Source organism: Coregonus clupeaformis, chromosome 39 (assembly GCF_020615455.1).
Source record: "Coregonus clupeaformis isolate EN_2021a chromosome 39, ASM2061545v1, whole genome shotgun sequence".
In the NCBI taxonomy this organism is placed as follows: domain Eukaryota; kingdom Metazoa; phylum Chordata; class Actinopteri; order Salmoniformes; family Salmonidae; genus Coregonus; species Coregonus clupeaformis.
In genome coordinates, this window is record NC_059230.1 from 6,725,286 (window position 1) to 6,797,374 (window position 72,089).

At 43.5% G+C, this 72,089-nt stretch overlaps 2 protein-coding genes across 8 annotated transcripts; both read left to right on the forward strand.

The window, feature by feature from the left end:
* Window positions 1-1,113: 1,113 nt before the first annotated feature.
* On the forward strand, window positions 1,114-50,653 carry LOC121554483 (zinc finger protein OZF-like). 7 transcript variants are annotated; one of them, XM_045211876.1, is made up of 3 exons: window positions 1,114-1,556; window positions 45,031-45,047; window positions 48,320-50,653. In XM_045211876.1, the coding sequence occupies exons 1-3, from the start codon at window positions 1,391-1,393 to the stop codon at window positions 49,844-49,846; spliced, it is 1,710 nt and encodes a 569-aa protein (XP_045067811.1). In that variant the 5' UTR covers window positions 1,114-1,390; the 3' UTR covers window positions 49,847-50,653. The 7 variants fall into 7 exon arrangements, with proteins under 7 accessions (XP_045067811.1, XP_045067813.1, XP_045067812.1 ...); XM_045211877.1 differs by lacking the exon at window positions 1,114-1,556 and adding an exon at window positions 29,840-30,282; XM_045211880.1 differs by lacking the exon at window positions 1,114-1,556 and adding an exon at window positions 31,704-32,067.
* On the forward strand, window positions 15,605-18,214 carry LOC121554482 (zinc finger protein OZF-like). The gene has a single exon (XM_045211882.1). It carries the CDS (start codon window positions 16,230-16,232, stop codon window positions 17,409-17,411), a length of 1,182 nt encoding a protein of 393 aa, XP_045067817.1. The 5' UTR covers window positions 15,605-16,229; the 3' UTR covers window positions 17,412-18,214.
* Window positions 50,654-72,089: the final 21,436 nt, after the last annotated feature.

Below are 72,089 nucleotides of genomic sequence, written 5' to 3' on the forward strand. Positions count from 1 at the left end.
GTTATGTCGAGATCACAACTTATTTATCTCACAACAAAAGTGGTTTATAATGTTAGCAAGCTAAAATATCCTTTACCTTGAGCTAAGAGCTCTTGGGGCATCTAAGCCCTCGTGGGGCATTTAAGCCCTGAACGATGCCTGACAGGCAGCTCTGTCTCCCAGGCCAATCGCATGCGCGCAACAATGCAGCTAACTTGGCTAGTCTTGTGAGCGAGCTAGCAAGACAGTCATGAAGAAGGCACGACAAAGCCTATTCCCCCTCAGGAGATTGAAAAGATTTGGCATGGGTCCTCAGATCCTCAAAAAGTTATACAGCTGCACCATCGAGAGCATCCTGACTGGTTGCATCACCGCCTGGTATGGCAACTGCTCTGCCTCTGACCGCAAGGCACTACAGAGGGTAGTGCATACGGCCCAGGACATCACTGGGGCCAAGCTTCCTGCCATCCATTACCTCTATACCAGGCGGTGTCAGAGGAAGACCCTAAAAATGGCCAAAGACTCCGGCCACCCTAGTCATAGACTGTTCTCTCTGCTACTGCACGGCAAGAGGCACTGGAGCACCAAGTCCAGGTCAAAAAGGCTTCTTAACAGCTTCTACCCCCTAATCCATAAGACTCCTGAACAGCTAATCAAATGGCTACCCGGACTATTAGCATTGTTCCCCCCACCCCCCTCTTTTACGCTGCTGCTACTCGCTGTTTATTATCTATGCATAGTCACTTTAACTCTACCAACATGTACATATTACCTCAATTACCTCGACAACCTGTGCCCCCGCACATTGACTGTACCGGTACCCCCGTCTATAACCTTGCTACAGTTATTTCACTGCTGCTCTTTAATTATTTGTCATTCTTCTCTTATTTTTCTTAAAATTAAATTGTGGGTTAAGGGCTTGTAGGTAAGCATTTCACTGTTTTCGGTGCATGTGACAAATACATTTTATTTAACTCAGGGAACATCCTTTGTAGTATACCCCTCTGGTCCGTAGGCTGGCTGCCTTGTACAGTACTAAACCCCCATCCAGCTGGCGACGCTGTTGTGCATTTCCGGGATCGATTAGAACCAAAGAGTTTTCTAAAATTCCTCGACTAGAACACGGAAGTAGAGTTGAAGGTGATCAGATATCTGTATGTGATGATGAGATGCTCATGTCACTCAGTCCTGACAATGGGAGTCGTTGTCCCAAAGGCAGGCAGCAAGTTTAGGTCCGAAATAAGCCAATAGAAACGCATTGGATTTTTTTTTGACAGATTTTGGCAAGAGTGTAACCTCTCGCTTCTTCCTCTCTGAGGTGAATTTGAACTTTGTTTTTGTGGAGTAAAGAAAGACGTAGCAAGCTACTGACTGAACTAAATAGGTTACCCAACTCCCAGTCGTCTGGAATATGTCTAAACTACAATTGTTTCGTGTGTTTTTAAATGAGCGTTTAACGGCGGCTGCTGTGGAGATTTTCGGGGCAGTTGAGAAAACGGTAGTGGAGTACCAGGAGGAGAATGATCGGCTACGGAGACTACTGCGGATCTCACCGGAGATACAACTATGTAAAATAGGTTCGTATGTAGATCTACTGATAGTTAGCTATAGTTCTACTCAATTAGTAAACTGCTTAGGTAAATAGAGATCACCATTTCAACCGAATGTTTTTACTTTGATTTTCTACCTACCTAACTATATATTGGGCTACAGGCCTACAGCAATTAAGCATTTAGCTGCGAATGTGTAGTTTACAAGATTAAATAAACCATTGAAGCCATTAACAATTATTATGTAGGCCTATGATTAAATAGTTGTCTGCATATTTGATTATTTATCTAAAGCCTTCAAATCTAATTGTATTTGTCACATGCTTCGAAAAACTGGTGTAGACTAACAGTGAAATGTTTACTTACGGCCCTCCAACAATGCAGAGAAAAATAATAAAGATAATAACACGAGGAATAAATACACAATCAGGGTTCTCCCCAAAGATTGTGAGAGGCGCTGCGCCATCTTGTGGACTGACTGCGCCACTACGTACAAAAATGTGTCGTCATATGAGGCCATTTTTTGCTTTAGATTGCAGGACATGGCAGTATACACGGGGTACCAGTATCGCTGTATACACGGGGTACCAGTATAGCTGTATACACGGGGTACCAGTATCGCTGTATACACAGGGTACCAGTATCGCTGTATACACAGGGTACCAGTATCGCTGTATACACGGGGTACCAGTATCGCTGTATACATGGGGTACCAGTATCGAAAATCTGTATAAAAGGTAGTACCAGAATCGCTGTATACAAGGGATACCAGTGACTAGCCTACGAGTGACTAGAGAAGGCCAGCCAACCCTGGTATACAAAGTACAGTGGTGCGTAAGGGTTTTGCAGTTTAAAATAAATCTCAAAGTACCATGGTAAAGAGTGTCAATTGATCTCAAACACTGAGCGGAAGCATTCATATATAAAATATCCCCATAGTTTAGTAAAGGCATAAATGTAGCTGATACTAGCCTCCTTCTGGCTTCAAAAGTAATAATCAGATTATAAAAAAATATATTTGCATTGTTTTTGTCTGCATCAACAACATTTTTGAAATGTCATTGTGCACTCAGGCATGTCTAAAGGCTGTATAGTTAACGTCTGTATCAAGGCTGTATAGCTAGGTAACCTCTGGATCAAGGCTGTATAGCTAGGTAACCTCTGGATCAAGGCTGTATAGCTAGGTAACCTCTGGATCAAGGCTGTATAGCTAGGTAACCTCTGTATCAAGGCTGTATAGCTAGGTAACCTCTGGATCAAGGCTGTATAGCTAGGTAACCTCTGGATCAAGGCTGTATAGCTAGGTAACCTCTGGATCAAGGCTGTATAGCTAGGTAACCTCTGGATCAAGGCTGTATAGCTAGGTAACCTCTGATCAAGGCTGATAGCTAGGTAACCTCTGCTCCTCATCTCCTTCCCTCCAGACTCCCCTGCAGCTCTCTGTCTCTGAAGAGGAGGTTCCCCCTGAGCAGCAGCACTGTGAGCAGGAGTGGAGCCCCAGTCTGGGGCAGGAGGACCCAGAGCCCACACAGATTAAAGAGGAACAGGAGGAACTCAGGATCAGTCAGGAGGAAGAGCAGCTCCAAGTGCTCTTTGATACCAAAGACTGCATGTTCACTCCTTCCTTTGTGAAAAGTGAATGTGTTCAGAAGGACCCATGTCAAGAAGCCATACTAGCTGAATACCCAACTCTCAGTCCACTGAAAACGTCTAAACTACAGTCGTTAGGTGTGTTTTTAAATGAATGTTTAACGGCATCTGCTGCTGTGGAGATTTTTGGTGCGGTTGTGAAAACGGTAGCAGAGTACCAGGAGGAGAATGATCGGCTACGGAGACTGCTGAGGATCACACCGGAGATACAACTATGTAGAATAGGTTTGTATGTAGATCTACTAATATCTAACTACAGCTCCACTAAATGAATAAACTGTTTAGGCTTTGTGATCACCATTTCAACATTTTGGAGAAGTTGTTTTAGCCCCGACGTGGCAATGCTTTCCCTTGCTTGGACAGCAGCCAAACACATTTATGTTGCCATTCTGACTCCAGTGGTACTTTGGAGTCATTCACCGTTCCTTTTGATTAGCCAAGGATGATGATTTGGTCAAGTGTGATACGCTCTAAAAAAACAAAAATATAAATGCAACAGTTTCAAAGATTTTACTGAGTTAAAGTTCATATAATGAAATCAGTCAATTGAAATAAATTCATTAGACCCAAATCTATGGATTTCACATGACTGGGAATATAATTTAGATATGTTGGTCACAGATACCTTTAATAAATAAGTAAGGGTGTGGATCAGAAAACCAGTCGGTATCTGGTGTGACAACCATTTGCCTCATGCAGCGCGACACATCTCTTTCGCATAGAGTTGATCAGGCTGTTGACTGTGGCCTGTGGAATGTTGTCCCACTCCTCTTGAATGTCTGTGTGAAGTTGCTGGATATTGGCGGGAACTGCAACATGCTGTCGTACACGTCGATCCAGAGAATTCTAAACATGCTCAATGGGTGACATGTCTGGTGAGTATGCAGGCCATAGAAGAACTGGGACATTTTCAGCTTCCAGGAATTGTGTACAGATCCTTGTGACATGGGGCCGTGCATTATCATGCTGAAACATGAGGTGATGGCGGCGGATGAATGGCACGTCAATGGGCCACAGGATCTCCTCACGGTATCTCTGTGCATTCAAATTGCCATCGATAAAATGCAATTGTGTTCGTTGTCCGTAGCTTATGCCTGCCCATACCATAACCCCACCATGGGGCACTCTGTTCACAACGTTGACATCAGCAAACCGCTCACCCAACGACGCCATACAAGTGGGTTTTGAGAGAAACAACCTTTTTATGGACAATTTTTGGCATCTTTTAATTTCTGGGATCTTGTATTTCAGCTCATGAAAGACTAAAGGGACACTTTACATGTTGCGTTTATATTTTTGTTCAGTGTAGAAACAATTGATCATTGATTGCTCTACGGATTTGGAAACGTTTAACACTAAACTTAATTATAATCCAAAATAACTTTACAAAAGGTACACTTACTGTTAGCTGTTTTACCACAGATTTCCAGAGTTTTTTTTGTTGTGTAACACAGCTTCGAGCCAAAATGTTGTGTTCCCTCCCAAGTTTCAAATCAAATCGTATTGGCCACATGCGCCGAATACAACAGGTGCAGACATTACAGTGAAATGCTTACTAACAGCCAGGGGCGGTGTGTTCATTAGGGCGATATGGGCGACGCACTGCCAAACGGGAAAAGGAAGGGATTTTTTTTCTAATCAATTATATCACGGCAACAGTAGTTCAGTGTTCTAATCTAGACGCCTGATCTGCCAATAAATGTCCAATCATGCTAAAGTCGTGCTTCAAATGTCCCCGCCCGTTTTGGGGCGATTTCAGTCAGGTTGAAAATCGCCCAGAAGTCTCTCATAGCCTCTAATGTAAAATATTTTTTTTCTCAAATATCTGAGCTTTCAATACAATCTCTATGGGTTTCTGAGGGCTTGCACTTACGCGCTTTCGTCATACGTAACGTAACCTGAACGTAACTAAGAAACTACTCTTTCACCCTGAAGGCGGCAAGGCAGTAACGGACATGCACCATCTTTCAGAAAAGATTAAGAAACATGAGCTGTCAAAGACCCACATGGATAGCTGTTTGAGATTGTCTGCTTTTGGGAGAGTGAATATTGCCACTCAACTGGATGAGGGATACAGGCTAGCTGTCCGCCGCCACAACGATGAGGTTAGCAACAGCAGAGTCGTGAACACTGTCTACGAGAATCGAGACGACCTCATAGAATGTTTTGAAGCCATCCGGACGGGTTCATTGGGTTCATTTGACCAGCACACCTTGAGAGAGGCAGCTGGCTACGTGAGGATACTACATGATGAAGATTTAAATTTTTTTCCTGCGGCTTTTTCACAAAATCATGCCCCACGTCGACATTCTGTACCAGAAGCTACAGAAGAAGGACATCGATGCTGTGTTTATCAAACGTGCCCTCGACAGCTTCACAAGCAAGTGCAGGCCATAAGGTAAGATTAAACAATATCAAAAAATGTGGTAAAAGCTCTTGTTGATCCTGCAATCTGAACAAATACCAAGATGCTGTATTTTCAGCTGATATTTCATTTGTTTATGGAAATGCATATTGTTTATGCAGTGTTGAGGAATGTGAAAGAACACCCTTGATTATTTTTACTGTGATAACTTATTTTGCTTTTGTAAGCCAACACTTTTGAGATCAGTCAATAAATGCTTCTGGTATTGACTTATATGCTGCCCCTGTCTTCATGTTGTTGCTGGACATATCTTTTTAAAAATGTGTGTAGGTCACCTAAATCATCAGAAAAATTGCCCCCCCTGAGAATTTTTTCAGGAGCCGCCACTGCTAACAGCCCTTAACCAACAGTGCATTTATTTTTAATAAAAAAGTAAAATAAAACAACAACAAAAAAGTGTTGAGAAAAAAAGAGCAGAAGTACAATAAAATAAGAGTAGGGAGGCTATATATACAGGGGGGTACCGGTGCAGAGTCAATGTGCGGGGGCCCAGCTAGTTGAGGTAGTTGAAGTAATACAGTGGGGGAAAAAAGTATTTAGTCAGCCACCAATTGTGCAAGTTCTCCCACTTAAAAAGATGAGAGAGGCCTGTAATCTTCATCATAGGTACACGTCAACTATGACAGACAAAATGAGGAAAAAAAATCCAGAAAATCACATTGTAGGATTTTTAATGAATTTATTTGCAAATTATGGTGGAAAATAAGTATTTGGTCAATAACAAAAGTTTCTCAATACTTTGTTATATACCCTTTGTTGGCAATGACACAGGTCAAACGTTTTCTGTAAGTCTTCACAAGGTTTTCACACACTGTTGCTGGTATTTTGGCCCATTCCTCCATGCAGATCTCCTCTAGAGCAGTGATGTTTTGGGGCTGTCGCTGGGCAACACGGACTTTCAACTCCCTCCAAAGATTTTCTATGGGGTTGAGATCTGGAGACTGGCTAGGCCACTCCAGGACCTTGAAATGCTTCTTACGAAGCCACTCCTTCGTTGCCCGGCGGTGTGTTTGGGATCATTGTCATGCTGAAAGACCCAGCCACGTTTCATCTTCAATGCCCTTGCTGATGGAAGGAGGTTTTCACTCAAAATCTCACGATACATGGCCCCATTCATTCTTTCCTTTACACGGATCAGTCGTCCTGGTCCCTTTGCAGAAAAACAGCCCCAAAGCATGATGTTTCCACCCCCATGCTTCACAGTAGGTATGGTGTTCTTTGGATGCAACTCAGCATTCTTTGTCCTCCAAACACGACGAGTTGAGTTTTTACCAAAAAGTTCTATTTTGGTTTCATCTGACCATATGACATTCTCCCAATCCTCTTCTGGATCATCCAAATGCACTCTAGCAAACTTCAGACAGGCCTGGACATGTACATGTGGGTAGAGTTAAAGTGACTATGCATAAATAATTAACAGAGTAGCAGCAGCGTAAAAAGATGGGGTGGGGGGGCAGTGCAAATAGTCCGTGTAGCCATGATTAGCTGTTCAGGAGTCTTATGGCTTGGGGGTAGAAGCTGTTGAGAAGTCTTTTGGACCTAGACTTGGCACTCCGGTACCGCTTGCCGTGCAGTAGCAGAGAGAACAGTCTATGACTAGGGTGGCTGGAGTCTTTGACAATTTTGAGGGCCTTCCTCTGACACCGCCTGGTATAGAGGTCCTGGATGGCAGGAAGCTTGGCCCCAGTGATGTACTGGGCCGTACGCACTACCCTCTGTAGTGCCTTGCGGTCGGAGGCCAAGCAGTTGCCATACCAGGCGGTGATGCAACCAGTCAGGATGCTCTCGATGGTGCAGCTGTAGAATTTTTTGAGGATCTGAGGACCCATGCCGAATCTTTTCAGTCTCCTGAGGGGGAATAGGCTTTGTCGTGCCCTCTTCACGACTGTCTTGGTGTGTTTGGACCATGATAGTTAGTTGGTGATGTGGACACAAAGGAACTTGAAGCTCTCAACCTGTTCAACTACAGCCCCGTCGATGAGAATGGGGGCTTAGCTCAGGAAGTGTCGTACAGTGCATTCGGAAAGTATTCAGACCCTTTGACTTTTTCCACATTTTGTTACGTTACAGCCTTATTTTTAAATGGATTAAATCGTTTTTTCCCCCTCATCAATCTACACACAATACCCCATAATGACAAAGCAAAAATTATTAACAAGTCACATAATAAGTTGCATGGACTGTTTGAAATAATAGTGTTTTAACATGATTTTTGAATGACTACCTTATCTCTGTACCTCACACATACAATTATCTGTAAAGACCCTCAGTCGAGCAGTGAATTTCAAACACAGATTCAACCACAAAGACAAGGGAGGTTCTTCCAATGCCTAGCAAAGAAGGGCACCAATTGGTAGATGGGTATGAAAAACAAGCAGACATTGAATATCCCTTTGAGCGTGGTGAAGTTATTAATCACACTTTGGATGGTGTATTAATACACCCAATCACTAGAACGATACAGGCGTACTTCCTAACTTAGTTTCCGGAGAGGAAGGAAACCGCTCAGGGATTTCACCATGAGGCCAATGGTGACTTTTAAAACAGTTACAGAGTTTAATGGCTGTGATAGGAGAAAACTAAGGATGGATCAACAACATTGTAGTTACTCCACAATACTAACCTAATTGACAGAGTGAAAAGAAGGAAGCCTGTACAGAATAAAAATATTTCAAAACATGAATCCTGATTGCAACAAGGCACTAAGGTAATACTGCAAGAATGTGGCAAAGCAATGAACTTTTTGTCCTGAATACAAAGTGTTATGTTTGGGGCACATTACTGAGTACCACTCTCCATACTGGTACCCCGTGTATATTTTTTTAATGTAATCGTTAAGGACTGAGGAATTTTTCCAGGATAAAAAATAAACGAAATGGAGCTAAAACAGGAAATATCCTAGAGGAAACCCTGGTTCAGTCAGCTTTCCACCAGACGCTGGGAGATTAATTCAACTTTCAGCAGGACAATAACCCAAAACACAAGGTCAAATCTACACTGGAGTTTTACCAAGAAGACAATGAATGTTCCTGAATGACTGAGTTACAGTTTTGACCTAAATCTACTGACCTAAATCAACACCTGAAAATGGTTGTCAAGCAATGGTCAACAACCAATTTGACAGAGCTTGGAAGAATTATGAAAAGAATAATGGGCACAATCCAGGTGTGGAAAGCTCTTAGAGACTTACCCAGAAAGACTCACCACTCTCCATAATTTTCAAGCATGGTGGTGGCTAGGGCTGTGGCGGTCACAATGTCTTCAGCCGGTGATTGTCAAGCAAATAACTGTCGGTCTCACGGTAATTGACCGTTAATTAACATAAACACATTTAGCATCTCCTGGCTTCCACACATAGCCTTCAAGCCATTGATGCACACCTTTTGGAACATCTACATTTAAAAAAGTCTAATAAATCCATGTAATGTAGCCTACACCTTCACAATAATTCCATTTATTTTAGACAGGTCTAAAGAAACATGATATGAAGAAAATGTAGTCTATTTCAGAAGAACAGAATAGCATACTCTGAGTTGTCCTTATGTTAGGCCCTGATCTGGCTATGCCATATGGCTGTGGGCTACACTAGTTCATTTAGCAGACAAGATTTGCTTAGAATTCCGTGGCATTATTTTAAAATTATTTTATAGTATGAAGAGTACAATTGAACAAAGCTGAATGAAAATTTATTTTCTCCAAAAAGGATTTGAGGGAGTGCGCACATGCGGCTATTTTGTGTTTAGTGGTTAACAAAGAAACAGGTCCTTCTATATGCTATAAGTTTAGAGTTATTCATGTAACTTTAGAGTGTTCTACAAACGTTGGGCTATATGTTTAGATTTTTAATACATTCTAAGGCTGCATGATGCGACTAATGATGATTTGAAAAAAGTCGCTTGAAAGGCATGAGCTCTGCTTTGTTTTTCTGCACAGGCTGTACACACTTCATCAGTCACTCATTCACAATTTGACAAGCACTTGGAATTTCCCGGCGGCATCCCCTTTGTGTGGCCGTAATGCACCCTAAAGAATTCCATGCCTTTTGCGGCCAGTGGCCGTTGTGCCCTTCTCCCTGAGTGCTGCGTTGTGCCCTTCTCCCTGAGTGCTGCGCGCTCCGAAGCACCTCTCACTCACATGGCTCTCCGTCACGTGATCCGGTAGTTACAAATGTAGGTCACTGTTGGTTTCCATCATTTCCAACAGGGACTCTACCCCAGACACAGATCACATTATGACCCTTATGTATTTGTTTATGCAGTGCAATATTTTTTATTTAACGTGAAATAAAACATAGTTCACTGCACACAGTTAAGATAAATGTCACATTGGATTTCCCTGCACATCTAATAATTAAGATAAATGTCACACTTGACTGCACGTCCTTATCCAATTCCGAGGCACACATTGAAGATATTGGAAGAACTGTCCACATTTACTTTTCGTCAGCCAACAAGATGAGTAGGCCTAACGAACAGCAAACACACTGGCCTATGTCAATCTACTATCCCCCATAGTACAAAAGTCGACCTGTTCTATTCTGTGTGAGAAATAAATATTCCAAACATAGTCTGGGACAGTTGTGGGATGCGACAGATCCCAAATTAATACAATCACTAGTATAAAAAAACCTGTTTTACACAATGTGGCTGACGCAACAGATCAGAACGTTTAGCTTAAAATGTTGATAAACTATTAGGCTATTTCTTCACATTATAAGCGCAGCAATGCACACACGGCAGTAGGCTATAAGCAGGAATGTTCTATTAGTGTGAAAACCCTATTATCAAAAGTGACGGCAAATGCGATTATGCATGTAATGCCTTTATTATAAAGGTGAATTTTTATGGTGAAAATTATCTTCCCCAAACTTGAAACTCAACTCACCGCTTATGAATGCCAGTTAGGCTCTACACCGCTTGTAAAGTGGATTAATGTGCTTAATTTTAAGAAGTTATTTGGCCACTTTAGTTTTGATACAAACCTTATCAAAACATACAGTGACTTGCAAAAGTATTCATCCCCCTTGGCGTTTTTCCTATTTTGTTGCATTACAACCTGTAATTTAAATTGATTTTTATTTGGATTTCATGTAATGGACATACACAAAATATTCCAAATTGGTGAAGTGAAATGAAAAAAATAACTTGTTGAAAAAAATAAAATAACGGAAAGTGGTGCGTGCATATGTATTCACCACCTTTGCTATGAAGCCCCTAAATAAGATCTGGTGCAACCGATTACCTTCAGAAGTCACATAATTAGTTAAATAAAGTCCACCTGAGTGCAATCTAAGTGTCACATGATCTGTCACATGATCTCAGGATATATACACCTGTTCTGAAAGGCCCCAGACTCTGCAACACCACTAAGCAAGAGGCACCCTGAAGACCAAGGAGCTCTCCAAACAGGTCAGGGACAAAGTTGTGGAGAAGTACAGATCAGGGTTGGGTTATAAAAAAATATCCGAAACTTTGAACATCCCAGGAGCACCATTTAAATCCATTATTAAAAAATTGAAAGAATATGGCACCACAACTAAACCTGCCAAGAGAGCGCCGCCCACCAAAACTCACAGACCAGGCAAGGAGGGCATTAATCAGAGAGGCAACAAAGAGACCAAAGATAACCCTGAAGAAGCTGCAAAGCTCCACAGCGGAGATTGGAGTATCTGTCCATAGGACCACTTTAAGCCGTACACTCCACAGAACTGGGCTCTATGGAAGAGTGGCCAGAAAAAAGGCATTGCTTAAAGAAAAAAATAAGCAAACACGTTTGGTGTTCGCCAAAAGGCATGTGGGAGACTCCCCAAACATATGGAAGAAGGAATCTAGTCAGATGAAACTAAAATTGAGCTTTTTGGCCATAAAGGAAATTGTCTGGCGCAAACCCAACACCTCTCATCACCCCGAGAACACCATCCATGTTTTTCAACGGCAGGGACTGGGAAACTGGTCAGAATTGAAGGAATGATGGATGGCACTAAATACAGGGACATTCTTGAGGGAAACCTGTTTCAGTCTTCCAGAGATTTGAGACTGGGACAGAGGTTCACCTTCCAGTAGGACAATGACCCTAAGCATACTGCTAAAGCAACACTCGAGTGGTTTAAGGGGAAACATTTAAATGTCTTGGAATGGCCTAGTCAAAGCCCAGACCTCAATCCAATTGAGAATCTGTGGTATGACGAAGATTGCTGTACACCAGCGGAACCCATCCAACTTGAAGGAGCTGGAGCAGTTTTGTCTTGAAGAATGGGCAAAAATCCCAGTGGCTAGATGTGCCAAGCTTATAGAGACATACCCCAAGAGACTTGCAGCTGCAAAAGGTGGCTCTACAAAGTATTGACTTTGGGGGGGTGAATAGTTATGCACGCTCAAGTTTTCTGTTTTTCTTGTCTTATTTCTTGTCAAATATTTTTTTTGGGTGAAACAAACATCTTCAAAGTGGTAGGCATGTTGTGTAAATTAAATGATACAAACCCCCAAAAAAGCCATTTTAATTCCAGGTTGTAAGGCAACAAAATAGGAAAAATGCCAAGGGGGGTGAATACTTTCGCAAGCCACTGTATCTACAGTGAGGGAAAAAAGTATTTGATCCCCTGCTGATTTTGTACGTTTGCCCACTGACAAAGAAATGATCAGTCTATAATTTTAATGGTAGGTTTATTTGAACAGTGAGAGACAGAATAACAACAAAAAAATCCAGAAAACGCACTTTCACAAGCCTCTGTATAGGCTTATGGGCTAGGCTACATGAGGTGTGCGACTATGATTAGAAAAAGCCGCAAAAAAAAGGCATTGTTTCTTGCCTTACGCTTGGCATCATTCACAAGTGATAATATATGATTCACAAGTGATAGGCTAATATTGTCACCCATCAGACTATACTTGATTTAATCTTGTCTTTACATATACTAAATATTATATGTGTGAAATTTGTTTTGATTTAGAATGGACCATTATCATGCACCTGTATCGAAACAGGGGCAGCGGGGAAAAAATACATGTCATCTATGCACTTAAATATCGAATGGAGGACGCTTTTCCCGTGGTTCATTTTCATGCCAGCCAGGTAGGCTATACTCCTGTTGTAAAGAGAAGCAATGTGCTTAATATTAGGAAAGTTGAAAATAAATATAGTAGGTCTAGCCTATAGAAAGCTGATGGGATCCTCTGTTTTCTTGAGCAATTGCATAGCCTATAGAAATGTTGCGCAACACGAGCTCATGGGCTCTCATGAAGTGTAACTAATGACCATCAGCAGCATCGGAGCTTTGAGAAGCCTAGTTATAATAATTATAATAAATATAATATGCCATTTAGCAGACGCTTTTATCCAAAGCGACTTACAGTCGTGCGTGCATACATTTTTGTGTATGGGTGGTCCCGGGGATCGAACCCACTACCTTGGCGTTACAAGCGCCGTGCTCTACCAGCTGAGCTACAGAGGACCACTAGTTACTGTGACTAAACGGTCAAGTGGAATTTTGACTGCCTTCATGACTCGTGACCACCAGTGTGGCGGTAATATGGTCACCGCCAACATCCCTAGTGGTGGCTGTATCGTGTTATGGGTATGCTTGTCATCGTTAAGGACTGGAGAGTTTTTCAGGATAATGGAGCTAAGCATCTTAGAGGAAACCTTGGTTCAGGGAGATGAGACACTGGGAGACAAATTCACCTTTTCAGCAGGACAATAACCTTAAACACAAGACCAAATCGACACTGGAGTTGCTCACCAAGAAGACCAATGAATGTTCCTGAGTGGCAGAGTTACAGTTTTGATTTAAATCTACTTGAAAAATCTATGGCAAGACATGAAAATGGTTGTCTAGCAATGATCAACAACCAACTTGACAGAGCTTGAAGAAATTTGAAAATAATAAATGGGCTCTTAGAGATTTGCCCATGAAAGACTCACAGCTGTAATCGCTGCCAAAGGTGCTTCTACAAAGTATTGACTCAGGTGTGTGAATACTTATGTAAATTAGACATTTCTGTATTTAATTTTCCAGAAAATCTGCAAACATTTCTAAAAACCTTTTTTTTCTCTTTGTCATTATGGGGTATTTTGTGTAGATGGGTGAAAAAAATCGATTTAATCAATTTTGATTTCAGGCTGTAACACAACAAAGAGTGGAATAAGTCAAGGGGTATGAATGCCTCCTGGAGGAACTGCGTGTATATAGATGTGTACATACAGTGCATTGGAAAAGTATTCAGACCCCTTGACTTTTTCCACATTTTCTTACGTTACAGCCTTATTCTAAAATGTGATTAAATTCATTTTTCCCCTCATCGATCTACACACAATACCCCATAATGACGAAGCAAAAACTAATTTTTTGAAACTTTTGCAAATGTATTAAAAATAAAAAACAGAAATACCTTATTTACATAAGTATTCAGACCTTTTGCTATGAGACTTGAAATTGAGCTCCGGTGCATCCTGTTTCCATTGATCATCCTTGAGATTTCTACAACTTGATTGTAGTCCACTTGTGGTAAATTCAATTGATTGGACATGATTTGGAAAGGCAGCCCTCTTTGAGTTTGCCAAAAGGCACCTAAAGGACTTTCAGGTCATGAGAAACAAGATTCTCTGGTCTGATGAAACCAAGATTGAACTCTTTGGCCTGAATGCCAAGCGTCAAGTCTGGAGGAAACCTGGCACCATCCCTATGTACAGAGAGATCCTTGATGAAAACCTGCTCCAGATCACTCAGGACCTCAGACTGGGGGCGAAGGTTCACCTTCCAACAGGACAACGACCCTAAGCACACAGCCAAGACAACCCAGGAGTGGCTTCGAAACAAGTCTCTGAATGCCCTTGTGTGACCCAGCCAGAGCCCGGACTTGAACCAGATCAAACATCTCTGGCGATACCTGAAAATAGCTGTGCAGTGACGTTCCCCATCCAACCTGACAGAGCTTGAGAGGATCTGCAGAGAAGAATGGGAGAAACTCACCAAATACAGGTGTGCCAAGCTTGTAGTGACATACTCAAGAAGACTCGAGGCTGTAATCACTGTAACCTGCAATCTTGTACTGTTCATTTAGTACATTTCCCTACGTTTAGCATGTCTACAAGCCCATTACCCTGTTTGGTCCATTGGAATGTGACTAGGCCTATGCCTGTTGAATTGTATAGCAGGTACATTACCTGTGCAACCTTGTACAGTGTTTTTATGGGGGGCATAAAATATAGCAACGCTATAATCTAAGTTTTAATGTCAGTTCTCGCTGGATAGGATTCTCAGTTATGTGTGTGTGAATGTAGACATCTCTTTCCATTAAATCAATCAATCAAATGTATTTATAAAGCCCTTTTTACATTAGCAGATGTCACAAAGTGCTATACAGAAACCCAGCCTAAAAACCCCAAACAGCAAGCAATGCAGATGTAGAAGCACGGTGGCTAGGAAAAACTCCCTAGAAAGGCAGGAACCTTGGAAGAAACCTAGAGAGGAACCAGGCTCTGAGGGGTGGCCAGTCCTCTTCTGGTTGTGCCGGGTGGAGATTATAAGAGTACATGGCCATTGAGGCCAGATCGTTCTTCAAGATGTTACAACGTTCATAGATGACCAGCAGGGTCAAATAATAATCCCAGTGGTTGTAGAGGGTGCAACAGGTCAGCACCTCAGGAGTAAATGTCAGTTGGCTTTTCATAGCCGAGCATTCAATGTACACATTGGCCACTGTGTGTTCAATAGTAGGCATGTTAACCCAAGCACCTATATGTCTTGTGTGAAGGAAAGCAAATACCTAGCTAGCTATCTGCACTCAGGCTGTATAGATCATAGAGATCCATGCTAAGAAAAGAAATTCAAATTTAAAGTCATAAGAGATCTATAATTCATGAGTGATTCCAAATTCTCTGATAAATCACCTCTGCTCCCCCTCTCCTTCCCTCCAGACTCCCTGCAGCTCTCTCTCTCTGTCTCTGAAGAGGAGGTTCCCCCTGAGCAGCAGCACTGTGAGCAGGAGTGGAGCCCCAGTCTGGGGCAGGAGGACCCAGAGCCCACACAGATTAAAGAGGAACAGGAGGAACTCAGGACCAGTCAGGAGGAAGAGCAGTTTCAAGTGCTATTTGATACCAAAGACTCCATATTCACTCCTTCCTGTGTGAAAAGTGAATGTGATCAGGAGGACCCACTTCAGTCCTGGACTCTTCCCCAAACCCAGACTGTGGAGAACAGAGAGAGTGACTCTAAACCAGTGGATCTGAAACCTTTTGGCATTGTGACCCACCTAAAGGATCTGGACATTCCCTGCGACCCTAATCAAAACAATGCCTCCAACCACAGCTCAGCCGTAAGCAGCGACCCAGTAGGACTTGACAGCAGTCCACTATTGGATCCCAACCCACCATTGGAGAAAAACTGTTTCAAACCAAGCACCACATCTAGAAAAACGTACCACTGTGGTGACTGTGGTGAAACGTTTGCTCTGAAAGCTGACCTGCAGAGGCATGTGACTCTCCCCAAGAAGAGACCCAGTGAATGCTGCTTCTGCAAAAAACACTACAACTCCACCTGTAAACTGAAGTCCCATGTCAGGCTCTGTCACCTTGGGAAGCCCTTCACCTGCCCTGCTTGTGGCAAGACCTTCAAATACAAAGGCCATATGTCCAGGCACATGAGGATTCACAAAGGAGATAAAGTATTTAGCTGTGGTGACTCTGGGAAAAGCTTCAGTCAGAAGGGGAACCTAACCGAACATGTACTGACTCACACAGGAGAGAAACCGTTTAGCTGTGGTGACTGTGGGAAAAGCTTCAATCGGAAGGGGAACCTAACCGAACATGTACTGATCCACAAAGGAGAGAAACCATTTAGCTGTGGTGACTGTGGGAAAAGCTTCAATCGGAAGGGGAACCTAACCGAACATGTACTGACTCACAAAGGAGAGAAACTATTTAGCTGTGGTGACTGTGGGAAAAGCTTCAGTCAGAAGGGACACCTTACCGTGCATAAACTGACTCATACAGGTGAGAAACCTTTTAGCTGTGGTGACTGTGGGAAAAGCTTTAGTCAGAAGGGGAACCTAAGCATTCATAAACTGACTCACACAGGAGAGAAACCTTTTAGCTGTGGTGACTGCGGAAAAAGCTTTGGGCTCAAGCGGCACCTAACCATGCATAAACTGACTCACACAGGAGAGAAACCATTTAGCTGTGGCGACTGCGGGAAAAGATTCAATCGCAAGGAGGTCTTAACTATGCATATAAGGACTCACACAGGAGAGAAACCATTTATCTGTGGTGACTGTGGGAAAAGCTTCAGGCATAAGGGGTCCCTCAAGTTACATATATTGTCTCACACAGGAGAGATACTTTTTAACTGTGGTGACTGTGGGAAAAGCTTCAATAAGAGGGGGAACCTAAACATGCATTTACGGACTCACACAGGAGAGAAACCTTTTAGCTGTGGTGACTGTGGGAAAAGCTTCAATCAGAGGGGGAACCTAACCACGCATACACGGACTCACAACAGAGATTATTCTTTTCGCTGTGGTGACTGTGGGGAAAGCTTCACTGAGAAGGGGCACCTAACTGAACATATACGGACTCACACAGGAGAGAAACGATATAGGTGTGGTGATTGTGGGAAAAGCTTCAATCAGAAGGCTGACCTAAGGAGGCATATACTGACTCACACAGGAGAGAAACCACATGGCTGCTCAGTCTGTGGTAAAAGATTCACTCATAAATCTCATCTGATGAGGCATGTGGATAAAGTCCACAAAGGACAGAAACTGAAAGAGGAAAGAACATTAGGACAAAGAGATTGTCTGTCAGGTAAGTGAATATAAAGGCAGGATGTGGACAAATCTCTTAGGAAGCAACAGCGATATGGCCCTCATCAAATATGCAGACGACATGGCTCTGGTTGCTTGCCTGGAGGACAAGTCCATCTCAAGCTACTCCCAGTTCATTGACTGCCTCAACGTGGTTTGACAATAGCTTCCTTGACCTTAACGTCACCAAGACTAAAGAACTGTGCTTTGGAGGAAAGAAAGCTGGGGAAAACGGAAGCCCTTCTCTCGAGCATGTCACCATGGAAGGACAGGACGTGGAGCAAGTCACACATTTTAAATACTTGGACAATTTTAGACCACAAACTTAGCTTCCAGTAGAACACTGACCTCATCTACAAAAAGGCAGTTTCTTTCCCTACTTAAGAAACTATGATGTTTTAATGCAAGCAGACACACACTGATCATGGTATACAAATCCCTGATCGAGTGTTCTCAATTACAACATCCCCTTCTGGTACCTTTTCAGTGATGTTTAATTTTTTATTTGTTTCATTTTGACATTTCATTCTGACATATAAATGTTTAATGTGTTTCATTCTGACATTTCATTCTGACATGTAAATGTTTCATGTGTTTCAGTCTGACATTTCATTCTGACATGTAAATGTTTCATGTGTTTCAGTCTGACATTTCATTCTGACATGTAAATGTTTCATGTGTTTCTGTATGTTTTTTGTCTGTTTTTATCCTTTTAATGTAACTCAGAGCGCCAACGACACATTTTCATTCTGTTAAAACTTAATGGACAAAGTTTGTATTTTCTGCTCATCTTAAAGCGATCTTAAACTCTGGATCATTCATGCTTTGGGTTACAGAAAAATAGATGTGTGATCGATTTGACTTTAGCAAAACATTCTATGTAAATCAAATTTGACACTAAGTAATTGTGCACAAGGTCCAAAGGAAATTTGACTTCCGCTTTTATAACTCCTTCCGAAAGAGACACATACATAGAGGTTGGAGCAGGATGTTGCCATACTACAGCGCCCGTGGAGCAGTTGTTGTGGGGGGTTAAGTGCCTTGCTCAAGGGCACAACGGCAGGTATGGCATCTAGGATTTTTTACATTTGCTCTGAAAGCTGACCTGCAGAGGCATGTGACTCTCCCCAAGAAGAGACCCACCGCAAAAAACGCTACAACTCCAACTGAAGGTCTATGTCCGAATCTGTCAGGGTGGGAAACCCTGCACCTGCCCTGTTTGTGAAAAGACCTTCAAATACAAAGGAGATCTTTCCAGGCATATGAGGATTCACACAGGAGAGAATCCATTTAGCTGTGGTGACTGTGGGAAAAGCTTCAGTCAGAAGGGTGACCTAGGGAAGCATAAACGGACTCACATAGGAGAGCAACCACTTGGTTGCTCAGTCTGTGGTAAATTAAGTTTTGATTAATGATGTAACGTCTTTTGCCCGGTGCCCCGTGGCTCAGCATAATCGAATCCTGCCATTGAACAGCCCTGGTGTACACAGTACATTGAAATGCTTACCTCTTGACAACAACAATATCAAATAAAAAAACTATGTGTAAAAATATAGGCTCAATGCAATAACAGTAGAATAACAATAGAATAACAGTAGAATATCACTAGAATAACATTTAGCAGAAACGTAAATAAAAGGGGGGCACTCAAACAAATTTACGGTAGAATATTTACACACGTGGTAGGGGAGGGGGATATGGAGAGCAATAGTATATAGACTATAGTAGCAGCAGTCAGAGTTCATGTGTGTAAGGGTGAATGTGTGTAAGGGTGAATGTGTGTAAGGGTGAATGTGTTTAGGGTGAATGTGTGTAGGGTGAATGTGTTTAGGGTGAATGTGTGTAGGGTGAATGTGTGTAGGGTGAATGTGTGCAGGGTGAATGTGTTTAGAGTGAATGTGTTTAGAGTGAATGCGTGTAGGGTGAATGTATGTAGGGTGTTTGTGTGTGTGTGTGTGTGTGTTCAGTAGTCTGATAGCTTGTGGGTAGAAACTGTCTCTGAGCCTGGTGGTCCAAGACCGATGCTCCGCCAGACGGTAAGGGAGGGAACAGCTCATGGCTGGGATGTGTGGGGTCCTTGATGATGTTACTAGCCTTCCTCAGGCACCGCTAGGAGTAAATGTCCTGTATGGGTGAAGCAGTTTCTGTACCAGGCCGTGATGCAGCCGGTCAGGATGTTCTCAATTGTGGAGAGCCTGTTGTGCCTTCTTGACCAGGTGGTGGTGTTGCGGTTCCATATCCGTTTCTCAGTGACGTGAATGCCAAGAACCTTGAAACTAAGGCAGGATGTGGACAAAACTCTTAGGAAAGCAAAAAGCAACTCTGGATAAATCATGCTGTTGGGTGGAGATCAATAAATGTGTGATGGATTTACTTTTGTAAAACGTTTGTCGTGGAAATTCTTACACAGGGACACTCGAAGTCAATCTTAAAGGAATGATTGTTTATTGTCAGCGTGATGGAGAGGTTCCAACAAACTTGATGCACCATAGTGAACATCTGTCAGCAGCTCTAACGGGGCAGTCCCGTTTAGTTCCCTTATATACTGACAAGATATATTTGCATGATTTAGCTTATTCATCATTCATAATTAATGTTTGCTTCATTCATGTGACGACCAATACTGGGTCATGCATGTGACAGACCAATACCTCACGAGGCTTCTTCTCTCTAAGCTGAGACCTTGAAACTGAGATATCTTTCTCTAAACAAGGTTCTGGGCGTACTGCCAAATTGCAGATACTGATAGTGAGGATTCATTCAATCAGTCACATTTTATGATCACAGAAATTAGTTTATAGAAAAGCACAAACATAAACATTTCCATCACACGTTCTATGTAAATAAAGTTTGATTTTATTTGAATGACGAGGTAATGGTCAAAAAGTAGTACACTGTATTATGGGAATCTCACAGATCTGCTGTTCAAAGTCTGTACATTTTTTCATGTTATTAGAAACAGGAAAATCTGGTAATTTGTTTTGGAATGTCTCTCAGGGTATTGAGAGAATGTTTTGACTGATGTTCTTGATTCATAAAAAATGGTAGCTATACTTTCCAGAAAATACATCTCTCCAAGAGTATTTCTCATCAATTCTGTCCTAATGCTGCTCAATGATGAATAATTGATTCTCCCACATCATCCTATACTGATGATAACCACTGTTTGTCTACATGTATACTGGAAAACACTTGGTTTGTTATTTTGGATTAAAACAAAAACGCTATTCATAAAAACGAATACAGAACTTGGTTTTGCGTGGATTCCACCACACGGTTAGCTTTTAACAGCTAGGACCGCTATTTCTTGTCCCGGAATCCCGCTTAAGAGACAGGTTGAAGCCTGCTTGACAGAGATGCTAAGCTGCTAGCCATCAAGCTAACAAAGTTGGTACCAGATGAGTTTTGCAATGGAGCCCTCTTTGTCTGGAGAACTAAATGAACGGTTCCAGAGCTGTAGGAGCTGTATCTGTTATGCTTTGTTTCGGGACAAACCGGATCACTCTGAGTTTCCAATGCGGCAATTGTTTACTTGCCGAGGATTATAGTCTTGAGGTGGCTTCCTTGATCACGCAGGTCGCCAGCCTACGTAAGAAACTGGGGAAAACGCAGAGTGGAATGTTTACATTTTCTACTCGCGCTTGTTGGATGCATCTCCGCCTTGTCGTTTGTCGTTTCCGACTGGCCGGTGTTGCCCGGAGCTCCCCCGTCTGATAGCGACCTCCCGCAAAGCAGTCTACACTCCCAACGAGAGGCCCGGAGCTCCCCCGTCTGATAGCGACCTCCCGCAAAGCAGTCTACACTCCCAACGAGAGGCCCGGAGCTCCCCCCGTCTGATAGCGACCTCCCGCAAAGCAGTCTACACTCCCAACGAGAGGCCCGGAGCTCCCCCGTCTGATATCGACCTCCCGCAAAGCAGTCTACACTCCCAACGAGAGGCCCGGAGCGGATACAAACAACGAACAGTTTCCCGTACTGGAGCCTGATCTTTCCTGCACCTTCGTCGCCGGGGGGGATGCCTGTGTCTGCGGCCGCAGTGTCTACTACTACGATTTCGAAATCGGCAACCTTCCGTCCCCGCTCTGGATCGAGCTGGGATTCTCCATCTGTCGGAGGCCTGCATCCTGTGAAGCGTGGGAGTGGGCGGATTTCCTCGTCCTTCTCGCCAGACGTGATTTTGGGCAGCTCCATGGTAAGAAATGTGACCGTTCCTGGTGCAAAAAAACAACGTCCTATCCCGGAGCTCGAGTAAATGACATTACTAAGCTGCTCCCGAATGTACTAAGCCAGGACATGGAAATCGAGTCTATCGTAGTCCATGTGGGTTTTAATGACATTATGAAGGGCAGCTCTGAACAGTTGAAACGGGATTTTAAAGAACTGATTGACTCTCTGATAGACACTAACAATCATCATATCTGGCCCTGTGCCCTCTGAATCGTGGCATTGAACGTTTAGCAGGATTCTTGCTCTTCACAATTGGCTACGTGATTATTGCAGCTCAATGGGTGTAACTTTTGTTGACAATTTCCATACCTTTTGGAAACAAAACACGTTTTATAAGGAGGATGGGATCCACCCAAATCATTTGGGTTCCAGGATCCTTTCACAGCATTATAAGGCTGCATTGAGACAATGACTTAGCAATGACCCAAGCCCAGCTCAGCTAATCCCTACCATTGTGACGCAGAGTTGTCAAAATGCTTCAGCAAATGTACATTACAACAGGGGCGTCGGTATTCACAATATAAGTAACCTAATTTATGTCCCTCTAACTGCCCTGAATGCCTCTGCTGATCCTACAGCTATTGTATGCAGTATTCATGTGCCTAAGTCTTGATCACGTTGAGGGAGAGGTTGTTGTCCTGGCACCACACGGCCAGGTCTCTGACCTCCTCCCTATAGGCTGTATCGTCGTTGTCGGTGATCAGGCCTACCACTGTTGTGTCATCGGCAAACTTAATGATGGTGTTGGAGTCGTGCCTGGCCATGCGGTCATGGGTGAACAGGGAGTACAGGAGAGGACTGAGCACGCGCCCCTGAGGGGCCCCCGTGTTCAGGATCAGCGTGGCAGATGTGCTGTTACCTACCCTTACCACCTGGGGGTGGCCCGTCAGGAAGTCCAGGATCCAGTTGCAGAGGGAGGTGTTTAGTCCCAGGGTCCTTAGCTTAGTGATGAGCTTTGAGGGCACTATGGTGTTGAACGCTGAGCTGTAGTCAATTAATAGCATTCTCACATAGGTGTTCCTTTTGTCCAGGTGTGAAAGGGCAGTGTGGAGCGCAATGGAGATTGCATCATCTGTGGATCTGTTGGGGCGATATGCAAATTGGAGTGGGTCAAGGGTTTCTGGGATAATGGTGTTGATGTGAGCCATGACCAGCCTTTCAAAGCACTTCATGGCTACAGACGTGAGTGCTACGGGTCGGTAGTCATTTAGGCAGGTTACCTTAGTGTTCTTAGGCACAGGGACTATGGTGGTCTGCTTGAAACATGTTGGTATTACAGACTCAGACAGGGAGAGGTTGAAGATGTCAGTGAAGACACTTTACAGTTGGTCAGCACATGCTCAGAGTACATGTCCTGGTAATCCGTCTGGCCCTGCGGCCTTGTGAATGTTGACCTGTTTAAAGGTCTTACTCACATTGGCTACGGAGAGTGTGATCACACAGTCATCCGGAACAGCTGATGCTCTCATGCATATTTCAGTGTTACATGCCTTGAAGCGAGCATAGAAGTAATTTAGCTCGTCTGGTAGGCTCGTGTCACTGGGAAGCTCGCTGCTGTGCTTCCCTTTGTAGTCTGTAATAGTTTGCAAGCCCTGCCACATCCGACGAGCGTCAGAGCCTGTGTAGTACGATTCGATCTAAGTCCTGTATTGACGCTTTGCCTGTTTGATGGTTCGTCGTAGGGCATAGCGGGATTTCTTGTAAGCGTCCGGGTTAGAGTCCGGCTCCTTGAAAGCGGCAGCTCTACCCTTTAGCTCAGTGCGGATGTTGCCTGTAATCCATGACTTCTGGTTGGGGTATGTACGTACAGTCACTGTGGGGACGACGTTATCGATGCACTTATTGATGAACCCAGTGACTGATGTGGTGTACTCCTCAATGCCATCGGAAGAATCCTGGAACATATTCCAGTCTGTGCTAGCAAAACAGTCCTGTAGCTTAGCATCTGCTTCATCTGACCACTTTTATATTGACCGAGTCACTGGTGCTTCCTGCTTTAGTTTTTGCTTGTAAGCAGGAATCAGGGGCATATAATTATGGTCAGATTTTCCAAATGGAGGGTGAGGGAGAGCTTTGTATGCATCTCTGTGTGTGGAGTAAAGGTGGTCTAGAGTTTTTTTCCCTCTGGTTGCACATTTAACATGCTAGTAGAAATGAGGTAAAACGGATTTAAGTTTCCCTGTATTAAAGTCCCCGGCCACTAGGAGCGCCGCCTCTGGATGAGCGTTTTCCTGTTTGCTTATGGCCGTATACAGTTAATTGAGTGCGGTCTTAGTGCCAGCATCGGTTTGTGGTGGTAAATAGACAGCTACGAAAAATATAGATGAAAACTCTCTTGGTAGAGAGTGTGGTCTACAGCTTATCATGAGAGACTCTACCTCAGGCGAGCAAAACCTTGAGACTTCCTTACATATCGTGCACTAGCTGTTGTTTACAAATATACATAGACCGCCACCCCTTGTCTTACCAGAGGCTGCTGTTCTATCCTGCCGATACAGTGTATAACCTGCCAGCTGTATGTTATTCATGTCATCGTTCAGCCACGACTCTGTGAAACATAAGATATGACAGTTTTTAATGTCCCGTTAGTAGGATATTCGTGCCTGTAGTTCGTCCATTTTATTATCAAGCAATTGTAAATTGGCCAATAGTATCGATGGCAAAGGCAGATTAGCCACTCGTCGCCGGCTCCTTACCAGGCACCCCGATCTCCTTCCGCAATATCTCCTTTTCTTTGTACTGCGAATGACGGGGATGAGGGCCCTGTCGGGTGTCTCGAGCAAATCCCTCTCGTCCGACTCCATAAAATAAAAGTGATTTGTCCAGTTCAAGGTGAGTAATCGCTGTTCTGATGTCCAGAAGCTCTTTCGTCATAAGAGACGGTAGCAGCAACATTATGTACAACATAAGTTAAAAACAATGCAAAAAAACACACAAAATAGCACGGTTGGTTAAGAATCCATAAAACGGCAGCCATCCCCTCCGGCGCTTCCATCTCCAACTTGAGATGTAGCTCATCCTTTCGGATTTGTGCTCTCTCTTCTGCCTCCAGCTGCAAGTGTACAGCCGTAGGTATAGGAGAGAGAGGGTCAAATCGAGGCAAGGTGGCCGGGACCTTATACTCGACCTCATCGTCGGGCCTATACGGGGTACCCGGAGCATCCACCACCTATACGGGGTACCCGGAGCATCCACCACCTCTCCCACCGCAGGCCGAGGCAAAACAAACACCTGCTGTTCAATCAGAGCCGCAAACACCAATGCCCTTACCTCCGCCTTAACAAAAACCCTTGCTCAAAATAGCCCACGTTAACATATGCAGCTTTTACATTTACATTACATTTTAGTCATTTAGCAGACGCTCTTATCCAGAGCGAAGTACAGGAGCAATTAGGGGTAAGTGCCATGCTCAAGGGCACATCGACAGATTTTTCACCTAGTCGGCTCGGGGATTAGAACCAGCGACCTTTCGGTTACTGGGCCAACTCTCTTAACCACTATCTCTGAAACTCACTTAGATAATATCTTTGAGGATACAGGGGTAGCAATACAAGGTTATAACATTTACAGAAAATATAGAAATGCCAATGGTGGAGGTGTTGCTGTTTATATTCAGAACCACATTCCTGTGAAGATTAGAGAGGATCTCATGTTAAATACTGTTGAAGTAATATGGCTACAGGTTAATCTGCCTCACCTAAAGCCAATTCCGGTGGGAAGCTGCTATAGACCACCAAGTGCTAACAGTCAGTATCTGGATAATGTGTGTGAAATGCTTGATAATGTATGTGATATCAATAGAGAGGTATACTTTCTGGGTGATTTAAATATTGACTGGCTTTCATCAGGCTGCCCACTCAAAAGAAAGCTTCAAACTGTAACCAGTGCCTGCAACCTGTTTCAGGTTATCAGTCAACCTACCAGGGTAGTTACAAACAGTACAGGAATTAAATCATCAACATATATTGATCATATCTTTACTAATGCTGCAGAGATTCGTTTGAAAGCAGTATCCAAATCCATTGGATGTAGGGATCACAATATAGTAGCCATATCTAGGAAAACCAAAGTTCCAAAGGCTGGGCCTAATATTGTGTATAAGAGGTCAAACAATACGTTTTGTAGTGATTCCTATGTTGTTGATGTAAATAATATATGTTGGTCCGTGGTGTGTAATGAGAAGCAAACAGACACTGCACTTGACGCATTTATGAAATTGCATATTCTAGTTACTAATAAGCATGCACCCATTAAGAAAATTACTGTAAAAACTGTTAAATCCCCGTGGATTGATGAGGAATTGAACATTTGTATGGTTGAGAGGGATGAGGCAAATGGAAAGTCTGGCAAAACGTACTGCATATTGAGAAATCATGTGACTAAACAGAATAAAAAGAAGAAGAAATGAAACCGTGAAACAAGGATAAATGACATAAAGAATGATAGTAAAAAGCTTTGGAGCACCTTAAATGAAATTTTGGGAAAAAAGGCAAACTCAGCTCAGTCATTCATTGAATCAGATGGCTCATTCATCACAAAACCAACTGATATTGCCAACTACTTTAATAATTTTTTCATTGGCAAGATTGGCAAACTTCGGCATTACATGCCAGCAACAATTGCTGACACTACACATCCAAGTATATCTGACCAAATTATGAAAGACAAGCATTGTAATTTTGAATTCCGTAAAGTGAGTGTGGAAGAGGTGAAAAAAGTATTGTTGTCTATTAACAATGACAAGCCAACGGGGTCTGACAACTTGGATGGAAAATTACTGAGGATAATAGCGGACGATATTGCCACTCCTATTTGCCATATTTTCAATTTAAGCCTACTAGAATGTATGTGCCCCAAGGCTTGGAGTCATTCCGCTACCTAAGAATAGTAAAGCCCCCTTTACTGGCTCAAATAGCCGACCAATAAGCCTGTTACCAACCCTTAGTAAACTATTGGAAAAAATGGTGTTTGACCAGATACAAAGCTATTTTACAGTAAACAAATTGACAACAAACTTTCAGCATGCTTATAGAGAAGGATATTCAACAAGCACTTACACAAATGACTGATGATTGGCTGAGAGAAATTGATGATAGAAAGATTGTGGAGGCTGTTTTGTTAGACTTCAGTGCGGCTTTTGACATTATCGATCATAGTCTGCTGCTGGAAAAACGTACGTGTTATGGCTTTACACCACCTGCTATAATGTGGATAAAGAGTTACTTGTCTAACAAAACACAGAGGGTGTTCTTTAATGGAAGCCTCTCAAACATAATCCAGGTAGAATCAGGAATTCCCCAGGGCAGCTGTTTAGGCCCCTTACTTTTTTCAATCTTTACTAATGACATGCCACTGGCTTTGAATATAGCCACTGTCTATGTATGCGGATGACTCAACACTATACACGTCAGCTACTACAGCAATGAAATAACTGCAACACTTAATAAAGAGTTGCAGTTAGTTTCGGAATGGGTGGCACAGCTGGCCCTTAAAAGTACACGGAGAGCTAACATTAATGACATGTTGTTAGTCTCTCCTGGCTTAGAGTGGAAGAGAGATTGACTTCATCACTGCTTGTATTTTTTAAGAGGTGTAGACAAGCTGAATGTACCGAGCTATCTGTTTGGAATGCTGGCACACAGCTCGGACACCCATGCATACCCCACGAGCCATGCCACCAGAGGTCTCTTCACAGTCCCCAAGTCCAGAACAGACTACGGGAAACGCACAGTACTACATAGAGCCATGGCTACATGGAACTCTATTCCACATCATGTAACTCAGTCAAGCAGTAAAATCAGATTTTAAAAAACAGATAAAACTACACTTTATGGAACAGCGGGGACTGTGAAGAGGCACAGACACACACAGCATTCACAAACACATGCTAACACACGCACTCTACACACACATATTTAAATATTGTTATTTTGCTGTGTAATTGATTTTGTATTGTAAATATGTTATGGTAGAGTAGTGTGTTGTGTTATGTATTGTTTTATTGTATGTAAATTGTGGTTGGACCACAGGAAGAGTAGCTACTGCCTTGAAAGCTGCTAATGGGGATCCGTAATAAATACAAAATACAAATACAAATGTAGTTATCATTTCCCTTTACTACTGAGGGCAGTGGAGGCTGGTGGGAGGAGCTATAGTAGGACAGCATCATTGTAATGGCTGGAATGGAATCAATGGAATGATATCAAACATATCACATGTGGAAACCATATTTGACTCCGTTCCATTGATTCCATTCCAGCCATTACAATGAGCCCGTCCTCCTATAGCTCCTCCCACCAACCTTCATTGACTGAGGGGTACTACAAAATAGGTTCAATAACTTAGCCAGCTAACTTTGATAAAAGATCAAAAATAACTACAGATTTTCAGGTTGATTGAGAAAGCTAAACTTTGATATGTGTTTTTGGTTGAGTCAAATTGACCAAGCCCAGTTCAAGCTTATATACAGTACCAGTCAAAAGTTTGGACACACCTACTCATTCAAGGGTTTTTCTTTATTTGTACTATTTTCTACATTGTAGAATAATACTGAAGACATCAAAACAATGAAATAACACATATGGAATCATGTAGTAACCAAAAAAGGGTTAAACAAATCAAAATATATTTTATATTTGAGAATATTCAAATAGCCACCCCTTTGCCTTGATGACAGCTTTGCACACTCTTGGCATTCTCTCAACCAGCTTCACCTGGAATGCTTTTCCAACAGTCTTGAAGGAGTTCCCACATATGCTGAGCACTTGTTGGCAGCTTTTCCCTTCACTCTGCCGTCCGACTCATCCAAAACCATCTCAATTGGGTTGAGGTCGGGGGATTGTGGAGGCCAGGTCATCTGATGCAGCACTCCATCAATCTCCTTGGTAAAATAGCCCTCACACAGCCTGGAGGTGTGTTGGGTCATTGTCCTATTGAAAAACAAATGATAGTCCCACTAAGCCCAAACCAGATGGGATGGCGTATCGCTGCAGAATGATGTGGTAGCCATGCTGGTTAAGTGTGCCTTGAATTCTAAATAAATCACAGACCGTGTCACCAGCAAAGCACCCCCACACCATAACACCTCCTCCTCCTCCATGCTTTACAGTGGGAACTACACATGCGGAGATCATCCGTTCACCCACACTGCGTCTCACAAAGACATGGCGGTTGGAATCAAAAATCTCCAATTTGGACTCCAGACCAAAGGACACATTTCCACCGGTCTAATGTCCATTGCTCGTGTTTCTTGGCCCAAGCAGGCCTGCTCTTCTTATTGGTGCCCTTTAGTAGTGGTTTCTTTGCAGCAATTAGACCATGAAGGCCTAATTCACGCAGTCTCCTCTTAACAGTTGATGTTGAGATGTGTCTGTTACTTGAACTCTGTGAAGCATTTTTTTTTTTTTCTGCAATTTCTGAGGCTGGTAACTCTAATGAACTTATCCTCTGCAGCAGAGGTAACTCTGGGTCTTCCATTCCTGTGGCGGTCCTCATGAGAGCCAATTTCATCATAGCGCTTGATGGTTTATGCGACTGCACTTGAAGAAACTTTCAAAGTTCTTGAAATGTTCCGTATTGACTGACATTCATGTCTTAAAGTAATGATGGACTGTCATTTGCTTATTTGAGCTGTTCTTGCCATAATATGTACTTGGTCTTTTACCAAATAGGGCTATCTTCTGTATACCCCTCTACCTTGTCATAAGACAACTGTTTGGCTCAAATGCATTAAGAATGAAAGAAATTCCACAAATTGACTTTTAAGAAGGCACCTCATGAAGCTGGTTGAGAGAATGCCAAGAGTGTGCAAAGCTGTCATCAATAATCTCAAATATAAAATACATTTTGATTTGTTTAACACTATTTTGGTTACTAAATGATTCCATATGTGTTATTTCATAGTTTTGATGTCTTCACTATTATTCTACAATGTAAAAAATAGTACAAATAAAGAAAAACCCTTGAATGAGTAGGTGTGTCCAAACTTTTGACTGGTACTGTATATTTTTTTAAGTTAAGAATATTTAGGTATGTTAGCTGGCTAACTCAGGGAACATGCTTTGTAGTATACTCCTCTGGTCCGTAGGCTGGCTGCCTTGCACAGTACTAAACCCCCATCCAGCTGGCGACGCTGTTGTTCCTTTCCGGGTTCGAGTAGAACCAAGAAGTTTTCTAAAATTCCTCGACTAGAACACGGAAGTAGAGTTGAAGGTGATCAGATATCTGTATGTAATGATGAGATGCTCATGTCACTCAGTCCTGACAATGGGAGTCGTTGTCCCAAAGGCAGGCAACAAGTTTAGGTCCGAAATAAGCCAATAGAAACGCATTGGGCTTATTTTGGACAGGTTTTGGCGAGAGTGTAATCTCTCGCTTCGCCTCTTCCTCTCTGAGGTGAATTTGAACTTTGTTTTTGTGGAGTAAAGAAAGACGTAGCAAGCTACTGACTGAACGAAATAGGTTACCCAACTCCCAGTCGTCTGAAATATGTCTAAACTACAATTGTTTCGTGTGTTTTTAAATGAGCGCTTAACGGCGGCTGCTGTGGAGATTTTCGGGGCAGTTGAGAAAACGGTAGTGGAGTACCAGGAGGAGAATGATCGGCTACGGAGACTGCTGCGGATCACACCAGAGATACAACTATGTAAAATAGGTTCGTATGTAGATCTACTGATAGTTAGCTATAGTTCTACTCAATTAGTAAACTGCTTAGGTAAATAGAGATCACCATTTCAACCGAATGTTTTTACTTTGATTTTCTACCTACCTAACTATATATTGGGCTACAGGCCTACAGCAATTAAGCATTTAGCTGCGAATGTGTAGTTTACAAGATTAAATAAACCATTGAAGCCATTAACAATTATTATGTAGGCCTATGATTAAATAGTTGTCTGCATATTTGATTATTTATCTAAAGCCTTCAAATCTAATTGTATTTGTCACATGCTTCGTAAACTGGTGTAGACTAACAGTGAAATGTTTACTTACGGCCCTCCAACAATGCAGAGAGAAAAATAATAAAGATAATAACACGAGGAATAAATACACAATCAGGTTTCTCCCCAAAGATTGTGAGAGGCGCTGCGCCATCTTGTGGACTGACTGCGCCACTACGTAAAAAATGTGTTGTCATATGAGGCCATTTTTTGCTTTAGATTGCAGGACATGGCAGTTACAGGTGTTCGAAAACGCAAAATTATCTGAGTCCAGAGTGGGGCACTGCCCTCGGCCGGGTCTCCCCGGCCGTACTCAGTATCACCACCTTGTTAAAAATCCTGGGAGAACCCTGACAATGAGTAACGATACTGTAACTTGGCTATAAATACTGGGTACCAGTATGGCTGTATACACAGGTTACCAGTATGGCTGTATACAGTGAGGGAAAAAAGTATTTGATCCCCTGCTGATTTTGTACGTTTGCCCACTGACAAAGAAATTATCAGTCTATAATTTTAATGGTAGGTTTATTTGAACAGTGAGAGACAGAATACAACAACAAAAATATCCAGAAAAACGGATGTACATTTTTTTATGAATTGATTTCCATTTTAATGAGGGAAATAAGTACCTCTGGATCAAGGCTGTATAGCTAGGTAACCTCTGGATCAAGGCTGTATAGCTAGGTAACCTCTGGATCAAGGCTGTATAGCTAGGTAACCTCTGGATCAAGGCTCTATAGCTAGGTCACCTCTGGATCAAGGCTGTATAGCTAGGTAACCTCTGGATCAAGGCTGTATAGCTAGGTAACCTCTGGATCAAGGCTGTATAGCTAGGTAACCTCTGTATCAAGGCTGTATAGCAAGGTAACCTCTGGATCAAGGCTGTATAGCTAGGTAACCTCTGGATCAAGGCTGTATAGCTAGGTAACCTCTGGATCAAGGCTGTATAGCTAGGTAACCTCTGGATCAAGGCTGTATAGCTAGGTAACCTCTAGATCAAGGCTGTATAGCTAGGTAACCTCTGCTCCCCCTCTCCTTCCCTCCAGACTCCCTGCAGCTCTCTGTCTCTGAAGAGGAGGTTCCCCCTGAGCAGCAGCACTGTGAGCAGGAGTGGAGCCCCAGTCTGGGGCAGGAGGACCCAGAGCCCACACAGATTAAAGAGGAACAGGAGGAACTCAGGATCAGTCAGGAGGAAGAGCAGCTCCAAGTGCTCTTTGATACCAAAGACTCCATATTCACTCCTTCCTTTGTGAAAAGTGAATGTGATCAGAAGGACCCATGTCAAGAAGCCATACTAGCTGAATACCCAACTCTCAGTCCACTGAAAACGTCTAAACTACAGTCGTTCTGTGTGTTTTTAAATGAATGTTTAACGGCATCTGCTGCTGTGGAGATTTTTGGTGCGGTTGAGAAAATGGTAGTGGAGTACCAGGAGGAGAATGATCGGCTACGGAGACTGCTGAGGATCACACCGGAGATAAAACTATGTAGAATAGGTTTGTATGTAGATCTACTAATATCTAACTACAGCTCCACTAAATTAATAAACTGTTTAGGCTTTGTGATCACCATTTCAACATTTTGGAGAAGTTGTTTTAGCCCCGACGTGGCAATGCGTTCCCTTGCTTGGACAGCAGCCCCACACATTTATGTTGCCATTCTGACTCCAGTGGTACATTGGAATCATTCACCGTTCCTTTTGATTAGCTGAGGATGATGATTTGGTCAAGTGTGATACGCTCTATCTATATTGAACAAAAATATAATCGCAACACGCAACAACAGTTTCAAAGATTTTACTGAGTTAAAATCACTTTAAGGAAATCAGTCAATTGAAATAAATGAGGCCCTAATCTATGGATTTCACATGACTGGGAATACAGATATCCATCTGTTGGTCACAGATACCTTTAAAAAAAAGTAGGGGCATGGATCAGAAAACCAGTCGGTATCTGGTGTGACCACCATTTGCCACATGCAGCGCGACACATCTCCTTCGCATAGAGTTGATCAGGCTGTTGATTGTGGCCTGTGGAATGTTGTCCCACTCCTCTTGAATGTCTGTGTGAAGTTGCTGGATATTGGCGGGAACTGCAACATGCTGTCGTACACGTCGATCCAGAGAATTCTAAACATGCTCAATGGGTGACATGTCTGGTGAGTATGCAGGCCATTGAAGAACTGGGACATTTTCAGCTTCCAGGAATTGTGTACAGATCCTTGTGACATGGGGCCGTGCATTATCATGCTGAAACATGAGGTGATGGCGGCGGATGAATGGCACGTCAATGGGCCTCAGGATCTCCTCACGGTATCTCTGTGCATTCAAATTGCCATCGATAAAATGCAGTTGTGTTCGTTGTCCGTAGCTTATGCCTGCCCATACCATAACCCCACCATGGGGCACTCTGTTCACAACGTTGACATCAGCAAACCACTCGCCCAACGACGCCATACACGTGGTCTGCGGTTGTGAGGCCGGTTGGATGTACTGCCAAATTCTCTAAAATGACGTTGGAGGCGGCTTATGGTAGAGAAATTAACATTAAATTCTCTGGCATCAGCTCTGGTGGACATTCCTGCAGTCAGCATGCCAATTGCACAAACTTGAGACATCTGTGGCATTGTGTTGTGACAAAACTGCACATATTATAGTGTCCTTTTATTGTCCCCATTTACAAGGTGGAATTAAAATGGATATTTTGGGGGTTTGTATCATTTGATTTACACAACATGCAGCCACAGCCAATGCATAGTGCCAACTGTAAAGTTGGGTGGAGGAGGAATAATGGTCTGGGGCTGTTTTTCATGGTTTGGGCTAGGCCCCTTAGTTCCAGTGAAGGGAAATCTTAACGCTACAGCATAGAATGACATTCTAGCCTGTTTGGTCCATTGGAATGTGACTAGGCCTATGCCTGTTGAATTGTATTGCAGGTACTTTACCTGTGCAACCTTGTACAGTGTTTTTATGGGGGGCATAAAATATAGCAACGCTATAATCTAAGTTTTAATGTCAGTTCTCACTGGATAGGATTCTCAGTTATGTGTGTGTGAATGTAGACATCTCTTTCCATTAAATCAATCAATCAAATGTATTTATAAAGCCCTTTCTACATCAGCAGATGTCACAAAGTGCTTATACAGATACCCAGCCTAAAACCCCAAACAGCAAGCAATGCAGATGTAGAAGCACGGTGGCTAGGAAAAACTCCATAGAAAGGCAGGAACCTTGGACGAAACCTAGAGAGGAACCAGGCTCTGAGGGGTGGCCAGTCCATCTGGTTGTGCCGGGTGGAGATTATAAGAGTACATGGCTATTGAGGCCAGATCGTTCTTCAAGATGTTCAAACATCCATAGATGACCAGCAGGGTCAAATAATAATCACAGTGGTTGTAGATGGTGCAACAGGTCAGCACCTCCAGGAGTAAATGTCAGTTGGCTTTTCATAGCCAAGCATTCAATGTACACATTGGCCACTGTGTGTTCAATAGTAGGCATGTTAACCCACGCACCTATATGTCTTGTGTGAAGGAAAGCAAATACCTAGCTAGCTATCTGCACTCAGGCTGTATAGATCATAGAGATCCATGATAAGAAAGCAAATACCTAGCTAGCTATCTGCACTCAGGCTGTATAGATCATAGAGATCCATGCTAAGAAAGCAAATACCTAGCTAGCTATCTGCACTCAGGCTGTATAGATCATAGAGATCCATGCTAAGAAAGCAAATTCAAATTGAAAGTCATAAGAGATCTATAATTCATGAGTGATTCCAAATTCTCTGATAAATCACCTCTGCTCCCCCTCTCCTTCCCTCCAGACTCCCTGCAGCTCTCTCTCTCTGTCTCTGAAGAGGACGTTCCCCCTGAGCAGCAGCACTGTGAGCAGGAGTGGAGCCCCAGTCTGGGGCAGGAGGACCCAGAGCCCACACAGATTAAAGAGGAACAGGAGGAACTCAGGACCAATCAGGAGGAAGAGCAGCTTCAAGTGCTATTTGATACCAAAGACTCCGTGTTCACTCCTTCCTGTGTGAAAAGTGAATGTGATCAGGAGGACCCACTTCAGTCCTGGACACTTCCCCAAACCCAGACTGTGGAGAACAGAGAGAGTGACTCTAAACCAGTGGATCTCACAACTTTTGGCACTGTGACCCACCTAAAGGGTCTTGACATTCCCTTTGACCCTCCAGATAATCAGAACAATGCCTCCAGCCACAGCTCAGCCGTAAGCAGCGACCCAGTAGGACTTGACAGCAGTCCACCATTGGATCCAAGCCCACCATTGGATCCCAGCCCACCATTGGATCCCAGCCCACCATTGGATCCCAGTTTAACATTGGGGGAACACTGTTCCAAACCCAGCATCACGTCTAGAAAAACGTACCACTGTGGTGACTGTGGTGAAACGTTTGCTCTGAAAGCTGGCCTGCAGAGGCATGTGACTCTCCCCAAGAAGAGACCCAGTGAATGCCACTTATGCAAAAAACACTACAACTCCACCTGTAAACTGGAAGCCCATGTCAGGCTCTGTCACCTTGGGAAGCCCTTCACCTGCCCTGCTTGTGGCAAGACCTTCAAATACAAAGGCCATATGTCCAGGCACATGAGGATTCACAAAGGAGAGAAACTATTTAGCTGTGGTGACTGTGGGAAAAGCTTCAGTCAGAAGGGACACCTTACCGTGCATAAACTGACTCATACAGGTGAGAAACCTTTTAGCTGTGGTGACTGTGGGAAAAGTTTTAGTCAGAAGGGGAACCTAAGCATTCATAAACTGACTCACACAGGAGAGAAACCTTTTAGCTGTGGTGACTGCGGGAAAAGCTTTGGGCTCAAGCGGCACCTAACCATGCATAAACTGACTCACACAGGAGAGAAACCATTTAGCTGTGGCGACTGCGGGAAAAGATTCAATCGCAAGGAGGTCTTAACTATGCATATAAGGACTCACACAGGAGAGAAACCATTTATCTGTGGTGACTGTGGGAAAAGCTTCAGTCAGAAGGGGAACCTAACCGAACATGTACTGACTCACACAGGAGAGAAACTCTTTAGCTGTGGTGACTGTGGGAAAAGCTTCAGTCATAAGGGACACTTTTCTGTGCATAAACTGACTCACACAGGTGAGAAACCTTTTAGCTGTGGTGACTGTGGGAAAAGCTTTAGTCAGAAGGGACACCTTACCGTGCATAAACTGACTCACACAGGAGAGAAACCTTTTTGCTGTGGAGACTGCGGGAAATGCTTTGGGCTCAAGCGGCACCTTACCCTGCACAAACTGACTCACACAGGAGAGAAACCATTTAGCTGTGGAGACTGCGGGAAAAGCTTCAATCGCAAGGCGGTCTTAACTATGCATATAAGGACTCACACAGGAGAGAAACCATTTAGCTGTGGAGGCTGTGGGAAAAGCTTCAGTCAGAGGGGGAACCTAACCAAGCATACTCGGACTCACAACAGAGATAATTCCTTTCGCTGTGGTGACTGTGGGGAAAGCTTCACTGAGAAGGGGCACCTAACTGAACATATACGGACTCACACAGAAGAGAAACGATATAGGTGTGGTGATTGTGGGAAAAGCTTCAATCAGAAGGCTGACCTAAGGAGGCATATACTGACTCACACAGGAGAGAAATCACATGGCTGCTCAGTCTGTGGTAAAAGATTCACTCATAAATCTCATCTGTTGAGGCATGTGGATAAAGTCCACAAAGAAAGAAAACGGGACAGAAACTGAAAGAGGAAAGAACATTAGGACAAAGAGATTGTCTGTCAGGTAAGTGAATATAAAGGCAGGATGTGGACAAATCTCTTAGGAAGCAACAGCGACATGGCCCTCATCAAATATGCAGACGACATGGCTCTGGTTGCTTGCCTGGAGGACAAGTCCATCTCAAGCTACTCCCAGTTCATTGACTGCCTCAACGTGGTTTGACAATAGCTTCCTTGACCTTAACGTCACCAAGACTAAAGAACTGTGCATTGGAGGAAAGAAAGCTGGGGAAAACGGAAGCCCTTCTCTCGAGCATGTCACCATGGAAAGACAGGACGTGGAGCAAGTCACACATTTTAAATAATTGGACAATTTTAGACCACAAACCTAGCTTCCAGTAGAACACTGACCTCATCTACAAAAAGGCAGTTTCTTTCCCTACTTAAGAAACTATGACGTTTTAATGCAAGCAGACACACACTGATCATGGTATACAAATCCCTGATCGAGTGTTCTCAATTACAACATCCCCTTCTGGTACCTTTTCAGTGATGTTAAATTTTTTATTTGTTTCATTTTGACATTTCATTCTGACATATAAATGTTTAATGTGTTTCATTCTGACATTTCATTCTGACATGTCAATGTTTATTGTGTTTCATTTTGACATTTCATTCTGACATGTAAATGTTTAATGTGTTTCATTCTGACATTTCATTCTGACATGTAAATGTTTAATGTGTTTCATTCTGACATGTAAATGTTTAATGTGTTTCATTCTGACATTTCATTCTGACATGTAAATGTTTATTGTGTTTCATTCTGACATTTCATTCTGACATGTAAATGTTTAATGTGTTTCTGTATGTTTTTTGTCTGTTTTTATCCTTTTATTGTAACTCAGAGCGCCAACGACACATTTTCATTCTGTTAAAACTTAATGGACAATAAAGTTTGTATTTTCTGCTCATCTTAAAGCGATCTTAAACTCTGGATCATTCATACTTTGGGTTACAGAAAAATGGATGTGTGATCGATTTGACTTTTGCAAAACATTCTATGTAAATCAAATTTGACACTAAGTAATTGTACACAAGGTCCAAAGGAAATTCGACTTCCGCTTTTATAACTCCTTCCGAAAGAGACACATACATAGAGGTTGGAGCAGGATGCTGCCATACTACAGCGCCCGTGGAGCAGTTGTTGTGGGGGGTTAAGTGCCTTGCTCAAGGGCACAACGGCAGGTATGGCATCTAGAATTTTTTACGTTTGCTCTGAAATACTGGGTCATGCATGTGATAGACCAATAACTCACGAGGCTTCTTCTCTCTAAGCTGAGACCTCGAAACTGAGATATCTTTCTCTAAACAAGGTTCTGGGCGTACTGCCAAATTGCAGATACTGATAGTGAGGATTTGTTCAATCAGTCACTTGCATGATCACAGAAATTAGTTTATAGAAAAGCACGAACATAGAAAATGGTAAATAGCAAAGCACCAACATAAAAATGTCCTTCACACGTTCTATGTAAATAAAGTTTGATTTTATTTGAATGACGAGGTAATGGTCAAAAAGAAGTACTTTGTATTATGGGAAGTCTGTTGATTTTTTCATGTTATTAGAAACGGGAAAATCTGGTCATTTGTTTTGGAATGTCTCTCAGGGTATTGAGAGAATGTTTTGACTGATGTTATTGATTCATAAAAAATGGTAGCTATACTTTCCAGAAAATACATCTCTCCAAGAGTATTTCTCATCAATTCTGTCCTAATGCTGCTCAATGATGAATAATTGATTCTCCCACATCATCCTATACTGATGATAACCACTGTTTGTCTACATGTAGTTATCATTTCCCTTTACAACTGAGGGCAGTGGAGGCTGGTGGGAGGAGCTATAGAAGGACAGACTCATTGTAAAGGCTGGAATGGAACCAATGGAATGGTTTCAAACATATCACATGTGGAAACCACGTTTGACTCCGTTCCATTGATTCCATTCCAGCCATTACAATGAACCCATCCTAATATAGCTCCTCCCACCTGCCTCCACTGATTGAGGGGTATTCTACAAAGTAGGTTCAATAACTTCGCCAGCTAACTTTGATAAAATACCAAAAATAACTACAGATTTTCAGGTTGATTGAGAAAGCTAAACTTTGATATGTGTTTTTGGTCAAAGGTTTGTACTATTTTCTACATTGTAGAATAATAGTGAAGACATCAAAACAATGAAATAACCCATATGGAATCATGTAGTAACCAGAAAAGTGTTAAACAAATCAAAATATATTTTATATTTGAGAATATTCAAATAGCCACCCTTTGCCTTGATGACAGCTTTGCACACTCTTGGCCTTCTCTCAACCAGTTTCACCTGGAATGCTTTTCCGACAGTCTTGAAGGAGTTCCCACATATGCTGAGCACTTGTTGGCTGCTTTTCCTTCACTCTGCCATCCGACTCATCCCAAACCATCTCAATTTGCTTTATCTTGGCCAGGTCGCAGTTGTAAATGAGAACTTGTTCTCAACTGGCTTACCTGGTTAAATAAAGGTGAAATAAAATAAAATAAAAATGGGTTGAGGTCGGGGGATTGTGGAGGCCAGGTCATCTGATGCAGCACTCCATCAATCTCCTTCTTGGTAAAATAGCCCTTACACAGCCTGGAGGTGTGTTGGGTCATTGTCCAGTTGAAAAACAAATGATAGTCCCACTAAGCCCAAACCAGATGCGATGGCGTATCGCTGCAGAATGCTGTGGTAGCCATGCTGGTTAAGTGTGCCTTGAATTCTAAATAAATCCCAGAGTCTGGAAACTCTAATGAACTTATCCTCTGCAGCAGAGGTAACTCTGGGTCTTCCATTCCTGTGGCAGTCCTCATGAGAGCCAGTTTCATCATAGCGCTTGATGGTTTATGCTACTGCACTTGAAGAATCTTTCAAAGTTCTTGAAATGTTCCATATTGACTGACATTCATGTCTTAAAGTAATGATGGACTGTCGTTTCTCTTTGCTTATTTGAGCTGTTCTTGCCATAATATGTACTCTGTCTTTTACCAAATAGGACTATCTTCTGTATACCCCCCTACCTTGTCAAAAGACAACTGATTGGCTCAAACGCATTAAGAATTAAATAAATTCCACAAATTAACTTTTAAGAAGGCACACCTGTTAATTGAAATGCATTCCAGGTGACTACCTCATGAAGCTGGTTGAGAGAATGCCAAGATTGTGCAAAGCTGTCATCAAATATAAAATACATTTTGATTTGTTTAACATTATTTTGGTTACTACATGATTCTGTATGTGTTATTTCGTAGTTTTGATGTCTTCACTATTATTCTACAATGTAAAAAATAGTACAAATAAAGAAAAACCCTTGAATGAGTAGGTGTGTCCAAACTTTTGACTGGTACTGTATATTTTTTAAGTTAAGAATATTTAGGTAAGTTAGCTGGCTAACTCAGGGAACATGCTTTGTAGTATACCCCTCTGGTCCGTAGGCTGGCTGCCTTGCACAGTACTAAACCCCCATCCAGCTGGCGACGCTGTTGTTCCTTTCCGGGTTCGAGTAGAACCAATACGTTTTCTAAAATTCCTCGACTAGAACACGGAAGTAGAGTTGAAGGTGATCAGATATCTGTATGTAATGATGAGATGCTCATGTCACTCAGTCCTGACAATGGGAGTCGTTGTCCCAAAGGCAAGCAACAAGTTTAGGTCCGAAATAAGCCAATAGAAACGCATTGGGCTTATTTTGGACAGGTTTTGGCGAGAGTGTAACCTCTCGCTTCGCCTCTTCCTCTCTGAGGTGAATTTAAACTTTGTTTTTGTGGAGTAAAGAAAGACGTAGCAAGCTACTGACTGAACGAAATAGGTTACCAAACTCCCAGTCGTCTGAAATATGTCTAAACTACAATTGTTTCGTGTGTTTTTAAATGAGCGCTTAACGGCGGCTGCTGTGGAGATTTTAGGGGAAGTTGAGAAAACGGTAGTGGAGTACCAGGAGGAGAATGATCGGCTACGGAGACTGCTGCGGATCACACCGGAGATACAACTATGTAGAATAGGTTCGTATGTAGATCTACTGATAGTTAGCTATAGTTCTACTCAATTAGTAAACTGCTTAGGTAAATAGAGATCACCATTTCAACCGAATGTTTTTACTTTGATTTTCTACCTACCTAACTATATATTGGGCTACAGGCCTACAGCAATTAAAAGTTTAGCTGCGAATGTGTAGTTTACAAGATTAAATAAACCATTGAAGCCATTAACAATTATTATGTAGGCCTATGATTAAATAGTTGTCTGCATATTTGATTATTTATCTAAAGCCTTCAAATCTAATTGTATTTGTCACATGCTTCGTAAACTGGTGTAGACTAACAGTGAAATGTTTACTTACGGCCCTCCAACAATGCAGAGAGAAAAATAATAAAGATAATAACACGAGGAATAAATACACAATCAGGTTTCTCCCCAAAGATTGTGAGAGGCGCTGCGCCATCTTGTGGACTGACTGCGCCACTACGTACAAAATGTGTTGTCATATGAGGATATTTTCTGCTTTAGATTGCAGGACATGGCTGTATACACAGGGTATCAGTATCGCTGTATATAACTATGCGCTGACTGTTCATTATATGGACCACCTAGAACTACTAGTAGGAATTTGAGTTTTATCAATATGTGAGTTAAGTTTTGTCCTCTAAATTTGTGATTCCATTCAACACTACAGTGAATGTCAATGTTTGTATATCTGTATCAAGGCTGTATAGCTAGGTAACCTCTGGATCAAGGCTGTATAGCTAGGTAACCTCTGGATCAAGGCTGTATAGCTAGGTAACCTCTGGATCAAGGCTGTATAGCTAGGTAACCTCTGTATCAAGGCTGTATAACTAGGTAACCTCTGTATCAAGGCTGTATAGCTAGGTAACCTCTGGATCAAGGCTGTATAGCTAGGTAACCTCTGGATCAAGGCTGTATAGCTAGGTAACCTCTGTATCAAGGCTGTATAGCTAGGTAACCTCTGGATCAAGGCTGTATAGCTAGGTAACCTCTGGATCAAGGCTGTATAGCTAGGTAACCTCTGGATCAAGGCTGTATAGCTAGGTAACCTCTGGATCAAGGGTATATCGCTACAGTGAGGGAAAAAAGTATTTGATCCCCTGCTGAATTTGTACGTTTGCCCACTGACAAAGAAATGATCAGTCTGTAATTTTAATGGTAGGTGTATTTGAACAGTGAGAGACATAATAACAATGAACATTTTCCAAAAATGTTATAAATTGATTTGCATTTTAATGAGGGAAATAAGTATTTGACCCCCTCTCAATCAGAAAGATTTCTGGCTCCCAGGTGTCTTTTATACAGGTAACGAGCTGAGATTAGGAGCACACTCTTACAGGGAGTGCTCCTAATCTCTGTTTGTTACCTGTATAAAAGACACCTGTCCACAAAAGCAATCAATCAATCAGATTCCAAACTCTCCACCATGGCCAAGACCAAAGAGCTCTCCAAGGATGTCAGGGACAAGATTGTAGACCTACACAAGGCTGTGAAGGACTGAAATCCTGCAGCGCCCGCAAGGTCTCCCTGCTCAAGAAAGCACATATACAGGGCCGTCTGAAGTTTGCCAATGAACATTTGAATGATTCAGAGGAGAACTGGGTGAAACAACTTCCAAGATGGCGTAGCAGTGCGGTCGTGTTTTCTGTAGTGTCCTTGTGTAAATAGCCAGTTTTTTTTGTTTTTTGTCTATTTTGTATATATTTCTCAATTTTACTTTTCATTCTTTAACTAAATATACTTTCCTGCAACCCGCCTCACCCAACGTGGAAAGGATTCCATTGTTTCTTTATAACTTTTATCAAGAACCTTAAGCTGAAACTAGTCTAGCTGCAACCGAATGGCTATTAGCCACCATTAGCGTCTTTACCATTGTCCGTGGCCTGCACTACCCACCAGCCAACACTAGCTCTAGCCTGGACAATTTGTCGGCCAGTCTGCACAGCGTGCTATCGACCCAGAGCATATCTTATTTTCTGCCGGAATCACTGGACCCTAGCGTCGGATCATCGCAACTAGCTAGCTGCAACCGAATGGCAGTTGTCGTTGGCTAATTACCATTGCCCCTTAGCAAGCACCAGTTAGCCTTGAGCTAGCCTCGAGCCAGGCCCATCTCCCGGCTATCTACCTCTCTGTCAACCGGACGGGACCTTCTAGTGTTGACATGGAGCCCCGCCGATCCAACACGACTGGTCTGCCGACGAAATTGTCTGATGTGGTTTCAACGGGCTTCCCGTTACGACGTCGACCATGAAGATCCATCTGTTAGCCCCGGCCCGCTAGCACACGCAAGCCATGGCCTCTTGCTCGCCAGTGCTGTAGCAGCCCCCGAACTACCTCCGAACTCTCCTATTGCTGTTCACCGGACCTTATGATAACTCAGCTATACAGCTGATGCCTGCTGGACTGTTCCATTTTACGGTACCGCATCCTGTTTATGTTTAGCCTCAGCCCAAACTTTGTCGCCATTACCAGCTGTTGTCTTAGCTCTCTCAAATTACACCTGTGATTGCTTTATGCCTCTCTCCCATGTCAATATGCCTTGCTTATTGATGTTTCGGTTATTTCTTATTGTACTATTTCACTGAAGATCCCCCAGCCCAGTTCAACCTGCCTTAGATAGCTCCTTTGTCCCACCCCCCAAACATGCGGAGATTGACTCAATCGGTGCCTCCAGTGATGCTATCTCTTTCATCGTTACCCAACGCTTAGGTTTACCTCCACTGTACTCATATCCTTCCATATCCTTGTCTGTACATAATGCCCTGAATCTATTCTACAACGCCCGGAAATCTGCCCCTTTTCTTCTCTGTACCCAACGCACTAGAAGACCAGTTCTTAAAGCCTTTAGCCGTATCCTTATTATACTCCTCCTCTGTTCCTCTGGTGATGTAGAGGCTAACCCAGGCCCTGCAGCCCCCAGTATCACTCCTACTCCCCAGGCGTTATCATTTGTTGACTTCTGTAACCGTAAAAGCCTTGGTTTCTTGCACGTTAACATCCGAAGCCTCCTCCCTAAGTTTGAGTTATTCACTGCGTTGGCACACTCCGCCAACCCTGATGTTCTAGCAGTGTCTGAATCCTGGCTTAGGAAGGCCACCAAAAATTCAGACATTTCCATCCGCAACTACAACATTTTCCGTCTCGATAGAACTGCCAACCTACTATCCAGGTCTGTGCCCAAACAGTTTGAGCTTCTACTTCTAAAAATCCACCTTTCCAGAAATAAGTCTCTCACTGTTGCTACTTGCTACAGACCCCCCTCAGCCCCGAACTGTGCCCTGGACACCATATGTGAATTGATGCCCCCCATCTATCCTCAGAGTTCGTACTGCTTGGTGACCTAAACTGGGATATGCTTAACACCCCGGCCAACCTACAATCTAAACTAGATGCCCTCAATCTCACACAAATTATCAACGAACCTACCAGGTACAACCCTAAATCTGTAAACATGGGCACCCTCATAGATATCATCCTGACAAATTTACCCTCTAAATACACCTCCGCTGTCTTCAACCAGGATCTCAGCAATCATTGCCTTATTGCCTGCGTCCGTAATGGGTCCGCGGTCAAACGACCACCCCTCATCACTGTCAAACGCTTCCTTAAACACTTTAGCGAGCAGGCCTTTCTAATTGACCTGTCCCGGGTATCCTGGATGGATATTGACCTCATTCCGTCAGTAGAGGAAGCCTGGTTGTTCTTTAAAAGGGCTTTCCTCTCAATCTTAAATAAGCATGCCCCATTCAAAAAATTCAGAACTAAGAACAGATATAGCCCCTGGTTCTCCTCAGACTTGACTGCCCTTGATCAGCACAAAAACATCCTGTGGCGTACTGCATTAGCATTGAACAGCCCCCGCGATATGCAACTTTTCAGGGAAGTCAGGAACCAATATACAAAATCAGTTAGGAAAGCAAAGGCTAGCTTTTTCAAACAGGAATTTGCATCCTGTAGCACTAACTCCAAAAAGTTTTGGGACACTGTAAAGTCCATGGAGAATAAGAGCACCTCCTCCCAACTGCCCACTGCCCTGAGGCTAGGAAACACTGTCACCACCGATAAATCTACAATAATCGAGAATTTCAACAAGCATTTTGCTACGGCCGGCCATGCTTTCCACCTGGCTACCACTACCCCGGCCACCAGCTCTGCACCCTCCACTGCAACTTGCCCATGCCCCCCCTCTCCTTCACACAAATTCAGACAGCTGATGTTCTGAAACCTCTGGATCAAGGCTGTATAGCTAGGTAACCTCTGGATCAAGGCTGTATAGCTAGGTAACCTCTGGATCAAGGCTGTATAGCTAGGTAACCTCTGGATCAAGGCTGTATAGCTAGGTAACCTCTGGATCAAGGCTGTATAGCTAGGTAACCTCTGGATCAAGGCTGTATAGCTAGGTAACCTCTGGATCAAGGCTGTATAGCTAGGTAACCTCTGGATCAAGGCTGTATAGCTAGGTAACCTCTGGATCAAGGCTGTATAGCTAGGTAACCTCTGGATCAAGGCTGTATAGCTAGGTAACCTCTGGATCAAGGCTGTATAGCTAGGTAACCTCTGGATCAAGGCTGTATAGCTAGGTAACCTCTGGATCAAGGCTGTATAGCTAGGTAACCTCTGGATCAAGGCTGTATAGCTAGGTAACCTCTGCTCCTCCTCTCCTTCCCTCCAGACTCCCTGCAGCTCTCTGTCTCTGAGCAGCTTCAAGGGCTCTTTGATACCAAAGACTCTATATTCACGCCTTCCTTTGTGAAAAGTGAATGTGATCAGAAGGACCCACGTCAAGAAGCCATACTAGCTGAATACCCAACTCTCAGTCCACTGAAAACGTCTATCCTACAGTCGTTTTGTGTGTTTTTAAATGAATGTTTAACGGCATCTGCTGCTGTGGAGATTTTTGGTGAGGTTGTGAAAACGGTAGCAGAGTACCAGGAGGAGAATGATCGGCTACGGAGACTGCTGAGGATCACACCGGAGATACAACTATGTAGAATAGGTTTGTATGTAGATCTACTAATATCTAACTACAGCTCCACTAAATGAATAAACTGTTTAGGCTTTGTGATCAACATTTTGGAGAAGTTGTTTTAGCCCCGACGTGGCAATGCTTTCCCTTGCTTGGACAGCAGCCAAACACATTTATGTTGCCATTCTGACTCCAGTGGTACTTTGGAGTCATTCACCGTTCCTTTTGATTAGCTAAGGATGATGATTTGGTCAAGTGTGATTCGCTCTATCTATATTGAACAAAAATATAAACGCAACAACAGTTTCAAAGATTTTACTGAGTTAATGTTCCTTTTAAGGAAATCAGTCAATTGAAATAATAAATAAATAATAAATAAATTAGGCCCTAATCTATGGAGTTCACATGACTGGGAATACAGATATCCATCTGTTGGTCACAGATACCTTTAAAAAAAAGTAGGGGCATGGATCAGAAAACCAGTCGGTATCTGGTGTGACCACCATTTGCCTCATGCAGAGCAACACAGCCCCTTCGCATAGAGTTGATCAGGCTGTTGATTGTGGCCTGTGGAATGTTGTCCCACTCCTCTTGAATGGCTACGTGAAGTTGCTGGATATTGGCGGGAACTGCAACATGCTGTCGTACACGTCGATCCAGAGAATTCTAAACATGCTCAATGGGTGACATGTCTGGTGAGTATGCAGGCCATTGAAGAACTGGGACATTTTCAGCTTCCAGGAATTGTGTACAGATCCTTGTGACATGGGGCCATGCATTATCATGCTGAAACATGAGGTGATGGCGGCGGATGAATGGCACGTCAATGGGCCTCAGGATCTCCTCACGGTATCTCTGTGCATTCAAATTGCCATCGATAAAATGCAATTGTGTTCGTTGTCCGTAGCTTATGCCTGCCCATACCATAACCCCACCATGGGGCACTCTGTTCACAACGTTGACATCAGCAAACCACTCGCCCAACGATGCCATACACGTGGTCTGCGGTTGTGAGGCTGGTTGGATGTACTGCCAAATTCTCTAAAATGACGTTGGAGGCGGCTTATGGTAGAGAAATTAACATTACATTCTCTGGCAACAGCTCTGGTGGACATTCCTGCAGTCAGCATGCCAATTGCACACTCCTTCAAAACTTGAGACATCTGTGGCATTGTGTTGTGACAAAACTGCACATATTATAGTGTCCTTTTATTGTCCCCATTTACAAGGTGGAATTAAAATGGATTTTTTGGGGGTTTGTATCATTTGATTTACACAACATGCAGCCACAGCCAATGCATAGTGCCAACTGTAAAGTTGGGTGGAGGAGGAATAATGGTCTGGGGCTGTTTTTCATGGTTTGGGCTAGGCCCCTTAGTTCCAGTTAAGGGAAATCTTAACGCTACAGCATAGAATGACATTCTAGACGATTCTGTGCTTCCAACTTTGTGGCAACAGTTTGGGGAAGGCCCTTTCCTGTTTCAGCATGACAATGCCCCCGTGCACAAAGCGAGGTATATACAGAAATGGTTTGTAGAGATCGGTGTGGAACAACTTGACTGGCCTGCACAGAGCCCTGACCTCAACCCCATCGAACACCTTTGGGATGAATTGGAACGCAGACTGCGAACCAGGCCTAATCTCCCAACATCAGTGCCCGACCTCACTAATTATCTTGTGGCTGAATGGAAGCAAGTCCCCGCATCAATGTTCCAACATCTAGTGGATAGTCGTCCCAGAAGAGTGGAGGCTGTTATAGCAGCAAAGGGGGGACCAACTCCATATTAATGCCCATGATTTTGGAATGAGATGTTCGACGAGCAGGTGTCCACATACTTTTGGTCATGTAGTGTACCTTTTGCTGTTCTGATGTTTTACTGTGCGTGCAGCTAAACTAAAGTTCCAAGAGATGTTTGTCTTGTGAATTTGTCGAATAGCGTCTGTTGTAAATAATGATATTGTGTTGAGCTTGTTAGCTAGCTCATACACTTCTGCTAGCGTTAGTGATAGCATTGCATTAAGAATTAATGGCCATTTAGCATGCTAGTTAACGACCATTTTTAGCATTACTAATTTTGTGGTGCTGCTTATGTTATGTAGATGTACCTACACTCTTGTACTGTTCATTTAGTACATTTCCCTACGTTTAGCATGTCTACAAGCCCATTAGCCTGTTTGGTCCATTGGAATGTGACTAGGCCTATGCCTGTTGGATTGTATAGCAGGTGCTTTACCTGTGCAACCTTGTACAGTGTTTTTATGGGGGGCATAAAATATAGCAACGCTATAATCTAAGTTTTAATGTCAGTTCTCACTGGATAGGATTCTCAGTTATGTGTGTGTGAATGTAGACATCTCTTTCCATTAAATCAATCAATCAAATGTATTTATAAAGCCCTTTCTACATCAGCAGATGTCACAAAGTGCATATACAGATACCCAGCCTAAAACCCCAAACAGCAAGCAATGCAGATGTAGAAGCACGGTGGCTAGGAAAAACTCCACAGAAAGGCAGGAACCTTGGAAGAAACCTAGAGAGGAACCAGGCTCTGAGGGGTGGCCAGTCCATCTGGTTGTGCCGGGTGGAGATTATAAGAGTACATGGCTATTGAGGCCAGATCGTTCTTCAAGATGTTCAAACATCCATAGATGACCAGCAGGGTCAAATAATAATCACAGTGGTTGTAGAGGGTGCAACAGGTCAGCACCTCAGGAGTAAATGTCAGTTTGCTTTTCATAGCCGAGCAGTCAATGTACACATTGGCCACGGTGTGTTCAATAGTAGGCATGTTAACCCAAGCACCTATATGTCTTGTGTGAAGGAAAGCAAATACCTAGCTAGCTATCTGCACTCAGGCTGTATAGATCATAGAGATCCATGCTAAGAAAGCAAATTCAAATTGAAAGTCATAGAGATCTATAATTCATGAGTGATTCCAAATTCTGTGATAAATAAACTCTACTCCCCCTCTCCTTCCCTCCAGACTCCCTGCAGTTCTCTGTCTCTGAAGAGGAGGTTCCCCCTGAGCAGCAGCACTGTGAGCAGGTGTGGAGCCCCAGTCTGGGGCAGGAGGACCCAGAGCCCACACAGATTAAAGAGGAACAGGAGGAACTCAGGACCAATCAGGAGGAAGAGCAGCTTCAAGGGCTATTTGATACCAAAGACTCCGTGTTCACTCCTTCCTATGTGAAAAGTGAATGTGATCAGGAGGACCCACTTCAGTCCTGGACACTTCCCCAAACCCAGACTGTGGAGAACAGAGAGAGTGACTCTAAACCAGTGGATCTCACAACTTTTGGCACTGTGACCCACCTAAAGGGTCTTGACATGCCCTTTGACCCCCCAGATAATCAGAACAATGCCTCCAGCCACAGCTCAGCCGTAAGCAGAGACCCAGTAGGACTTGACAGCAGCCCACCATTGGATCCCAACCCACTGTTGAATCCCAACCCACCATTGGAGAAACACTGTTTCAAACCAAGAATCACATCTAGAAAAACGTACCACTGTGGTGACTGTGGTGAAACGTTTGCTCTGAAAGCTGGCCTGCAGAGGCATGTGACTCTCCCCAAGAAGAGACCCAGTGAATGCTGCTTCTGCAAAAAACACTATAACTCCACCTGTAAACTGAAGACTCATGTCAGACTCTGTCACCTTGGGAAGCCCTTCACCTGCCCTGCTTGTGGCAAGACCTTCAAATACAAAGGCCATATGTCCAGGCACATGAGGATTCACAAAGGAGAGGAAGTATTTAGCTGTGGTGACTCTGGAAAAAGCTTCAGTCAGAAGGGGAACCTAACCGAACATGTACTGACTCACACAGGAGAGAAACTCTTTAGCTGTGGTGACTGTGGGAAAAGCTTCAGTCATAAGGGACACCTTTCTGTGCATAAACTGACTCACACAGGTGAGAAACCTTTTAGCTGTGGTGACTGTGGGAAAAGCTTTAGTCAGAAGGGGAACCTAAGCATTCATAAACTGACTCACACAGGAGAGAAACCTTTTAGCTGTGGAGACTGCGGGAAATGCTTTGGGCTCAAGCGGCACCTTACCATGCATAAACTGACTCACACAGGAGAGAAACCATTTAGCTGTGGAGACTGCGGGAAAAGCTTCAATCGCAAGGCGGTCTTAACTATGCATATAAGGACTCACACAGGAGAGAAACCATTTAGCTGTGGAGGCTGTGGGAAAAGCTTCAGTCAGAGGGGGAACCTAACCAAGCATACTCGGACTCACAACAGAGATAATTCCTTTCGCTGTGGTGACTGTGGGGAAAGCTTCACTGAGAAGGGGCACCTAACTGAACATATACGGACTCACACAGAAGAGAAACGATATAGGTGTGGTGATTGTGGGAAAAGCTTCAATCAGAAGGCGGACCTAAGGAGGCATATACTGACTCACACAGGAGAGAAACCACATGGCTGCTCAGTCTGTGGTAAAAGATTCACTCATAAATCTCATCTGTTGAGGCATGTGGATAAAGTCCACAAAGAAAGAAAACAGGACAGAAACTGAAAGAGGAAAGAACATTAGGACAAAGAGATTGTCTGTCAGGTAAGTGAATATAAAGGCAGGATGTGGACAAATCTCTTAGGAAGCAACATTGATATGGCCCTCATCAAATATGCAGACGACATGGCTCTGGTTGCTTGCCTGGAGGACAAGTCCATCTCAAGCTACTCCCAGTTCATTGACTGCCTCAACGTGGTTTGACAATAGCTTCCTTGACCTTAACGTCACCAAGACTAAAGAACTGTGCTTTGGAGGAAAGAAAGCTGGGGAAAACGGAAGCCCTTCTCTCGAGCATGTCACCATGGAAGGACAGGACGTGGAGCAAGTCACACATTTTAAATACTTGGACAATTTTAGACCACAAACTTAGCTTCCAGTAGAACACTGACCTCATCTACAAAAAGGCAGTTTCTTTCCCTACTTAAGAAACTATGATGTTTTAATGCAAGCAGACACACACTGATCATGGTATACAAATCCCTGATCGAGTGTTCTCAATTACAACATCCCCTTCTGGTACCTTTTCAGTGATGTTAAATTTTTTATTTGTTTCATTTTGACATTTCATTCTGACATGTAAATGTTTCATGTGTTTCATTCTGACATTTCATTCTGACATGTAAATGTTTCATGTGTTTCAGTCTGACATTTCATTCTGACATGTAAATGTTTCATGTGTTTCTGTATGTTTTTTGTCTGTTTTTATCCTTTTAATGTAACTCAGAGTGCCAACGACACATTTTCATTCTGTTAAAACTTAATGGACAAAGTTTGTATTTTCTGCTCATCTTAAAGTGATCTTAAACTCTGGATCATTCATGCTTTGGGTTACAGAAAAATAGATGTGTGATCGATTTGACTTTAGCAAAACATTCTATGTAAATCAAATTTGACACTAAGTAATTGTGCACAAGGTCCAAAGGAAATTTGACTTCCGCTTTTATAACTCCTTCCGAAAGAGACACATACATAGAGGTTGGAGCAGGATGTTGCCATACTACAGCGCCCGTGGAGCAGTTGTTGTGGGGGGTTAAGTGCCTTGCTCAAGGGCACAACGGCAGTTATGGCATCTAGGATTTTTTACATTTGCTCTGAAAGCTGACCTGCAGAGGCATGTGACTCTCCCCAAGAAGAGACCCACCGCAAAAAACGCTACAACTCCACCTGTAAACTGATGGTCAATGTCCGAATATGTCAGGGTGGGAAACCCTGCACCTGCCCTGTTTGTGAAAAGACCTTCAAATACAAAGGAGATCTTTCCAGGCATATGAGGATTCACACAGGAGAGAATCCATTTAGCTGTGGTGACTGTGGGAAAAGCTTCAGTCAGAAGGGGGACCTAGGGAAGCATAAACTGACTCACATAGGAGAGAAACCACTTGGTTGCTCAGTCTGTGGTAAATTAAGTTTTGATTAATGATGTAACGTCTTTTGCCCGGTGCCCCGTGGTTCAGCATAATCGAATCCTGCCCATTGAACAGCCCTGGTGTACACAGTACATTGAAATGCTTACCTCTTGACAACAACAATATCAAATAAAAAAACTATGTGTAAAAATATAGGCTCAATGCAATAACAGTAGAATAACAATAGAATAACAGTAGAATATCACTAGAATAACATTTAGCAGAAACGTAAATAAAAGGGGGGCACTCAAACAAATTTACGGTAGAATATTTACACACGTGGTAGGGGAGGGGGATATGGAGAGCAATAGTATATAGACTATAGTAGCAGCAGTCAGAGTTCATGTGTGTAAGGGTGAATGTGTGTAAGGGTGAATGTGTGTAAGGGTGAATGTGTGTAAGGGTGAATGTGTGTACGGTGAATGTGTGTAGGGTGAATGTGTGTAGGGTGAATGTGTGTAGGGTGAATGTGTGCAGGGTGAATGTGTTTAGAGTGAATGTGTTTAGGGTGAATGCGTGTAGGGTGAATGTATGTAGGGTGTTTGTGTGTGTGTGTGTGAGTGTGTGTGTGTGTGTTCAGTAGTCTGATAGCTTGTGGGTAGAAACTGTCTCTGAGCCTGGTGGTCCAAGACCGATGCTCCGCCAGACGGTAAGGGAGGGAACAGCTCATGGCTGGGATGTGTGGGGTCCTTGATGATGTTACTAGCCTTCCTCAGGCACCGCTAGGAGTAAATGTCCTGTCTGGGTGAAGCAGTTTCCGTACCAGGCCGTGATGCAGCCGGTCAGGATGTTCTCAATTGTGGAGAGCCTGTTGTGCCTTCTTGACCAGGTGGTGGTGTTGCGGTTCCATATCCGTTTCTCAGTGACGTGAATGCCAAGAACCTTGAAACTAAGGCAGGATGTGGACAAAACTCTTAGGAAAGCAAAAAGCAACTCTGGATAAATCATGTTGTTGGGTGGTGATCAATAAATGTGTGATGGATTTACTTTTGTAAAACGTTTGTCGTGGAAATTCTTACACAGGGACACTCGAAGTCAATCTTAAAGGAATCATTGTTTATTGTCAGCGTGATGGAGAGGTTCCAACAAACTTGATGCACCATAGTGAACATCTGTCAGGAGCTCTAACGGGGCAGTCCCGTTTAGTTCCCTTATATACTGACAAGTTATATTTGCATGATTTAGCTTATTCATCATTCATAATTAATGTATGCTTCATTCATGTGACGACCAATACTGGGTCATGCATGTGATAGACCAATACCTCACAAGGCTTCTTCTCTCTAAGCTGAGACCTTGAAACTGAGATATCTTTCTCTAAACAAGGTTCTGGGCGTACTGCCAAATTGCAGATACTGATAGTGAGGATTCATTCAATCAGTCACATTTTATGATCACAGAAATTAGTTTATAGAAAAGCACAAACATAGAACATAGACATTGGTAAATAGAAAAGCACCAACATAAACATTTCCATCACACGTTCTATGTAAATAAAGTTTGATTTTATTTGAATGACGAGGTAATGGTCAAAAAGTAGTACACTGTATTATGGGAATCTCACAGATCTGCTGTTCAAAGTCTGTTCATTTTTTCATGTTATTAGAAACAGGAAAATCTGGTAATTTGTTTTGGAATGTCTCTCAGGGTATTGAGAGAATGTTTTGACTAATGTTCTTGATTCATAAAAAATGGTAGCTATACTTTCCAGAAAATACATCTCTCCAAGAGTATTTCTCATCAATTCTGTCCTAATGCTGCTCAATGATGAATAATTGATTCTCCCACATCATCCTATACTGATGATAACCACTGTTTGTCTACATGTATACTGGAAAACACTTGGTTTGTTATTTTGGATTAAAACAAAAACGCTATTCATAAAAACGAATACAGAACTTGGTTTTGCGTGGATTCCACCACATGGTTAGCTTTTAACAGCTAGGACCGCTATTTCTTGTCCCGAATCCCGCTTAAGAGACAGGTTGAAGCCTGCTTGACAGAGATGCTAAGCTGCTAGCCATCAAGCTAACAAAGTTGGTACCAGATGAGTTTTGCAATGGAGCCCTCTTTGTCTGGAGAACTAAATGAACGGTTCCAGAGCTGTAGGAGCTGTATCTGTTATGCTTTGTTTCGGGACAAACCGGATCACTCTGAGTTTCCAATGCGGCAATTGTTTACTTGCCGAGGATTATAGTCTTGAGGTGGCTTCCTTGATCACGCAGGTCGCCAGCCTACGTAAGAAACTGGGGAAAACGCAGAGTGGAATGTTTACATTTTCTACTCGCGCTTGTTGGATGCATCTCTGCCTTGTCGTTTGTCGTTTCCGACTGGCCGGTGTTGCCCGGAGCTCCCCGTCTGATAGCGACCTCCCGCAAAGCAGTCTACACTCCCAACGAGAGGCCCGGAGCTCCCCGTCTGATAGCGACCTCCCGCAAAGCAGTCTACACTCCCAACGAGAGGCCCGGAGCTCCCCCGTCTGATAGCGACCTCCCGCAAAGCAGTCTACACTCCCAACGAGAGGCCCGGAGCTCCCCCGTCTGATAGCGACCTCCCGCAAAGCAGTCTACACTCCCAACGAGAGGCCCGGAGCGGATACAAACAACGAACAGTTTCCCGTACTGGAGCCTGATCTTTCCTGCACCTTCGTCGCCGGGGGGGATGCCTGTGTCTGCGGCCGCAGTGTCTACTACTACGATTTCGAAATCGGCAACCTTCCGTCCCCGCTCTGGATCGAGCTGGGATTCTCCATCTGTCGGAGGCCTGCATCCTGTGAAGCGTGGGAGTGGGCGGATTTCCTCGTCCTTCTCGCCAGACGTGATTTTGGGCAGCTCCATGGTAAGAAATGTGACCGTTCCTGGTGCAAAAAAACAACGTCCTATCCCGGAGCTCGAGTAAATGACATTACTAAGCTGCTCCCGAATGTACTAAGCCAGGACATGGAAATCGATTCTATCGTAGTCCATGTGGGTTTTAATGACATTATGAAGGGCAGCTCTGAACAGTTGAAACTGGATTTTAAAGAACTGATTGACTCTCTGCTAGACACTAACAATCATCATATCTGGCCCTGTGCCCTCTGAATCGTGGCATTGAACGTTTAGCAGGATTCTTGCTCTTCACAATTGGCTACGTGATTATTGCAGCTCAATGGGTGTAACTTTTGTTAACAATTTCCATAACAAAACAAAACACAACACGTTTTATAAGGAGGATGGGATCCACCCAAATCATTTGGGTTCCAGGATCCTTTCACAGCATTATAAGGCTGCATTGAGACAATGACTTAGCAATGACCCAAGCCCAGCTCAGCTAATCCCTACCATTGTGACGCAGAGTTGTCAAAATGCTTCAGCAAATGTACATTACAACAGGGGCGTCGGTATTCACAATATAAGTAACCTAATTTATGTCCCTCTAACTGCCCTGAATGCCTCTGCTGATCCTACAGCTATTGTATGCAGTATTCATGTGCCTAAGTCTTGATCACGTTGAGGGAGAGGTTGTTGTCCTGGCACCACACGGCCAGGTCTCTGACCTCCTCCCTATAGGCTGTATCGTCGTTGTCGGTGATCAGGCCTACCACTGTTGTGTCATCGGCAAACTTAATGATGGTGTTGGAGTCGTGCCTGGCCATGCGGTCATGGGTGAACAGGGAGTACAGGAGAGGACTGAGCACGCGCCCCTGAGGGGCCCCCGTGTTCAGGATCAGCGTGGCAGATGTGCTGTTACCTACCCTTACCACCTGGGGGTGGCCCGTCAGGAAGTCCAGGATCCAGTTGCAGAGGGAGGTGTTTAGTCCCAGGGTCCTTAGCTTAGTGATGAGCTTTGAGGGCACTATGGTGTTGAACGCTGAGCTGTAGTCAATTAATAGCATTCTCACATAGGTGTTCCTTTTGTCCAGGTGTGAAAGGGCAGTGTGGAGCGCAATGGAGATTGCATCATCTGTGGATCTGTTGGGGCGATATGCAAATTGGAGTGGGTCAAGGGTTTCTGGGATAATGGTGTTGATGTGAGCCATGACCAGCCTTTCAAAGCACTTCATGGCTACAGACGTGAGTGCTACGGGTCGGTAGTCATTTAGGCAGGTTACCTTAGTGTTCTTAGGCACAGGGACTATGGTGGTCTGCTTGAAACATGTTGGTATTACAGACTCAGACAGGGAGAGGTTGAAGATGTCAGTGAAGACACTTTACAGTTGGTCAGCACATGCTCAGAGTACATGTCCTGGTAATCCGTCTGGCCCTGCGGCCTTGTGAATGTTGACCTGTTTAAAGGTCTTACTCACATTGGCTACGGAGAGTGTGATCACACAGTCATCCGGAACAGCTGATGCTCTCATGCATATTTCAGTGTTACATGCCTTGAAGCGAGCATAGAAGTAATTTAGCTCGTCTGGTAGGCTCGTGTCACTGGGAAGCTCGCTGCTGTGCTTCCCTTTGTAGTCTGTAATAGTTTGCAAGCCCTGCCACATCCGACGAGCGTCAGAGCCTGTGTAGTACGATTCGATCTAAGTCCTGTATTGATGCTTTGCCTGTTTGATGGTTCGTCGTAGGGCATAGCGGGATTTCTTGTAAGCGTCCGGGTTAGAGTCCGGCTCCTTGAAAGCGGCAGCTCTACCCTTTAGCTCAGTGCGGATGTTGCCTGTAATCCATGACTTCTGGTTGGGGTATGTACGTACAGTCACTGTGGGGGACGACGTTATCGATGCACTTATTGATGAACCCAGTGACTGATGTGGTGTACTCCTCAATGCCATCGGAAGAATCCTGGAACATATTCCAGTCTGTGCTAGCAAAACAGTCCTGTAGCTTAGCATCTGCTTCATCTGACCACTTTTATATTGACCGAGTCACTGGTGCTTCCTGCTTTAGTTTTTGCTTGTAAGCAGGAATCAGGGGCATATAATTATGGTCAGATTTTCCAAATGGAGGGTGAGGGAGAGCTTTGTATGCATCTCTGTGTGTGGAGTAAAGGTGGTCTAGAGTTTTTTTCCCTCTGGTTGCACATTTAACATGCTAGTAGAAATGAGGTAAAACGGATTTAAGTTTCCCTGTATTAAAGTCCCCGGCCACTAGGAGCGCCGCCTCTGGATGAGCGTTTTCCTGTTTGCTTATGGCCGTATACAGTTAATTGAGTGCGGTCTTAGTGCCAGCATCGGTTTGTGGTGGTAAATAGACAGCTACGAAAAATATAGATGAAAACTCTCTTGGTAGAGAGTGTGGTCTACAGCTTATCATGAGAGACTCTACCTCAGGCGAGCAAAACCTTGAGACTTCCTTACATATCGTGCACTAGCTGTTGTTTACAAATATACATAGACCGCCACCCCTTGTCTTACCAGAGGCTGCTGTTCTATCCTGCCGATACAGTGTATAACCTGCCAGCTGTATGTTATTCATGTCATCGTTCAGCCACGACTCTGTGAAACATAAGATATGACAGTTTTTAATGTCCCGTTAGTAGGATATTCGTGCCTGTAGTTCGTCCATTTTATTATCAAGCAATTGTAAATTGGCCAATAGTATCGATGGCAAAGGCAGATTAGCCACTCGTCGCCGGCTCCTTACCAGGCACCCCGATCTCCTTCCGCAATATCTCCTTTTCTTTGTACTGCGAATGACGGGGATGAGGGCCCTGTCGGGTGTCTCGAGCAAATCCCTCTCGTCCGACTCATAAAATAAAAGTGATTTGTCCAGTTCAAGGTGAGTAATCGCTGTTCTGATGTCCAGAAGCTCTTTCGTCATAAGAGACGGTAGCAGCAACATTATGTACAACATAAGTTAAAAACAATGCAAAAAAACACACAAAATAGCACGGTTGGTTAAGAATCCATAAAACGGCAGCCATCCCCTCCGGCGCTTCCATCTCCAACTTGAGATGTAGCTCATCCTTTCGGATTTGTGCTCTCTCTTCTGCCTCCAGCTGCAAGTGTACAGCCGTAGGTATAGGAGAGAGAGGGTCAAATCGAGGCAAGGTGGCCGGGACCTTATACTCGACCTCATCGTCGGGCCTATACGGGGTACCCGGAGCATCCACCACCTATACGGGGTACCCGGAGCATCCACCACCTCTCCCACCGCAGGCCGAGGCAAAACAAACACCTGCTGTTCAATCAGCCGCAAACACCAATGCCCTTACCTCCGCCTTAACAAAAACCCTTGCTCAAAATAGCCCACGTTAACATATGCAGCTTTTACATTTACATTACATTTTAGTCATTTAGCAGACGCTCTTATCCAGAGCGAAGTACAGGAGCAATTAGGGGTAAGTGCCATGCTCAAGGGCACATCGACAGATTTTTCACCTAGTCGGCTCGGGGATTAGAACCAGCGACCTTTCGGTTACTGGGCCAACTCTCTTAACCACTATCTCTGAAACTCACTTAGATAATATCTTTGAGGATACAGGGGTAGCAATACAAGGTTATAACATTTACAGAAAATATAGAAATGCCAATGGTGGAGGTGTTGCTGTTTATATTCAGAACCACATTCCTGTGAAGATTAGAGAGGATCTCATGTTAAATACTGTTGAAGTAATATGGCTACAGGTTAATCTGCCTCACCTAAAGCCAATTCCAGTGGGAAGCTGCTATAGACCACCAAGTGCTAACAGTCAGTATCTGGATAATGTGTGTGAAATGCTTGATAATGTATGTGATATCAATAGAGAGGTATACTTTCTGGGTGATTTAAATATTGACTGGCTTTCATCAGGCTGCCCACTCAAAAGAAAGCTTCAAACTGTAACCAGTGCCTGCAACCTGTTTCAGGTTATCAGTCAACCTACCAGGGTAGTTACAAACAGTACAGGAATTAAATCATCAACATATATTGATCATATCTTTACTAATGCTGCAGAGATTCGTTTGAAAGCAGTATCCAAATCCATTGGATGTAGGGATCACAATATAGTAGCCATATCTAGGAAAACCAAAGTTCCAAAGGCTGGGCCTAATATTGTGTATAAGAGGTCAAACAATACGTTTTGTAGTGATTCCTATGTTGTTGATGTAAATAATATATGTTGGTCCGTGGTGTGTAATGAGAAGCAAACAGACACTGCACTTGACGCATTTATGAAATTGCATATTCTAGTTACTAATAAGCATGCACCCATTAAGAAAATGACTGTAAAAACTGTTAAATCCCCGTGGATTGATGAGGAATTGAAAATGTGTATGGTTGAGAGGGATGAGGCAAATGGAAAGTCTGGCAAAACGTACTGCATATTGAGAAATCATGTGACTAAACAGAATAAAAAGAAGAAGAAATGAAACCGTGAAACAAGGATAAATGACATAAAGAATGATAGTAAAAAGCTTTGGAACACCTTAAATGAAATTTTGGGAAAAAAGGCAAACTCAGCTCAGTCATTCATTGAATCAGATGGCTCATTCATCACAAAACCAACTGATATTGCCAACTACTTTAATAATTTTTTCATTGGCAAGATTGGCAAACTTCGGCATTACATGCCAGCAACAATTGCTGACACTACACATCCAAGTATATCTGACCAAATTATGAAAGACAAGCATTGTAATTTTGAATTCCGTAAAGTGAGTGTGGAAGAGGTGAAAAAAGTATTGTTGTCTATTAACAATGACAAGCCAACGGGGTCTGACAACTTGGATGGAAAATTACTGAGGATAATAGCGGACGATATTGCCACTCCTATTTGCCATATTTTCAATTTAAGCCTACTAGAATGTATGTGCCCCAAGGCTTGGAGGGAAGCAAAAGTCATTCCGCTACCTAAGAATAGTAAAGCCCCCTTTACTGGCTCAAATAGCCGACCAATAAGCCTGTTACCAACCCTTAGTAAACTATTGGAAAAAATGGTGTTTGACCAGATACAAAGCTATTTTACAGTAAACAAATTGACAACAAACTTTCAGCATGCTTATAGAGAAGGATATTCAACAAGCACTTACACAAATGACTGATGATTGGCTGAGAGAAATTGATGATAGAAAGATTGTGGAGGCTGTTTTGTTAGACTTCAGTGCGGCTTTTGACATTATCGATCATAGTCTGCTGCTGGAAAAACATACGTGTTATGGCTTTACACCACCTGCTATAATGTGGATAAAGAGTTACTTGTCTAACAAAACACAGAGGGTGTTCTTTAATGGAAGCCTCTCAAACATAATCCAGGTAGAATCAGGAATTCCCCAGGGCAGCTGTTTAGGCCCCTTACTTTTTTCAATCTTTACTAATGACATGCCACTGGCTTTGAATATAGCCACTGTCTATGTATGCGGATGACTCAACACTATACACGTCAGCTACTACAGCAAATGAAATAACTGCAACACTTAATAAAGAGTTGCAGTTAGTTTCGGAATGGGTGGCACAGCTGGCCCTTAAAAGTACACGGAGAGCTAACATTAATGACATGTATGTTAGTCTCTCCTGGCTTAGAGTGGAAGAGAGATTGACTTCATCACTGCTTGTTTTTTTAAGAGGTGTAGACAAGCTGAATGTACCGAGCTATCTGTTTGGAATGCTGGCACACAGCTCGGACACCCATGCATACCCAGCGAGCCATGCCACCAGAGGTCTCTTCACAGTCCCCAAGTCCAGAACAGACTACGGGAAACGCACAGTACTACATAGAGCCATGGCTACATGGAACTCTATTCCACATCATGTAACTCAGTCAAGCAGTAAAATCAGATTTTAAAAAACAGATAAAACTACACTTTAGGGAACAGCGGGGACTGTGAAGAGGCACAGACACACACAGCATTCACAAACACATGCTAACACACGCACTCTACACACACATATTTAAATATTGTTATTTTGCTGTGTAATTGATTTTGTATTGTAAATATGTTATGGTAGAGTAGTGTGTTGTGTTATGTATTGTTTTATTGTATGTAAATTGTGGTTGGACCACAGGAAGAGTAGCTACTGCCTTGAAAGCTGCTAATGGGGATCCGTAATAAATACAAAATACAAATACAAATGTAGTTATCATTTCCCTTTACTACTGAGGGCAGTGGAGGCTGGTGGGAGGAGCTATAGTAGGACAGCCTCATTGTAATGGCTGGAATGGAATCAATGGAATGATATCATACATATCACATGTGGAAACCATATTTGACTCCGTTCCATTGATTCCATTCCAGCCATTACAATGAGCCCGTCCTCCTATAGCTCCTCCCACCAACCTTCATTGACTGAGGGGTACTACAAAATAGGTTCAATAACTTAGCCAGCTAACTTTGATAAAAGATCAAAAATAACTACAGATTTTCAGGTTGATTGAGAAAGCTAAACTTTGATATGTGTTTTTGGTTGAGTCAAATTGACCAAGCCCAGTTCAAGCTTATATACAGTACCAGTCAAAAGTTTGGACACACCTACTCATTCAAGGGTTTTTCTTTATTTGTACTATTTTCTACATTGTAGAATAATAGTGAAGACATCAAAACAATGAAATAACACATATGGAATCATGTAGTAACCAAAAAAGGGTTAAACAAATCAAAATATATTTTATATTTGAGAATATTCAAATAGCCACCCTTTGCCTTGATGACAGCTTTGCACACTCTTGGCATTCTCTCAACCAGCTTCACCTGGAATGCTTTTCCAACAGTCTTGAAGGAGTTCCCACATATGCTGAGCACTTGTTGGCAGCTTTTCCTTCACTCTGCCGTCCGACTCATCCAAAACCATCTCAATTGGGTTGAGGTCGGGGGATTGTGGAGGCCAGGTCATCTGATGCAGCACTCCATCAATCTCCTTGGTAAAATAGCCCTCACACAGCCTGGAGGTGTGTTGGGTCATTGTCCTATTGAAAAACAAATGATAGTCCCACTAAGCCCAAACCAGATGGGATGGCGTATCGCTGCAGAATGATGTGGTAGCCATGCTGGTTAAGTGTGCCTTGAATTCTAAATAAATCACAGACCGTGTCACCAGCAAAGCACCCCCACACCATAACACCTCCTCCTCCTCCATGCTTTACAGTGGGAACTACACATGCGGAGATCATCCGTTCACCCACACTGCGTCTCACAAAGACATGGCGGTTGGAATCAAAAATCTCCAATTTGGACTCCAGACCAAAGGACACATTTCCACCGGTCTAATGTCCATTGCTCGTGTTTCTTGGCCCAAGCAGGCCTGCTCTTCTTATTGGTGCCCTTTAGTAGTGGTTTCTTTGCAGCAATTTGACCATGAAGGCCTGATTCACACAGTCTCCTCTTAACAGTTGATGTTGAGATGTGTCTGTTACTTGAACTCTGTGAAGCATTTTTTTTTTTCTGCAATTTCTGAGGCTGGTAACTCTAATGAACTTATCCTCTGCAGCAGAGGTAACTCTGGGTCTTCCATTCCTGTGGCGGTCCTCATGAGAGCCAATTTCATCATAGCGCTTGATGGTTTATGCAACTGCACTTGAAGAAACTTTCAAAGTTCTTGAAATGTTCCGTATTGACTGACATTCATGTCTTAAAGTAATGATGGACTGTCATTTCTCTTTGCTTATTTGAGCTGTTCTTGCCATAATATGTACTTGGTCTTTTACCAAATAGGGCTATCTTCTGTATACCCCTCTACCTTGTCATAAGACAACTGTTTGGCTCAAATGCATTAAGAATGAAAGAAATTCCACAAATTGACTTTTAAGAAGGCACCTCATGAAGCTGGTTGAGAGAATGCCAAGAGTGTGCAAAGCTGTCATCAATAATCTCAAATATAAAATACATTTTGATTTGTTTAACACTATTTTGGTTACTACATGATTCCATATGTGTTATTTCATAGTTTTGATGTCTTCACTATTATTCTACAATGTAAAAAATAGTACAAATAAAGAAAAACCCTTGAATGAGTAGGTGTGTCCAAACTTTTGACTGGTACTGTATATTTTTTAAGTTAAGAATATTTAGGTATGTTAGCTGGCTAACTCAGGGAACATGCTTTGTAGTATACTCCTCTGGTCCGTAGGCTGGCTGCCTTGCACAGTACTAAACCCCCATCCAGCTGGCGACGCTGTTGTTCCTTTCCGGGTTCGAGTAGAACCAAGAAGTTTTCTAAAATTCCTCGACTAGAACACGGAAGTAGGGTTGAAGGTGATCAGATATCTGTATGTAATGATGAGATGCTCATGTCACTCAGTCCTGACAATGGGAGTCGTTGTCCCAAAGGCAGGCAACAAGTTTAGGTCCGAAATAAGCCAATAGAAACGCATTGGGCTTATTTTGGACAGGTTTTGGCGAGAGTGTAATCTCTCGCTTCGCCTCTTCCTCTCTGAGGTGAATTTGAACTTTGTTTTTGTGGAGTAAAGAAAGACGTAGCAAGCTACTGACTGAACGAAATAGGTTACCCAACTCCCAGTCGTCTGAAATATGTCTAAACTACAATTGTTTCGTGTGTTTTTAAATGAGCGCTTAACGGCGGCTGCTGTGGAGATTTTAGGGGAAGTTGAGAAAACGGTAGTGGAGTACCAGGAGGAGAATGATCGGCTACGGAGACTGCTGCGGATCACTCCGGAGATACAACTATGTAGAATAGGTTCGTATGTAGATCTACTGATAGTTAGCTATAGTTCTACTCAATTAGTAAACTGCTTAGGTAAATAGAGATCACCATTTCAACCGAATGTTTTTACTTTGATTTTCTACCTACCTAACTATATATTGGGCTACAGGCCTACAGCAATTAAGCATTTAGCTGCGAATGTGTAGTTTACAAGATTAAATAAACCATTGAAGCCATTAACAATTATTATGTAGGCCTATGATTAAATAGTTGTCTGCATATTTGATTATTTATCTAAAGCCTTCAAATCGTATTGTATTTGTCACATGCTTCGTAAACTGGTGTAGACTAACAGTGAAATGTTTACTTACGGCCCTCCAACAATGCAGAGAGAAAAATAATAAAGATAATAACACGAGGAATAAATACACAATCAGGTTTCTCCCCAAAGATTGTGAGAGGCGCTGCGCCATCTTGTGGACTGACTGCGCCACTACGTAAAAAATGTGTTGTCATATGAGGCCATTTTTTGCTTTAGATTGCAGGACATGGCAGTTACAGGTGTTCGAAAACGCAAAATTATCTGAGTCCAGAGTGGGGCACTGCCCTCGGCCGGGTCTCCCCCGGCCGTACTCAGTATCACCACCTTGTTAAAAAATCCTGGGAGAACCCTGACAATGAGTAACGATACTGTAACTTGGCTATAAATACTGGGTACCAGTATGGCTGTATACACAGGTTACCAGTATGGCTGTATACAGTGAGGGAAAAAAGTATTTGATCCCCTGCTGATTTTGTACGTTTGCCCACTGACAAAGAAATTATCAGTCTATAATTTTAATGGTAGGTTTATTTGAACAGTGAGAGACAGAATACAACAACAAAAATATCCAGAAAAACGCATGTAAATTTTTTTATGAATTGATTTCCATTTTAATGAGGGAAATAAGTACCTCTGTATCAAAGCTGTATAGCTAGGTAACCTCTGGATCAAGGCTGTATAGCTAGGTAACCTCTGGATCAAGGCTGTATAGCTAGGTAACCTCTGGATCAAGGCTGTATAGCTAGGTAACCTCTGGATCAAGGCTGTATAGCTAGGTAACCTCTGGATCAAGGCTGTATAGCTAGGTAACCTCTGGATCAAGGCTGTATAGCTAGGGAACCTCTGGATCAAGGCTGTATAGCTAGGTAACCTCTGGATCAAGGCTGTATAGCTAGGTAACCTCTGGATCAAGGCTGTATAGCTAGGTAACCTCTCCTCCTCTCCTTCCCTCCAGACTCCCTGCAGCTCTCTATCTCTGAGGAGGAGGTTCCCCCTGAGCAGCAGCACTGTGAGCAGGAGTGGAGCCCCAGTCTGGGGCAGGAGGACCCAGAGCCCACACAGATTAAAGAGGAACAGGAGGAACTCAGGACCAGTCAGGAGGAAGAGCAGCTCCAAGTGCTCTTTGATACCAAAGACTCCATATTCACTCCTTCCTTTGTGAAAAGTGAATGTGATCAGAAAGACCCATGTCAAGAAGCCATACTAGCTGAATACCCAACTCTCAGTCCACTGAAAACGTCTAAACTACAGTCGTTCTGTGTGTTTTTAAATGAATGTTTAACGGCATCTGCTGCTGTGGAGATTTTTGGTGCGGTTGAGAAAACGGTAGTGGAGTACCAGGAGGAGAATGATCGGCTACGGAGACTGCTGAGGATCACACCGGAGATAAAACTATGTAGAATAGGTTTGTATGTAGATCTACTAATATCTAACTACAGCTCCACTAAATGAATAAACTGTTTAGGCTTTGTGATCACCATTTCAACATTTTGGAGAAGTTGTTTTAGCCCCGACGTGGCAAAGCTTTCCCTTGCTTGGACAGCAGCCAAACACATTTATGTTGCCATTCTGACTCCAGTGGTACATTGGAATCATTCACCGTCCCTTTTGATTAGCTGAGGATGATGATTTGGTCAAGTGTGATATGCTCTAAAAAAACAAAAATATAAACGCAACACGCAACAACAGTTTCAAAGATTTTACTGAGTTAAAATCACTTTAAGGAAATCAGTCAATTGAAATAAATTAGGCCCTAATCTATGGATTTCACATGACTGGGAATACAGATATCCATCTGTTGGTCACAGATACCTTTAAAAAAAAGTAGGGGCATGGATCAGAAAACCAGTCGGTATCTGGTGTGACCACCATTTGCCTCATGCAGCGCGACACATCTCCTTCGCATAGAGTTGATCAGGCTGTTGATTGTGGCCTGTGGAATGTTGGACCACTCCTCTTGAATGTCTGTGTGAAGTTGCTGGATATTGGCGGGAACTGTAACATGCTGTCGTACACGTCGATCCAGAGAATTCTAAACATGCTCAATGGGTGACATGTCTGGTGAGTATGCAGGCCATTGAAGAACTGGGACATTTTCAGCTTCCAGGAATTGTGTACAAATCCTTGTGACATGGGGCCGTGCATTATCATGCTGAAACATGAGGTGATGGCGGCGGATGAATGGCACGTCAATGGGCCTCAGGATCTCGTCACGGTATCTCTGTGCATTCAAATTGCCATCGATAAAATGCAATTGTGTTCGTTGTCCGTAGCTTATGCCTGCCCATACCATAACCCCACCATGGGGCACTCTGTTCACAACGTTGACATCAGCAAACCACTCGCCCAACGACGCCATACACGTGGTCTGCGGTTGTGAGGCCAGTTGGATGTATTGCCAAATTATCTATAATGACATGGAGGCGGCTTATGGTAGAGAAATGAACATTAAATTCTCTTGCAACAGCTCTGGTGGACATTCCTGCAGTCAGCATGCCAATTGCACAAACTTGAGACATCTGTGGCATTGTGTTGTGACAAAACTGCACATTTTATAGTGTCCTTTTATTGTCCCCATTTACAAGGTGCACCTGTCTAATGATCATGCTGTTTAATCAGCTTCTTGATATACAACACCTGTCAGGTGGATGGATTATCTTGGCAAAGGAGAAATGCTCACTATCAATTAATCAATCAATCACATTTATTTATAAAGCCCTTTTTACATCAGCAGATGTCACAAAGTGCTATTCAGAAACCCAGCCTAAAACCATAAACAGCAAGCAATGCAGATGTAGAAGCACAGTGGCTAGGAAAAACTCCCTAGAAAGGCAGGAACCTAGGAAGAAACCTAGAGAGGAACCAGGCTCTGAGGGGTGGCCAGTCCTCTTCTGGCTGTGCCGGGTGGAGATTATAAGAGTAGATGGCCATGTAAGGCGGAATGTTCTTCAAGATGTTCAAACGTTAATAGATTTACATTTTAGTCATTTAGCAGACGCTCTTATCCAGAGCGACTTACAGTTAGTGAGAGGTTGCAACAGGTCAGTACCTCAGGAGTCAATGTCAGTTGGCTTTTCATAGCTGAGCATTCAGAGGTCGAGACAGCAGTGTGGTAGAGAGAGGGAGAGCGAGTCGATAACAGCAGGTCCGGGACAAGGTAGCACGTCCGGTGAACAGGTCAGGGTTCCCTAGTCAGGCAGAACAGTTGAAACTGGAGCAGCAGCACGACCAGGTGGAATGGGGACAGTCCGGAGTCATCAGGCCAGGTAGTCCTGAGGCATGATCCTAGGGCTCAGGTCCTCCGGGAGGGGAGGGAGAGAGAGATAATTAGAGGGAGCATACATCAATTCACACAGGACACTAGATAAGACAGGAGAATAACACCAGATATAACAGACTGACCCTAGCCCCCCGGCACAAAGATAATTGCAGCATAGATACTGGAGACTGAGACGGGTGGGTCGGGGGGCACTGTGGCCCCGTCCGACGATACCCCCGGACAGGGCCAACCAGGCAGGATGTAACCCCACCCACTTAGACAAAGCACTGCCCCCACACCACTAGAGGGATATCAATAGACCACCAATTTACTACCCTGATTCAAGGCTGAGTATAGCCCACGAAGATCTCCTCCACTGCACGAGCCCGAGGGGGCGCACAACCGGACAGGAAGATCACGTCTGTGACTCAACCCACTCAAGTGACGCACCCCTCCTAGGGACGGCATGGAAGAGCACTAGTAAGCCAGTGACTCAGCCCCCTTAATAGGGTCAGAGGCAGAGAATCCCAGTGGAGAGAGGGGAGCCGGCCAGGCAGAGACAGCAAGGGCAGTTCGTCGCTCCAGTGCCTTGCCTTTCACCTTTGCACCCCTGGGCCAGACTACACTCAATCATTGGACCTACTGAAGAGATGACTCTTCGGTAAAGACTTAAAGGTCGAGACCGAGTCTGCGTCTCTCACATGGATAGGCAGACCATTCCATAAGCTCTATAGGAGAAAGCCCTGCTCCAGCTGCTTAGAAATGCTAGGGACAATAAGGAGGCCTGTGTCTTGTGACCGTAGCGTACGTGTAGGTATGTACGGCAGGACCAAATCGGAGAGATAGGTAGGAGCAAGCCCATGTATTGCTTTGTAGATTAGCAGTAAAAACCTTGAAATCAGCCCTAGCCTAAACAGGAAGCCAGTGTAGAGAGGCTAGCGCTGGAGTAATATGATCACATTCTTTGGTTCTAGTCAGGATTCTAGCAGCCTTGTTTAGCACTAACTGGAGTTTATTTAGTGCTTTATCTGTGTTTATCTTTATCTGTGTTGCCACTGCCTGAGTGGCGCAGTGGTCTAAGGCACTGCATCGCAGTGCTAGCTGTGCCACTAGAGATCCTGGTTCGGATCCAGGCTCTGTCGTAGCCGGCCGTGACCGGGAGACCCATGGGGCGGCGCGCAATTGGCCCAGCGTCGTCCAGGGTAGGGGAGGGAATGGCCGGCAGGGATGTAGCTCAGTTGATAGAGCATGGTGTTTGCAACGCCAGGGTTGTGGGTTCGATTCCCACAGGGGGTATGAAAAAAATCAATAAATAAAAATAATAATAATAATGTAAGTCGCTCTGGATAAGAGCGTCTGCTAAATGACGTAAATGTACATGTAGAGCATTGCAGTAGTATAATCTAGAAGTGACAAAAGCATGGATTAGCTTTTCTGCATCATCTTTGAACAAAAAGTTTCTGATTTTTGCAATGTTACAAAGATGGAAAAAAGCTGTCCATCAAGGATCTCTCTGTACTTTGCCTTATTCATCTTTCCCTCAATCCTGACTAGTCTCCCAGTCCCTGCCGCTGACAAACATCCCCACAGCATGATGCTGCCAACACCATGCTTCACCGTAGGGATGGTGCCAGGTTTCCTCCAGACGTGACGCTTGGCATTCAGGCCAAAGAGTTCAATCTTGGTTTCATCAGACCAGAGAATCTTGTTTCTCATAGTCTGAAAGTCCTTTAGGTGCCTTTTGGCAAACTCCAAGCGGACTGTCAAGTGCCTTTTCCTGAGGAGTGGCTTCCTTCTGGCCACTCTACCATAAAGGCCTGATTGGTGGAGTGCTGCTGAGATGGTTGTCCTTCTGGAAGGTTCTCCCATCTCCACAGAGGAACTCTGGAGCTCTGTCAGAATGACCATCGGGTTCTTGGTCACCTCCCTGACCAAGGCCCTTCTCCCCCGATTGCTCAGTTTGGCCTGGCGGCCAGCTCTAGGAAGAGTCTTGGTGGTTCCAAACTTCTTCCATTTAAGAATGATGGAGGCCACTTTGTTCTTGGGGACCTTCAATGCTGCGTAAATGTGTTGGTACCCTTCCCCAGATCTGTGCCTCGACACAATCCTGTCTCGGAGCTCTACGGACAATTCCTTTGACCTCATGGCTTGGTTTTTGCTCTGACATGCACTGTCAACTGTGGGAACTTATACAGTGGCTTGCGAAAGTATTCACCCCCCCTTGGCATTTTTCCTATTTTGTTGCCTTACAACCTGGAATTAAAAATGTTTGTGGGGTTTGTATCATTTGATTTACACAACATGCCTACTACTTTGAAGATCCAAATATGTTTTATTGTGAAACAAACAAGAATTAGACCAAAAAAAACAGAACTTGAGCGTGCATAACTATTCACCCCACCCAAAGTCAATACTTTGTAGAGCCACCTTTTGCAGCAATTACAGCTGCAAGTCTCTTGGGGTATGTCTCTATAAGCTTGGCACATCTAGCCACTGGGATTTCTGCCCATTCTTGAAGGCAGAACTGCTCCAGCTCCTTCAAATTGGATGGGTTCCGCTGGTGTACAGCAATCTTTAAGTCATACCATAGATTCTCAATTGGATTGAGGTCTGGGCTTTGACTAGGCCATTCCAATAAATTTAAATGTTTCCCCTTAAACCACTCGAGTGTCACTTTAGCAGTATGCTTAGGGTCATTGTCCTGCTGGAAGGTGAACCTCCGTCCCAGTCTCAAATCTCTGGAAGACTGAAACAGGTTTACCTCAAGAATTTCCCTGTATTTAGCGCCATCCATCATTCCTTCAATTCTGACCAGATTCCCAGTCCCTGCCGATGGAAAAACATCCCCACAGCATGATGCTGGTGTTCTCGGGGTGATGAGAGGTGTTGGGTTTGCGCCAGACATAGCGTTTTCCTTGATGACCAAAAAGCTCAATTTTAGTCTCATCTGACCAGAGTACCTTCTTCCATATGTTTGGGAAAAAGCAATGGCTTTTTTCTGGCCACTCTTCCATAAAGCCCAGCTCTGTGGAGGGTATGGCTTAAAGTGGTCCTATGGACAGATACTCCAATCTCCGCTGTGGAGCTTTGCAGCTCCTTCAGGGTTATCTTTGGTGTCTTTGTTGCCTCTCTGATTAATATCCTCCTTGCCTGGTCTGTGAATTTTGGTGGGCTGCCCTCTCTTAGCAGGTTTGTTGTGGTGCCATATTCTTTCCATTTTTTAATAATGGATTTAATGGTGCTCCGTGGGATGTTCAAAGTTTCTGATATTTTTTTTATAACCCAACCCTGATCTGTACTTCTCCACAACATTGTCCCTGACCTGTTTGGAGAGCTCTTTGGTCTTCATGGTGCCGCTTGCTTGGTGGTGCCCCTTGCTTAGTGGTGGTGCAGACTCTGGGGCCTTTCAGAACAGGTGTATATATACTGAGATTATGTGACACTTAGATTGCACACAGGTGGACTTTATTTAACTAATTATGTGACTTATGTAGGTAATTGGTTGCACCAGATCTTCTTTAGGGGCTTCATAGCAAAGGGGGTGAATACATATGCACGCACCACATTTCCGTTATTTATTTTGTAGAATTTCTTGAAACAAGTTATTTTTTTCATTTCACTTCACCAATTTGGACTATTTTGTGTATGTCCATTACATGAAATCCAAATAAAAATACATTTAAATTACTGGTTGTAATGCAACAAAATAGGAAAAACACCAAGGGGGATGAAGACTTTTGCAAGGCACTGTATAGACCGGTGTGTGCCTTTCCAAATCATGTCCAATCAATTGAATTTACCACAGGTGGACTCCAATCAAGTTGTAGAAATATCTCAAGGATGATCAATGGAAACAGGATGCACCTGAGCTCAATTTCGAGTCTCATAGCAAAGGGTCTGAATACTTATGTAAATAAGTGTAAACAGGACAAATCGAAAGGGGTCCAGCTGCGACGTCATCTCTCAGAGCAGTCATCCCTCAGTGTCTCTATGTTGCTACCTACTGATAGGTCATCTCTCAGTGCATCTCTCTGGAAAAGTTTAGAAAGGAACCAGATAAGGAGAAGTGGGGGTTTGGAAAGGTGCCACTTTGGGTTATCGGACGTTAGTCATGGTCTACAGAGATGACTGTAAGGAATTTCTGTTATACAAAAACAAAATGTGTTCACTCCGTGTGTCTTTTTAATTTTACCTACCAGTAGCCAGTAGTATGTAACGTCAAGTTTTCCTAGATGTAAATGCTATCTAACGTTAGCTACCGTAATATATATATATTTTAAAAGCATTAGAAGTATTATCTATTATTGAATATTTCAAATAATATTAAGTGAAATATCAAGTCATAGCGGTTCTAGTAGTTATGGAATTCTAGTGTTAAAATACTATTTTCTAAGTCCCTACTTCTCCTTATATGGTTCCTTTCTAAACTTTTCCTGAGAGATGCACTGAGAGATGACATACAGTAGGTGGCAGCATAGAGGCTCTGAGAGATGACGTCACAGCTGGACCCTATTGTACAAATCTAAGGGGGCATGCCCCTGTGCCCCCTATGGGCATAATGTCTCAGGTCAGGGTCACCAGGAGGGATCAGCCAATGAAGTTGGAAGTCCGTCCCAGTTGACTACATTAAAATGGTGGAAGCCCTTTAATGGTGCTGCCCATGGTAATACTGCCGTTTGGCCACTAGAGGCCCGTATCATTCTCTAGGTGATTTCCCTATCCTGACGAGCGCTACATTTACCCTCCTGCTACTTGTCCTCCTGAGGTCGCATACGCTATGTATACAGCAGTATGTGGACACCCCTCAAGCACACAGCCATGCAATCTCCATAGACAAACATTGGCAGTAGAATGGCCTTACTGAAGAGCTCATTGACTTTCAACTTGGCACCGTCATAGGATGCCACCTTTCCATGTCCGTTCGTCAAATTTCTGCCCTGCTAGAGCTTCCCCGGTCAACTGTAAGTGCTGTTTTTGTGAAGTGGAAACGTCTAGGAGCAACAACGTCTCAGCCGTGAAGTGATAGGCCACACAAGCTCTCAGAACGGGAGTGTTGAAATGGGTTTCCATGGCCGAGCAGCTGCACACAAGCCTAAGATCGCCATGCGCAGTGCCAAGTGTCGGCTGGAGTGGAGTAAAGCTCGCCGCCATTGGCCTCTGGAGCAGTAGACACGTGTTCTCTGGAGTGATGAATCACTCTTCACCATCTGGCAGTCCGATGGATGAATCTGGGTTTGGCGGATGCCAGGAGAACGCTACCTGCCCCAATGCATAGTGCCAACTGTAAAGTTTGGTGGTGGAGGAATAATGGTCTGGGGCTGTTTTTCATGGTTCAGGCTCCTTAGTTCCAGTGAAGGGAAATCTTAACACTACAGCATACAATGACATTCTAGACGATTCTGTGCTTCCAACTTTGTGGAAACAGTTTGGGGAAGGCCCTTTCCTGTTTCAGCATGACAATGCCCCAGTGCACAAAACAAGATCCATACAGAAATGGTTTGTCGAGATTGGTTTGGAAGAACTTGACTGACCTGCACAGAGCCCTGACCTCAACCCCATCGAACACCTTTGGGATGAATTGGAACGCCGACCACGAGCCAGGCCTAATCGCCCAACATCAGTGCCCGACCTCACTAATGCTCTTGTGGCTGAATGGAAGCAAGTCCCCGCATCAATGTTCCAACATCTAGTGGAAAGCCTTCCCAGAGAAGTGGAGGCTGTTATAGCAGCAAAGGGGGACCAACTCCATATTAAT

What these genes read in the sequence shown, in the direction of transcription:
- LOC121554482 (XM_045211882.1), top strand. Translation starts at nt 16,230, where the DNA reads ATGTCCAGGCACATGAGGATTCACAAAGGAGATAAAGTATTTAGCTGT.
- LOC121554483 (XM_045211874.1), top strand. Translation starts at nt 31,986, where the DNA reads ATGGTAGTGGAGTACCAGGAGGAGAATGATCGGCTACGGAGACTGCTG. An exon ending in GATAAAACTATGTAGAATAG is followed by an intron (nt 32,068 to 34,392) that starts GTTTGTATGTAG and finishes CCTTCCCTCCAG; the next exon opens with ACTCCCTGCAGCTCTCTCTC.